This window comes from Rhinoraja longicauda, chromosome 1, assembly GCF_053455715.1.
Source record: "Rhinoraja longicauda isolate Sanriku21f chromosome 1, sRhiLon1.1, whole genome shotgun sequence".
Classification (NCBI taxonomy): domain Eukaryota; kingdom Metazoa; phylum Chordata; class Chondrichthyes; order Rajiformes; family Arhynchobatidae; genus Rhinoraja; species Rhinoraja longicauda.
Genome location: NC_135953.1, coordinates 55,161,809 through 55,233,897, shown reverse-complemented (window position 1 = coordinate 55,233,897; position 72,089 = coordinate 55,161,809). Strand labels below are relative to the sequence as shown.

Sequence of the window (72,089 nt, the reverse complement as noted above, 5' to 3'; positions counted from 1 at the left end):
GAGGAAATATGAGAAAGCCCACGCAGTCGCAGGGAGAAGGTACAAACTCTGTACAGACAGCATCTGTAGTCAGGATCGAACCCAGGTCTCTGGCACTGTAAAGCAGCAACTCTACTGCTGCACCACTGTGCCACCATTGGAATGATGGAATTGTGCACCAGGATAGTGTGAAGGAATAATCCTTTCTGGAATACTGAAAGGGAAGGATGAGATTGGCAAGGGCATCAGGTTAGAGGTGGATTTGAAAATATTGAAAACAAAGTCAGTTGTAGTTAAAGATGAGGACAGGAAAAGCTCTCCTTCAATAAGAAGAGTGAGAGTAAGGACTGGGAAGAAAAGTAAAGAAAAAATGAGTTTTAATAGACACGGCAGGATCAACCTTGCTGGAAAGTGATCAGCAAAGGTAAGTAAAAACCTGTTAAAATCACAGCCAGGTAGAAATGTCAGAACAAATCCAACAGAGACAGCGGGACAGGGAAAATGTGAAGTGTTCTTAAAGGAAGCAGAATGGAAGGAAATGCAACCAAAATAACTGTAGGAGTTAGTGTGCTTTCAGTAACTCTTGGAAAGGGAGACAAATCAATCAAGGTGATGGCGCATCTGGAGTATTGTGTTCAGCTTTAGTTGCCATGCTAATACTGGAAAGGTTGAAGAGAGGAATAATGAGGATGTTGCCAGGACACAAGGGCCTGAGCTGTAGGGAGAGACTTGGAAGACTCTGAATTTAACCCTTGGTGCGCAGGAGGCCATAAAGAACTCGAAGGCATAGGTTTAAAGTGAGAGGGACAAGATTTAATAAGAACCTGAGGGGCAACCTTTTCTCACAGAGGGAAGTGGGTGTATGGAATGAGATGCAGGAGAAGGTAGTTGAGGCAGGTACAATAACAACATTTGGACAACTACATGGACAGGAAAGGTTTAGAGGGATATGGACCTAACAGTTAAATAGAACTAGCCTGGGCAGGGCATCTAGGTGGGCATGGCCGAGTTGGGCTGAAGGGCCTGTTTCCATGACTCTAAGACTCTCTGACAAAGCAGTCAAGGTCAGATATGGAAGAGACAGGAGAAGGATAATAGATGGTCAGACTTGGGCTGAGAGAAATTAAGTGGATGGTTTAATTTTTTACCTAGTTTTTGGACATTTCCCTTTTCTGTCCAGAATAATGATGTTGTTTCAGTTAATGTTATGGAAAAATTTTGAAGGAGCAGAACAAAGCATAGTTCCTATTATTTTGTTCAATTCCTTTACAGAATGTGGGCATTAGGCCTCAGAAACCAGTTTAAAGTCAAACCACTTTTCAGTTATGTGGGTATCATCCAGAAGTCTACCCAGGGAACCAGAGCAGATTCCCTTCCTTCGTGCGTCAATCACTGCAGAGTTCAATTCAAAAATCATACTTTTTGGTAGCTACTTTTCAACCCAAGGTTCATTTAATTTGAAATTAAATTTCTCAGATGCTAGGAAAGGATTTAACTTCATGCTGCCACATCATTTCTCAGGCCAAGCCGAGGCCAATTGCATAATCCATATGCTCTTTCCCAGCTGAGTAGATTTGGTTTCGAGATACAGCGTGGAAACAGGCCTTTCAGCGACACCGGGTCAGTGCCAACCATCAATCACTGTGCACTAGTTCAATGCCCAGCACATTAACAGGAAACAATTAACATACAAAACCGCATGTCTTTGGAATGTGGTAGGAATCCAGAAATCCCTGGTGGAAACTCTTTGGAGTGCTTGATGGAAACTGGAGCACCTGGTGAAAACTCACCCGGTCACAGGGAGAACATGCAAACTCCACACAAACAGCACCTAAGATCAGGTGCGAACCTGGGTCTTTGGCGCGTGAGGCAGCAATTCTACCGCTGCGCCACCATGCCACAGCACAATGATTGTTGGGTCATTTCACAGTCACCACATTCCTCTAGCCTGAGTTGCAGGTAGGCTGGAGCAGGATAGGGGTGACCTTCTTTAAAGGTAGAAGTGAACCTTTTGAACTTTTACAACACAAACATGATACTGCTTACTGTCAAACAAAATGATGGATAATATTATTAACAAAATTAAAACTCTCTAGCTGCCTCAAATTTCAGATATGCCAACGGTCTGTCTGTCTTTTCGTCTTTTTTGTTATTTTTAGTGTGTTTAGAATGTATGTGTTAATGTTCTCTGGTTTGTTTTATGTGGGGAGTGAGGGTGGGGGGGGGGGGGTCGGGGGAAACATCTTTTATCAATCTTTTATCTTGCTGGAGGTGCGATTGTTTTCCTGATCGTATCTCTGGTCGCTCTGCGGCCTAACATCATGGATCTGACGGCCTTGCTCGAGTGACTTTGAGCCCCACCGCGGGACCGTGGACTTACCATCGGAGCCTGCGATCACTTGCCTGAGATCGAAGCTCCAACCGCGGCCTGTGGATTTCAATGTCAAGGAGCTCGCAGTCTCGGGTAGAGACTGATGTCGGGATGCTCCAAAGTCGCAGAAGGTTCGACCAGCCCCGACCCGGGGTCCGATGCAGAGGACCCGAACGCCGGCTACAGGAGCCAAGATCATTCCGTCAACGGAAGGGTCGAGTGCCCCGACTGCGGGAAAACAAAGAAGGGAAGAGATTGAACTTTTTGTTCGCCTTCCATCACAGTGAGGAATGTGGGAGAGTCGCTGTGGTGGAGGTTTATGTTAAAATATATTTTGTGTGTCTTGCTTTTTATTGGTATGACGGGTATGGCAAATCAAATTCCTCGTATGTTGCAAAACGTACTTGGCTAATAAAGTATGATCATGATTACGATTATGAGATCATTAGTCTAGAGTCATTAGATTACTGCCCCAGTCATCTAACCATATCACTGCTGTTCCTGGTCACCTCTTTAATTTCACTTGAACTATGGTTCCTAAAGTCTCTTTTCCATCACAAAAGACCCTCACCCCTTGTTTCAAAAACAGTTCCTATGAATCAAAAATGTAATGGAAAGACCTGCTTAGGTCTTTTTATGACCTCAATATCCCAAAATGTTTCAAAACAATTTACTGTCGTGACTGTTGGAAATATAGAAGACAATTTGTGAACAGCAACATTTATCAACAGGTCATGAAATTAATGCTGAGTAAGGCTTTAGGATCATTTACACCCATCTGAACAAGCAACTGGAACATTGTTTTAACAACTCGTTCAAATAGTTCCAATTTGTCGCATGGCACTATGTTGGTATTGGACTGGATAGGCAGGGTCCTTTCTGTGCTTAATTCCATGGCGCAGGACTTTAGTACCCTTATAAATTAATGGCACTGAAACAAAATTGACAGTTTAATGAACAATTTTGTATTTTTCCTTTCTGTGGAAAGTCATTCAGCTTAATTGCCCGGTGTCATGCTAAAAAGGGAGGGGCAGAACATCCAAATTATATATATAATTGGCAAGAGTTGACAGTCACGGCTCTTTGTGCTTCTAATCGGCAGCCAGAGTGTATGAGAATTATCATTGCACTCGGTGTCAGCAATAGTTCAATTGGTAGGACTTTATTCCATGACTCAGAATGTTTTGCATTCAAGCCCTGCTCTAGAGACACAAATATAAAAATTGAGCAATCACTTCAGTCCGATACTTAAAGAGAACTCTACTATTTGAATCTCTTGTTTCCAGGATGAGATGGCAAATTGAGACCCTGTTTGGATTCTTGAGTAAATGCAAAAGATGCCATGACACTTTTCCACAGAAGAGAGGAGAGAGATTTTAGAGGAATCTCAGGGACAACGTTTCACTCAGAGGGTAGTCTGCACCTGGAATAAGCTGCCATGGGAAGCTATAGAAGCAGATACAAGTATGATTTTCAAAGGAAATTTGGATAAATACATGGCTAAAATGTTTAGAGGGATATGGGCCAAATGCAGTCAAATGAGACTAGAAACATAGAAAAATAGGTGCAGAAGTAGGCCATTCAGCCCTTTGAGCCAGCACCGCCATTCAATATGATCATGGCTGATCATCGAAAATCAGTGCCCTGTTCCTGCTTTTTCCCCATATCCCTTGATTCCTTTTGCCCTAAGAGCTAAATCGAACTCTCTCTTGAAATCATCCAGTGAATTGGTCTCTACTGCCTTCTGTGACAGAGAATTCCACAGATTCACAACTCTCTGGGTGAAAAAGATTTTTCCTCATCTCAATCCTAAATGGCCTACCCCTTATTCTTAAACTGTGATCCCTGGTTCTGGACTCCCCCAATATCGGGACCATTTTTTCTGCATCTAGCCTGTCCAATCCTTTAATAATTTTATATGTTTATATATGATCCCCTCTCATCTTTCTAAATTCATGTGAATATAAGCCCAGTCGACCCATTCTTTCATCATATATCAGTCCCGCCATCCTGGGAATTAATCTGGTGAACCAACGCTGTACTCCGTCAATAGCAACAATGTCCTTCCTCAAATTAGGAGACCAAAATTGCACACAATACTCCAGGTGCAGTCTCACCAGGGCCCTGTACAACTGCAGTAGGACCTCCTTGCTCCTGAACTCAAATTATCTCACAATGAAGGCCAACATGCCATTAGCTTTCTTCACTGCCTGCCTAACCTGCATGCTTCAGAATGCTTGCCCAGAATGCCATTTTGTGTCGAAGTAGGAGTGAAGTAGGCCCATTAGGAGGGCCAAAAAGCCAAAGATATCTATGATTCTGTGACTCTAAGACCTGGAAAGTTATAACGTGATTTGTGACATATATTTGTCTCTCAAATAACAGTTCAAAATTGATAATCTGGTAATCATCACATTAATATTTGGGAAGCTTCCTGCCTGTATATTAGCCACTGAATTTCTAGCATTGCCAGAGAGGCTATAATCCACAAGGGCCAGTGCTCTGGAAGGGATGTACATTCCGCTATATAAATGAATGTTTTGTAGTATTTTGCGACATAAACTATGCTGCACAAATTTTAGAGAATATTCACAAGTGTTGCTAGAAGTTTCACCCAAACTCTTTTCAATTTAAGGATATGTTTCATTTATTGAAAAGAACAGTGCCAAAGCCATTGTAAAAGAGCAACAAGGCTGATGAAGGTCAAAAACTTGGTGGTGAGGTCACAAATTAGTTACAATTCCAAGCTCTCATTGTCCACATTAGGGAAAAGAATGATACACCTTAGAACAGAGAAACCGTATAGGAACCATCTTCAAGAAAGTCCATGGTATCACAAAATGCTGGAGTAACTCAGCGGGTCAGGCAGCATCTCAGGAGAGAAGGAATGGGTGACATTTCGGGTCGCGACCCTTCTTCAGACTGATGTCAGGGGAGGGGGCAGGACAAAGATATGATATAGTTGGAGACAGGAAGACAGTGAGAGAACTGTGGGAGAGGGGAAAGAGAGGTAAAAAGGAACTATCTGAAGTTAGAGAAGTCAATGTTCATACCGCTGGCGTGAAAGCTGCCCAAGAGAAATATGAGATACTGTTCCTCCAATTTGCGGTGGGCCTCACTATGACAATGGAGGAGGCCCATGACAGAAAAGTCAGACTGGGAGTGGGAGGGGGAGTTGATGTGCTGAACAACCGGGCGATCAGATTGGTTAAGGCGGACTGAGCAAAGGTGTTGAGCGAAACGTTCGCCAAGCCTGCGTTTGGTCGCCGATGTAGAGAAGTTGGCATCTGGAACAGCGGATACAATAGTTGAGGTTGGAGGAGGTGCAAGTAAACCTCTGCCTCACCTGGAAAGATTGTTTGGGTCCTTGGATGGAGTCGAGGGGGAAGGTAAAGAGACATGTGTTGCATCTCCTGCGGTTGCAGAGGAAAGTACCTGGGGAGGGGGTGGTTTGGGTGGGAAGGGACGAGTTGACTAGGGAGTTACGGAGGAAACGGTCTCTGCGAAAAGCAGAAAGGGGAGGAGATGGAGTAGTGGGATCCCGTTGGAGGTGGGGAAAATGTTGGAGGATAATATGTTGTATGCAACGGTTGATGGGGTGGAAGGTGAGGACAAGAGGGACTCTATAAGGTGCTGGTCAGGCCACATTTGGAGCATTGTGAGCAATTTTGGGCACCATAACTGAGGAAGGATGTGCTGGCTTGGGAGAAGGTCCAGAGGAGGTTTACAAGAATGATCCCAGTAATAACTGTGTTAACATATGATGAGCATTTGACGGCACTGGGCCTGTACTCGCTGGAGTTTAGAAGAATGAGGGGAGGCCTCATTGAAACTTACAGAATAGTGAAAGGCTTGGATAGAGAGGATGTGGAAAGGATGTTTCCACCAGTGGGAGAGTCTAGGACTAGAGTTCATAGCCTCAGAATTAAAGGATCTTCCTTTACGATGGAAGTGAGGAGGAATTTCTTTAATCAAAGGGTGGTGAATCTGTGGAAATCTTTGCCAGAGAAGGCTGTGGAGGCCAAGTCAATGGATATTTTTAAGGCAGAGATAGATGAATTCTTGATTAGTACTGATGTCAGGGTTGTGGGGAGAAGGCAGAAGAATGGGGTTAGGAGGGAGAGATAGATCAGCCATGATTGAATGGTGGAGTAGACTTGATGAGCCAAATAGCCTAATTCTGCTCCTATCACTTTTGACCTTATGGCCTTTGGCCCACAATGACTGTGCCGAATATGATGCCCAGACCAATTCTTATCTACCTATACATAATCCATGCCCCTCCATTCTCTGCATTTCCATGTGCCTATCCAAAAGTCTCTTAAATGCCACTCTTGTATCTGCCACCAGCACTGCTCCTGGCAGTGGGTTCCAGGCACCTGCCACCCTCTGTGTAACAAATACCTGGTCTGCACATCTCCTTTATACTTCGTCCTTCGCACTTTGAAGAAATACCCTCCAGTATTTGATATTTTGATCCTAAATAAAGGGTTCTGACTGTCTACCATCAGCCAGGAATAGGGTCGCGACCCAAAACTCCGTCTGCCCATTTCCCTTCACGGATGCTGCTGAGTTCCTCCAGCAGTTTGTTCTTTGTTTGAGATTTCAGCATCTGCAGCCTCTTGTGTCTATAGTTTAAAGTAGTTTGCAGGAGTGAGAAAGCCAGGATTGTTTGTTTTGAGGAGAAGGTGTGGCAATGGAGTTTTTGAAGGGAACTGGGGCAGCAGATGAGGAGCTAAACCATCAAGAATATCAGTCTTGTTTGGCAGCACTGTACTTTGGCATTTGGGCCAAGCATTTTTGTCCTTATCCAAACTGATTTAATGCCAGAATTTGACATTGTCGAAGAGTTGGTATCTCATTGGGAAATGTAACAATATGATTAATATATCCCCTGCCTTGTATTCTACGGTTTTAGCTCTGTATTTTAATATTCTGTTTGTTCTGTTGTTTGCTGTTCTTTGATGCCTTCGCATGTTTACCAATAAGTATCCTTCAGCTTTATCCTTGACTAACAGCATTATCTGTAGTACAGATAGTGGGAAGATAGTCAAGGACAAAGCTAAAGGAAAACTATTGGTAAACATTTGCAACCGATGCAGCAGTTCCTTCCTACGTGCAACTCTTTATATTATCTTAGTGTTTGCAATTCCTTCTGTATCTTAAGCCTGCCTCAGATCTGCCCCTCACAGATTGGTACTATTTACATATTTGACCAAGTTCCTGAATTTACGTCATTGATATACAATGGAAATAGTAGCAGTCCCAGCTGGGAGCTCTTCCACAACATTCTCTCACCTTCAACAGTTTTTTTCAAACAAACTTCATTTTTCTTATTTTTTTGTCCATTTCACAGCATTTACCTTGGATCACTTTACTTTCGAGTTTAGGTTTTCATGTGAGATTTTCCCAAATGACCTCTGCAAAGTTGGGCAAAATTATATTCATGTTATTAGATTTCACACAAACTAGTCTCCCCGCCCACCTCTCCTCACCTCATCAACCCCATCTACACTTCCTGTTGCCTCAAGAAAGAAAAGAAAATTTCAAGGGCAGTGGTGCAGCAGTAGAGTTTCTGCCTTACCATGCTAGAGACCTGGGTTCGATCCTGACTACGGGTGCTGTCCATAAGGAGTTTGTTGGTTCTCCCTATGACCATGTGGGTTTTCTCTGGGTGCTCCGGTTTCCTCCCACACTCCAAAGATGATCAGGTTTGTAAGTTAATTGGCTTTTGTAAATTATAAATTGGCCCCAGTGATGAATTCAAGAGAGAGTTCGATATAGCTCTTAGGGCTAACAGAATCAAGGGATATGGGGAGAAAGCAGGAACGGGGTACTGATTTTGGATGATCAGCCATGATCATATTGAATGGCGGTGCTGGCTCAAATGGCCCACTCCTGCACCTATTTTCCTATGTTGCCTTGTTTCTAGTGTGTCGGATAGTGCTAGTGTACGGGGTGATCGCTGGATGGCATGGGCTCGATGGGCCAAAGGGCCAGTTTCCACATTGTATCTCTAAAGTCTAAAGACTGTTCATACCCCAGTCATTTCCTCTTCCCTTTCCCAATGGGCAGATGATGTTAAAGATTGAAAACGCACATCATCAGAGCAAGTATTACCAGATTCAAGAACAGCCTCTTCCATGCTGTTATCAGACGCTTGAATCAATCTGTCATATGTTATGTATCCCCAATCTTCCAAGCCATTCTGCTTACATGTACATCTTCTTCCATCTTGTACATATAAGATAATCTCGCCATTCAAATTTCCAAGTCCATAACTACTTTATAGTGGCAACACAATTAGATACTGAGGTGGGGGCATTGTATAAGTGTCAGGAAGCTATGTTGCAGATTTATAGAATTTTGGTTAGGCTGTATTTGGAGTATTGTATACAGTTCAGGTTGCCCCATTGCAGGAAGGATACATAGGTACATATAGATACATAGACAATAGGTGGAGGAGTAGGCCATCCGGCCCTTTGAGCCAGCACTGCCATTCAATGTGATCATGGCTGATCATCCCCAATCAGTATCCTGTTCCTGCCCTTTCCCCATATCCTTTGATTCTGCTAGCCCTAAGAGCTCTTTCTAACTCTCTTTTGAATGCATCCAGTGAATCAGCCTCCACTGCCTTCTGAGGCAGAAAATTCCACAAATTCACAACTCTCTGTGTGAAAAAGTTTTTCCTCATCTCAGTTCTAAATGGCCTACCCCGTTATTCTTAAACTGTGGCCCATGGGTCTGAACTCCCCCAACATCGGGAACATGTTTCCTCCATCTAGCATGTCCAATCCCTAAATAATTTAATATATTTCTACAAGATCCCCTCTCATCCTTCTAAATGCCAGTGAATACTAGCCCAGTCACTCCATTCTTCCATCATATGACAGTCCCCCCATCCCTGGAATTAACCTCGTGAACCTACGCTGCACTCCCTCAAAAACAAGAATGATCTTCCTCAAATTAGGAGACTTTGGAACAGGTGCAGAGGAGGTTTACCAAAATGTTACCTGGATTAGAGGACATGTGTTAGGAGAGATTGGACAAATGGATTGCTTTCTCTGGAACGTCAGAAGTTGAGGGGAGACCTAATAGAAGTATAGAGAGGGTAGAAAGTCAGAACCTTTCTCCCAGGGTGGAAATGTCTAGAACTACACAGCTTAGCTTTAAGGTGAGACGGCCAAAGTTTAAAAGAGATGTTCTGAACAACCTTTTCACACAATGAGTGGTGAGTGCCTGGAGTGGTGGACATGGCAGATACAAAAGTGTCATTTAAAACATGTTTGGAGAGGCACATGGGTATGCAGGGAATGGAGGGTTACAGATCACATGCAGGCAGAGGAGATTGGTTTAATTTGACACCATGTTTGGCACAGACATTGTGGGCTGAAGGGCCTGTTCTTGCACTGTACTGCTCGATTCTCTATATTCCTGTAGCTCTCAAGAATCAAGTATGGGTCCAGTGTTTGGATTTACCTATGTGACCATTTCCACGGAGTTATTTTCCAGAGTAAAAGTTGGGGCATTTTGCTTGCAATTCCAAGCAATAAAATTATATTCAAATTGAAATTTTCGTTATGGAACTAAGACCATGACAAATCAATTATATCTCTCCATTTGGATATACATTATTACTGATAAAAGAAATGGCCTGTAACAATTCTTTAATTCACATATGGAAGTGGAAAAAATAGGTGGGGTTAGCTGCTCAGGAGCACACAGGTTCTTTCAATTAATTTTTGTTGCTTCCTAACTCAGTAGATTATATGTTCGTTGTTTCAGCGTCTGAGATTTTAGTGAGTAGAGCAAACCAGGGTGAACAATTATGAAGGGGGATGATTATGTATTTGTAAGGAGAAAGCTTGGAGAAATAATTCCATATTCATAAAATGCAGAGCTGGGCTGAAGCCTGTAAGACCTGCTTCACCTCTATTATTATCCTGGACGTAAGATTCTGATTTTTAGCGATTAACTCTAGGCCATGTTTCAACTTTAAATTCTCCAAGCTGCAAGTCCTTTTGGCCTATTTTAGATCTGTAAGTAAATCATCTTTAACCTTTTGAAAAGCATCAGTGATCGGGATTTGGCAATGAAATATTACCCAGTATTTTGTTCACATTTTTCTCCGTAAGATAAGCATGATATATGTTCCTGTTCCCATCGTTCTAATCATAATACAGCTCGCTACCCTTTATGACTGGATGATGAACAAGAACAATGATAAAGGTTAATTTCTCCAACCTCTATAGATTTCCTCCCCTGCAGCAAGAGACCGACTCTTCAGAAGACACTGCCTTGATCACCTTGCAGCAGTTCAAGCAGCAAAATATCATTTCCTTCTGACTGGGATTTCGCCAGGAACCCAAGTGGAACCTAAGAAATGAAAATAAAAAGATTGCCCAATTGCTCCTGAATCTTAAATAAACTTCACAAGACAACAAACCCTCTTTATTTGAACTACAGACACTGAAAGATAAGGTTGATCCTGATATCAAGATTAATATTTCCAGTGTACAATATTATCCAGTTAAAAATTATTAATGTAATAGTTCAATGCCGTGGATGCATGTTAGATATAAGTCTTTGATGGGGTACAGAAGAAACATAGAAACATAGAAAAATAGGTGCAGGTGTAGGCCGTTCTGCCCTTTGAGCCAGCACTGCCATTCAATATGATCATGGCTAATCATCTAAAATCATGACCCCATTCCTGCTTTTTCCCCATATCCCTTGATTCCCTTAGCACTAAGAGCTTAATCTAACTCTTTCTTGAAAATATCCAATGAATTGGCCTCCACTGCCTTCTATGACAGAGAATTCCACAGATTCCCAACTCTGGGTGAAAAAGATTTTTCTCATCTCAGTCCTAAATGGCCTACCCCTTCTTAAACCCTTGGTTCTGGACTCTCCCAACATCGGTAACATTTTTCCTTCATCTAGCCTGTCCAATCCTTTAAGAATTGTATTTGTTTCTTGAAGGTCCCCTCTCATCCTTCTAAATTCCAGTGAATACAAACCCAGTCAACCCATTCTTTCATCATATGTCAGTCCCGCCATCCCAGGAATTAACCTGGTGAACCTACGCTGCACTCCCTCAATAGCAATAATGTCCTTCCTCAAATTAGGCGACCAAATTGCACACAATATTCCAGGTGCAGTCTCACCAGGGCCCTGTACAACTGCAGTAGGACCTCCTTGCTCATAAACTCAAATCCTCTCACAATGAAGGCCAGCGTGCCATTAGCTTTCTTCAACGCCTGCTGTACCTGCATGCTTACTTTCAGTGACTGGTGTACAAGCGCTCCCAGATCTCATTGCATCTCCCCTTTTCCTAATCTGACACCATTCAGATAATAATCTGCCTTCCTGTTCTTGCCACCAAAGTGGATAACCTCACATTTATCCACATTATACTGAATCTGCCAAGTATCAGCCCACTCACCCAACCTGTCCAAGTCACCCTGCAGCCTCATAGCATCCTCCTCACAGCTCACACTGCCTCCCAGGTTTGTGTCATCCGCAAACTTGGAGATGTCACATTTAATTCCCTCATCTAAATCGTTAATATATATTGTAAATAACTGGGGACCCAGCACTGAGCCTTGTGGCACCCCACTAGTCACTGCCTGCCATTCTGAAAAGTACCTGTTAATTCCTACTCTTTGCTTCCTGTCTGCCAACCAGTTCTCTATCCATGCCAATACCCTACCCCCAATACTGTGTGCTCTAATTTTGCACATTAATCTGTTGTGTGGGACCTTGTCAAAAACTTTCTTGAATGTCCAGATACACCATATCCACTGGCTCTCCCTTATCCATTCTACTTGTTATATCCTCAAAAAATTCTAGAAGTCAAGCATGATTTCCCCTTCATAAATCCGTGCTGACTTTAACCGATCCGGTCACTGCTTTCCAAATGTGCTGCTATAACATCTTTACTAATCGACTCAAGCAACTTCCACACTACCGATGTAAGGCAAACTGGTCTATAATTCCCCGTTTTCTCTCTCTCTCCTTTCTTAAAAAGTGGGGTTACATTGGCTACCCTCCAGTTCACAGGAACTGATCCAGAGTTGAGAGAACATTAAAAAATGATCACCAATGCATCCATGATTTCTAGGGCCACCTCCCTAGAACTCCCTAGTACTCTGGCCCTGGGGTCTGCATCCCAGTTTTCCTGCTTCAGTCCCAACAGTTTACCTAACACCATTTTCTGACTAATGTGGATTCCCTTCAGTTCCTCTCTTCCACTAGATCTTCGGTCCCCTAGTATTTCTGGGAGATTGTTTGTGTCTTCCTTAGTGAAGACAGAACCAAAGTACTCGTTTAACTGTTTCCTTGGTTCCCATTATAAATTCACCTGTCTGATTGTTAGGGGCCTACATTTGTCTTTACTAATCTTTTCTCCTCATCTTTACCCTCCATCCCCAGATCATGGCCATTTGCTGAAATAGAAATAGTGCCTGGACACCTTCTGCCTGACTTTTAACCAAATATTTTTTGCTGTGGAATAAGAGTCCATGGAAACAGACCTATTCATGTCCAGCACCTTCATGCTGATCAGCGAGGACCTCACTATATTAATCCCATCTACCAGCATGTGTAACAAAGGCCTCGATGCCAGGTGATTCAACCATTTATCTAAACATTTCTTAAATGCCATCAGTGACTCTGCTTCCATCACTCTCTCAAGCTCTCCAAGTTGAAGAAAGTCACCATCAGTGACTTTTAAATCTCTTACCCTTACCCTAAATCTGTCATCTTGTTTTATTTGCCTCTGATAAGTGGGTCAATTTCCTGCAGACTATCCCATTTCTACCCCTTGAGCTTTTATACATCTCAATCGTGTCCTTACTAATATCGTTCACTCAGTTAAAAACAGATCCAGTCTCTCTAATCTCTCCTCACAACTCAAATGCACAATCCTAGGCAATGTCCTCGTGAATCTCCTTTGCACTCTCTCCAGCTCTTTAACATCTATCCTATACTTTAGTGACCAGAACTACATGCAGTACTCTAGCTGAGGTCTGACCAATTTTTTATAATGTTGGAGTAAATCTATTTGCTCTTTTACTCAATGCTTTGGAAAATAAAGGCCAGTGTCCTCTATGCCTTAACCATGTTCTATACCTGTCTTGGCACTTCCCAAAAATCTTTGAGCTTGCCCACCAAGATGACCCTGTTCCTAAATATTACCGAGGACATGTTCTAACCTCTTTAGCACTCACAAAATATATCCCCTTAGATTTATCAGGGTTAAATTCCATGTGCCGTTTCTCAGCCCATTTTGCCAACATATTGATATCACCCTAAAGCCTAAAACTCTCTCCATACTGTCAATAACCATCAATATTTGTGCCATCTTTGATCATACACATTTATGTTAACAAATGGAAAGTCTTTCCATATCTTTCCTGTACAAAATTAGAATAATACATGAAAAGAGAACTCAGTTAGTTCCCTCTAACTTTCCATGCCATCAGATGAGCTTCTGTTCAATAACCTAATTTCCTCATCCCAGATGCTATTGTGGCCAATCCCCTATAAACCCTTTTCAAAACCTTGACATACTTTTTAAAATGTGCTGCCCATATTTGGATACACTCATAAAATCATACAACACAGAGACAGGCCATTTGGCCTAACTTGCCCATGCCAACCAAGATGAACTACTGGTCCCACCTGCCCAGCTTTGGCCCATGTCCCTCCAAACCTTTTATATCCTTGTAGTCCCCCAGCTGAATGATTTATAAAGGTTCAAATGATTTATAAGCTTCTTGCTTATTTGTGCTGTTCCACTATAAATAAATGCAAGGATATTCTTTACTTTATTGGAATGGATTAGATACATCATCTTCAAAAAGATTTGTGTACATTCAGGTCTGTAATCAGTTCCTTACATTGCAATGTTCGTGTGAATAGAAGGATTGTCACCACAAGGATTGGCTAGATTGACTGGGTGATTGTCTGTATGGAGTTTGCACATTCTCTGAGTTTTCTGGGACATCTTCGGTTTCCTCCCATACTCCAAAGACAGGTTTGTAGGTTAATCGGCTTGGTGTAAAATGTAAAATTGTCCCTAGTGTGTGTATGGTATATGTTAATGTGCAGGGATCGCTGGTTGGTGCGATGGGCCGAAGAACCTGTATCTCTAAACTAAAACTAAAAATATCTTCGGGTAGATTTGAGCCCTCCGTCATCTTTGATCAACATGTAGCACAGTCGTACAATATAGTGCCCGTGACCTAATATAATTATTTCAACCCAATTTTGAGATTTTAGAGACAGTTCTGAAGATTGAATGAAAGACTATTTTTATGCTTTCTGCCGGGGTTCAAATCCAGATAGCAGTGTCAGAACATTGAGTTTTCTATGGGAACGAATATGACAACTTTCATCCATAGCTTTTGAAATGCTTAAACATAACTATTTTACGTCTCCAAAGACGTACAGGTATGTAGGTTAATTGGCTGGGTAAAAGGTAAAAATTGTCCCTAGTGGGTGTAGGATAGTGTTAATGTGCGGGGATCGCTGGGCGGCACGGACTTGGTGGGCCGAAAAGGCCTGTTTCCGGCTGTATGTATATGATATGATATGATATGATATTTGAAGTTCTCTATCAAACCTACAGGGCTGTACTAAACAAATTATCCTGTTAATTACCAGATTGAAGTCAGAAACATGAATAAGTAAGAGACAGACCAGTTAAAAATAAATAAAAGCATTTGGAAATCTGTGAGCCAGCGTGGATTTGTTAAAACAAGTCATGTTTGACTAATTTAATGGACAATGCTGAAACTGTAACTGCATTGGTGAAATAAGTCAGATCGTATTGATTTTAATTAATTGTCATCAGTTGATAAAATAATAGGGAGGTTTGTTCCATTCTTGTCTGAAAAATATTTTCAAATAACATTTGAACAGAGAAAAAAGATAAATGTTCTCTTTTGGATCTTGGTACAAAATATTCTTCCAGATAATTTTCAACAGATGTGCAGAAATTATTTCCATATCAAATATGCAAGATTCATTGCAAAGGCTGAAAGTTGATCAGTATTCTACAAATTTAAATTGGTTTCTACCCCTGAAGACGATTCACTGGAATCACAGCTTACCCGAGGGAAAGCTGGTTTCATTTTTAGTAACTATATATGAACTAAATTGTTAACTTCACCATTTACGAAAGCTTGCTCAAATTTACATATTATTAATCATTCAAACGTTACACTGAGACTAAACTTTATCTCTGCTGTATATAGGGAATGCTGCATTTTTATATGCAAGGGGAGTTCCAGCCCTCATTCTCTTGTATTAGGTGTAGTAACTGAACTCTGGTAATTGTCTCCTGTTTGGCAATTAAATGTCAACTTAATGCAAAGGAACCTTTAGCTGTTGAGCTAACAGAATAGCCAGCATTAGGAAATTGCGTGAACAAGGCTGGGTGGCAAATTGACCTGAATGAGAGGGTGGGGAATGGTTAAACAGCCCAGTGCAATCATTCACCCAAAATCAGACATTTAAGGCCTGTACTATTTTGATCCACTAGAGCCATTCACATTCTGCTGGCTGGCTGGCCAAATGAAACGCATGGAGATAAAAGAACGGAAAGGGTTGTGAAACAAGGAAGAAGGTGGCACAGCAGTAGAACTGCTTCTTTATGGCGCCAGAGACCCGGGTACGATCCTAACTTTGGGTGCAGTCTGTGCAGAGTTTGTACATTCTCCCCGTGGCCTGCATGGGTTTTCTCCGGTATCACCAGTTTCCTCCCACACTCCAAAGACATATAGATTTGTAGGTTAATTAGCTTGGTAAAATTGTAAATTGTCCCTAGGGTGTGTAGGATAGTGTTAGTGTGTGGGAATCACTGATCAGTGTGGACTCGGTGGGCCAAAGGAACTGTTTCCACACTGCATCTCTAAACTAAATTAGAGGCCCCAGACTTTCTAAATGATGCCCGGAGATATACTCTTATTTCCTCTAACCTGATTGAAAAAATATTGCAGGCGTTTCACAAACTCCTCTTACTGCCAACCATGTGTCACCAATCGAGATGAATACAGCCATCAGCCATCAGTAATTGACATGAACAATTACTAAAGCCATCAGCAATTGAGATGAATAACAGCTTAATCTGCAATTAAAATGCTGTTGAGGTCATAATGCCAATGTAGTAAATTATTTGTACTCTATATGTGAATTTCCCACAAGAGATAGGTAGCCATCTTAACCGCTTTAGGTAAGGGGAAGGTTCATTTGGTGATGAGCAGGAATCAGGCATCACTGACTTAGTTTCATCATTGGAGGCAACTTCAACCATTTCTGCCAGGCTAGGCTGGGTTAAAATAACCCCGAAGCGTCAAACGCTAGCATAAAACAAGCATTTTTCCAAGAGCAATACTTCCCGGGGTCCCTCAAAAGCTCCTCATTAATTATGGACCATTGTTCAGTGATATCTCTTGGGCAAGTTTTGAGAGTTTATTTAGATGTTTACCACATTCAAGGTCAGCAGACATCCAGCTGGTTGATATTTCGTATCAACTGCTGGGAGTTGCTCATGCCTTGCTGGAAACACAAGTGACATGTTGTTTTGGAATACTTCATGTCAGGAATTGAACAGTAAAGCACTGTATCAATTGTCATGGCAGCAGATTCTCTGCAAAGACAACTGTCCTCATAACATTGCAGTTTTGTTGCAAGATTAGCGTTCCAAGGGGCCTGCTGTAATGATTTTCAATCTTCCGACCCCGGTTGGGAATTTCAATTCAGTTAATTAAAAATATCTAGAATTAATATGAGGAATAGATGCACAGAGTCATAACGTGAAGGTGAAGGGGAAAAGATTTAATAGGAATCTGAGGAGTAACATTTTCCCACAAAGGATGGTGGGTGTATGGAATGAGCTGCCAGAGGAGGTAGTTGAGGCAGTGACTGTCCCAACATTTAAAAACCAGTTAGACAGGTACATGGACAGGTCAGGTTTGGAGGGATATGGGCCAAAAATGGGCAGGTGGGACTAGTGTAGATGGAACATGTTGGCCGGTGTGGGAAAGTTGGGCCGAAGGGCCTGTTTCCACACTATATGACTCTATGACTCCATAAAAAGCTACTCCCAAAAGTGACTTGAGTATCACAGAACATAAAACAGAAGAGCATTGGGACAGGCCCTTTGGCCCACCATATCTGAGCTAACCACAATGCCACATTAAGCTAAACACATCTGCCTACTCATGGTCCAATTCCCTCTGTTCCCTGTCTGTTCCAGTATCGCCTATATAATGCCTCTTAAAGTTGCTATCATGTTATGCAGGTCATTTTCACCTGCCTTGGCAGCAGATTCCTGGCACCTACTAAGTTGATTAGCTACTGTAAATTGTCCCTCATGTGTGGGATAGAACTAATATACAGCTGTTGCTACTTGGTGTGGACTCGCTGGGCTGAAGGGCTTGTTTTCATGCTCTATCACTAAACTAAAACTTAGAGAATCTATGATTATATGATCAAGTCAAAAGATGATCTTCCTATAGTGTGGCTCACTATAAGGGGGAGGCCATTTAGGACTGAGATGAGGAAAAACTTCATCACACAGAGAGTTGTGAATCTGTGGAATTCTCTGCCACAGAAGGCAGTGGAGGCCAATTCACTGGATGTTTTCAAGAGAGAGTTGGATTTAGATCTTAGGGCTAAAGGAATCAAGGGATATGGGGAAAAAGCAGGAACGGGGTACTGATTTTAGATGATCAGCCATGATCATATTGAACGGTGGTACTGGAAGAACTCCTGCACCTATTTTTCTATGTTTTCATGTTTCTATCTCTTCATCCCCTTAAGTCTTTCAACATGCACAAGGCACAACTTGGACGCAGATTAGAGTACTTCCAATTGTTTGGATTAGAATAGCTCCATCAGCTCTCAAGAAACCCGCTATCTAAGACAATGCAGACTACTTAATTGGCACCCCTTCCACCATCCTAATCATTCACTTTAGACAATAGACAATAGGTGCAGGAGTAGGCCATTCGGCCCTTCAAGCCAGCACCGCCATTCAATGTGATCATGGCTGATCATTCTCAATCAGTACTTCGTTCCTGCTTTCTCCCCATACCCCCTGACTCCGCTATCCTTAAGAGCTCTATCTAGCTCTCTCTTGAATGTATTCAGAGAATTGGCCTCCTCTGCACTCTGAGGCAGAGAATTCCACAGATTCACAACTCTCTGACTGAAAAAGTTTTTCCTCATCTCTGTTCTAAATGGCTTACCCCTTATTCTTAAGCTGTGGCCCCTGGTTCTGGACTCCCCCAACTTTATCCTCTGCCACACAACACTGTTGCAGTAGAAGGTATCTACCAGATACAACTTACTTCTTTGAACAGCAACAGCAAAATCTGCTGTCTCCACAACCAGGAAAAGACAGCAGATGTTTGGTAAGACCTAAACTACCAAGCTCTTCTCCACAACATTTTATCTGACTTGCAAACATACTGATTCCTTTATCATCTCTGGGCAGAATGTAATAATACGTGGGGCCGTGGAAGAACGCTAACAAGTCTAAGCAGGAAAAAGAAACTGCAAATGCTGGTTTAAATCGAAGGTAGACGCAAAATGCTGGAGTAACTCAGCGGGTCAGGCAGTATCTCGGGATAGAAGGAATGGGCGGCGTTTCGGGTCGAGACCCTTCTTCAGACGGATGTCAGGGGAGGGGGCGGGACAAAGATAGGATGTCACAGAGGGGGAGCAGTGAGAGAGCATGTTGCTAAACTCTCGTCGAAGAGAGGAGGAGAACTTCTTCAAAATAGACATACCTTGAGGAGAATCCGCAGTGGAGCAGAAAGATGTGTAGGAAAACAAATCTGCAGATGCTGGTTTAAATCGAAGGTAGACACAAAATGCTGGAGTAACTCTGCGGGTCAGGCAGCATCTCTGGAGAGAAGGAATGTTTTTTTTTCCCCACTAATTAAGTCTAAGGTCATGAGACTGAAGGTGTTCCAACCCAAAACGTCACCCATCCTTTTTATCCGGAGATGCTGCTGGGCCCGCTGAGCTACTCCAGCACTTTGTGTCTATCTAAAGTCCATCAACATTGTCCCATAAATACATAGAAAATTCCCTGCATATAATGAGGCCATTTGGCCCATCTTGTCTGTGCCATCACAAGAATTGCATGTTTAATTTCACTTTCCATGGTTCATGGTCCTACAAGTCACAACTCTTCACAAATGTATCCAATTACTTTATACATATGATGAGAGTTTTTGCCTCTGAAAATCTTGCTGGAAGTGTGCTCTAGGTTACAAATTCCTTCTCGGTGACAGGATTTATCCTCATTTTCCATTCTATCCTTCTACCAGTTCCTTTAAATCTATGCTGCTGCTTTTTGTGGGAAATTGCCCCTTTGAAGTTATTCCATCTAGGTCCTTCATAATCTTAAAAACAAACATATGTAAGTCTCCCTTTCATATCTGTTCCAAAAAGAAACAATCCCAAATCTAATCTTTCTTCATTTCTACAATTTTCCTGTTCTGTCAACGGTCTCCTCTGCATCCTCTCCAGTGCAATCACATACTTCCTGTAATGTGGTGATCAGAACTGTGTGCAGTCTGAAAACTGTGGCCAAACTTGTGTTATGTGCAGTCCTAAGATAAACTCCCTGCTCTGACATTCTGTGCTTCAGCTAAAAACAAAGGGATGTACCTCATGTATGTGTGGAAAGGAACTGCAGATGCTGGTTTATTTGAGGTTGGAGAAATCATGTTCTTACTGATGGGTTGGAGGCTGCCTAAGTGAAATGTGAGGAACTGTTCTTTCAATATGCATGTGGCCTGGATCTGACAGTGGAGGAAACCAAGGACAGAAAGAGATGCTGCCTGACTCGCTGGGTTACTCCAGCACTCTGTGTCTGCATCACATATATGCTTGTAATTGCCTAATGTAACATGCCCTGCTACTTCTGAAACCCTGTGGATATAGGCTCCAACACCCCTCAACTCCCATTATACCCAACATCCCAAGTATTTAAAACTGCTCACCCTATCCACAGTAGACCCATTTATCTCCAGTGGCGTGTACGTCCTTGGATGTTTAGCCCTTCTAAAGTCCACAATCAGCTCCTTAGTTTTAGTGACATTCAAGAGGAGGCTATTGTCCTGACACCAGAGTGCCAGATCAGCCACCTCCTCCCAGTAGGCCTTCTCATCGTTGTTGGAGATCCGGCCCACCACCACAGTGTCATCAGCAAACTTGATGATGGAGTTTGAGCTGAACCTGGCCCCACAGTCATGTGTGTACAGGGAGTACAGTAGGGGGCTAAGGACGCAACCCTGAGGGGATACTATGTTCAGGGTGAGGGAGCTAGATGTGTGTTCCCCCATCCTGACCACTTGGAGAGGCATTCTTTGGCACCGGTACAATGATAGATCTTTTGAAGCATGCAGGGACCACGGACTTGCCCAAGGAGAGGTTGAATATTGTGGTGAGCACTGGAGCAAGCTGAGTAGCACAAGACTGTAGTACTCGCACAGATATACCATCTGGGCCTCCAGCTTTCCTCGTGTTCACACGCGTCAGAGTCCACCTCACCTCATGCTCAGACACCGAGAATGTGTGCACATCCCCGGCGGTGGATCCCCCTCCAGCCTCGCTAGCCAGCGCCCCCTCAGTGCTGTTTTTAGATGGCGAGCTGGGGGTGTTACCCGTCTCAAACCGTGCATAAAAAGAGTTCAGGTCATCAGCTAAGGAGGAACCGGCACTTCCGGTTGAGGGTGTGCTGGACCGGTAGCTAGTTATAGTCCGTAGCCCCTGCCAAAGGCGCCTGGTGTCCTGCTGCTCCATCTATGACTCCATCTTGTCCCGGTATCTCCTTTTTGCATCCTTCACTGCCCTTCGCAGTTGGTAGGACTCTCCCTTCACTGGCAAGAAAATTCTCCCTACAGAATTCATTCTGTATTCCCATGCTTTATTGCATTTCCCAAATACATTGGGTTACACTTCTCTGGATTAGATTCCTCATGCCATTTTTTGCCCAACTGACAGGACCTATATCTTCCTGCAGCCTGAACCATTCCCCCCCATTAACAACTACAATATCTAAGTCCAAGTCATTATAAATATTACAAAAAGGTATTGAGCACTGACCACTGTTAAACCCCATAAATAAGAGCCTTCCACTCCCCCAAAACACCCTTCAACCATTACATAGAATAAAAACTCAACAGGTCTGGCACCATCTCTGGAAGACGTGGAGAGGTGACGTTTCAGGATGGGACTCTTCATCAGACTTCTGAAGAAGAGTCCTGACCTGAAACATCGATTTACCAAGTCCTCCAGAGATGCTGCCTGACCTGTTGAGTTACTCTAGCACTTTGTGTTCTTTGCAAGATTCCAGCAGTTCCTTGTGTCTACCTACCTTCAATCAGATATATCCGAGGACATTGTGGGATACCTTAGAGGAAATTGCGGCAGCCCTGGTTGAAATTTACGAGTCATCTTTCAATACAGGAGAGGTGCTCAAAGGATGGAGGGTGGCAAATGTTGTGCCTCTATTCACGAAGGGCTGCAGGGAAAATGCTGGGAAGTATAGGCCGGTGAGCTTAACATCTATAGCTGGAAAATTACTAGAGAGTATTCTGAGGGACAGGATATACAGGTATTAAGACAGACAAGGGCTGATTAGGAATCGCCAGCATGTTTGTATATGGGAGGTCGTATCTCACAAATCTGATTGAGTTTTTTGAAGACGTATCCAAATAGGTTGATGAGGGCGGAGCCGTCAATGTCCATATGGACTTCAGCAAAGCATTCGACATGGTGGCTGCTCTGGAAGGTTGGATCACATGGGATCCAAGGAGAGATCGCTAAATGGACAGAAAATTGGCTTCTTGGAAGGAAGCAGACTGTGATGGTGGAAGGTTGCATCTTGGACTGGAGGCCTGTGGCTAGTAGGAAGGAACTGCAGATGCTGGTTTAAACCGAAGATAGACACAAAATGCTGGAGTAACTCAGCAGGACAGGCAGCATCTTGAGAGAAGGAATGGGTGATGTTTCGGGTCGAGACCTTCCCTCAGAATGGAGTCGAATGGACCCAAAACATTACCCATTCCTTCTCTACTGAGATGCTGCCTGTCCCGCTGAGTTACTCCAGCATTTTGTGTCTATCTTCGGCCTGTGACTAGTGGCATGCCTCAGGGTTCGGTGCTGGGCCCACGACTGTTTTTCACACAAAGAATGGTTGGTGTATGGAACATGCTGCCAGAGGAGGTAGTTAAGGCCGAGATTATCTCAACATTTAATAAACAGTTAGACAGGTACATGGATAGGACAGGTTTGGAGGGATATGGACTAAATGCTGGCAGGTGGAACTAGTGTAGCTGGAACATTTTGGCCGGTGTGGGCAAGTTGGGCCGAAGGGCCTGTTTCCACACTGTATCACTCTATGACTCTATAACTGTTACACTTTGTTTCTTGCCCGTGAAACAGCTTTAGATCCAGTTTTCACTTTTCCTTTCTTCCCACGAACTTCAATGGATAGTCAGACATGATCTTCCTTTAACAAATCCATCTTGACTGCTTTTTGATTAACATGCCAAACTAAATGAAGGATTGCACTGTCCTTCAGATCTGATTCAAATAATTTACTACTGAAGTTAAATTGACTGACCAATAAGCTTATCACTTAAGCTCTTCCCAAGTAAAAGTTCAAATTGAGCAATCATCCAATCCACTCCTGTTAGCAGGGATGATTGAAAAATGATGGTCAAAACACACACACAATCTTCCTCGAAAATGCATATAATTTTTACAGAATTTGACAGGTTGATGTTCTCCTGGCAGGGATGTCCAGAACTAAGTTCCCTGATAAAAGGGGCAACCATTTGGGTCAAAGATAAGAATAAATGTATTCAACCAGAAAGCAGTGAATTTTGGATTTCTTTTTTTAACCCATGATGGCTGTGGAAGCTCAATTACTAAGTGCAATCAAGACAGAGATCAACTGATATTAAAGGGATAATTAGATATGTGGTTAGTACAAGAAAGTGGTACTGAGGTAAAGATCAATGTAAAAGGTATACAGTGCAGAGAATTTGATAGGTCCCGGAGAAAACCCACGCAGGTCACAAGAAGAATGTACAAACTCCACACACACAAGCACCTGTAGTCAGGATTGAACCCGGGTCTCTGGCGTTGTAAGCCCAGAAAAAATAGCCTCTTGGCCTTTATCCCATCAATCAGTATTTCCTATATTCCAATGTGATTTCATCTCTTCTTTTTAAATTTTAGTGAGTGCAGGCCAATCTTACTTCATTTCTCTTTTGGAAATCTGCATATCTCAGGAATCAATCAGGTGGATCTGCCTTGAACCCTTGAGATACAGACACTCAAACTGCATACAGAAGTCCAGATTCTGGTCTCAGCAAGGCCCATGTATGTTCTCGGCAAGACTTCCTCTTTTCCTCCTTGGGAAAGCAGGCCCACATTCCATCTGCCTTCCTAATTGTTTGCTCTGCCTGCTTGTTTACTTGCTGCCTCGTGAACTTGGATAACAAGATTCTTTCATTTACCAAGAGTATTCTGTTTTTATTCTATTCTTCCCACCAAAGTGCGTAACCTCAAAGCTTCCCACATCTGCTGCCAAATTGCCCACTGGCCTGACCTGCCTAAATCCCTTTGGTGACATTTTTTCATCCTCCTTACAGCTTGCCATCCCACCCAGCTTTGATTCATCAGCAATCTTGGATACGTTACATCTATCTTTCTATCAAAGTTATTCATTTAAATTGCAACGTGCTGAGGGCAGAGGACTGATTCTTCCGGCATCGAGTTAGTTACAGTCTGGCAACCTGAAAATGACCCAATAACGCCCACTCCCTGTTTTCTGCCCTTGATCTAAACCTCTAACCATGCTAATATGTTACTCCACCCATCCACATGAGCCCTAATGCAACTAAGGCAATCATTTAAAAAAGGAAGCAATGTGCCTGCAATTTCAGAATGAATTGAGCTTTTAAGTTTATTAGTTATTTCACAGAGGAGCCGCAATATCTTTATGTCTGAGTAACTTTTCAAATCAAAACAGGGAAGGGGATTTACGGTTGCAATCTGAATCCTGAAGAAGCTACATCTGGAATTATCATTGTGATGATGTATGGCTGTAACTGTGGCTAAAAGTCATTAGAAACCGTGAAGAGGAAAATCTCTATCTATGCCTTCTCACCAGAGTTTCGAATGCTCTACCATTGAATTCACAGGAGAAGATTGTAATTGTGTGGAAATAATCTTCCCTGGCGCCTGGGTTTGCTTAACTAGTTCTGCTTTAAGGGGGTTTTTAAAGGAATATTGCAAGAATCAAATAGTACATTCTCCATTATATATGGTACATAGGGTTTTATAATAAAGTGGAGCAGCTGACCTGCAGAGGCCAACACAACTGAAAATTCACTGACATGTATAAAAATAAGTTGCCTTTGCTCATACTTCAGTGTCAAAGGTAATTTAAAACATTGTAAAAGTTCATATTTCATTTGTGATTTTTTTTAACTTCAACGCTGAGTTACCTCAGCAGCAACAGTTAACCATTTAGCAACCTCAAACTTTTCAGCAACCTACTTTTGTGACTAGATGGATGGTATTAACTGAAATAATTGCGCCTAAACAACAGAGTAAGGCATAGCCTGGTGCGTGTTTAGTGCTCCTGCTGGGAAGGGAGCTACCAGCAAGTGCTGCACAGACATCATGGACTGGGCCCAACTGTCGGCGTGGAGCCGAACAGGATCTGGGCCCGGCCACCAACAGAGTGACGACAGACGTTGGTGAGCTGGCAAGAACGCTGGTGAGCGAGGGGGACGTCGGTGAGTGAGAGGGACGTCGGTGAGTGAGAGGGACATCGGTGAGCGAGGGGGATATCGGTGAGGGACGTCGGTGAGGGAGAGGGTTGTCGGTGAGTGAGGGGGATGTCGGTGAGGGAGAGGGACGTCGGTGAGTGAGGGGGACATCGGTGGGAGAGGGACGTCGGTGAGTGAGGGGGGTGTCGGTGAGGGAGAGGGACGTCGGTGAGGGAGAGGGACGTCGGTGAGGGAGAGGGACGTCGGTGAGCGAGAGGGATGTCGGTGAGAGTGAAGTGTCATCGGAGAGGTCCCAGCGATCGGCCGAGAATGGGCCCGCATTAGTCCCGGCGTCAATGGCTGATATGCCGCCGAGAACAAAGAAGGACCCGGCGTGGGGGAGCTGCCAAGAACAAAGAGGGGCTGAGGGGGGAGGGGGGAGGGGGAAGGAAGAGGGACTATATTGAATCCTTTGGTAACTTTTTCAGAGCCCTTCATGTGGCGACTCTTGCATATTTGTACTGTATGCAAACAAAGAATCTCACTGTACCAAGTACACGGGACAATACAATATCAATCAATCAATGCTGGAAATAATAAAGTCCCTTAACCTGAAGAAGGGTCTCGACCCAAAATATCACCCATTTCTTCTCTCCAGAGATGCTGCCTGTCCCGCTGAGTTACTCCAGCTTTATGTGTCTATCTTCCCGTAACCTTCAGCCGGAGATTAACAGAAGTGTCAAATAAAACAACAGAAGAGGCAGGAATAGTGATATCTCGAGGGATAACACTAAGATCCCACAAAGCTATGGTGGGAAATCGAGAAAACCCTTTTAAAAATTCTGGGTCAGTTTCCTGTTTCTCATGAGCGGCACAGTATGCACACGATAGCAGTTTTCCAAACGTTTTTAAGGCACTTGACATTTAAATCCTTTTAAAATGCCATCATCCTACACTGAGATTCTATTTCACACCCTGTAAAATGCTTAGCATACCATCAGAGCCTGTTAATTCTTACCAACCAAATAGCCAAAAGTGCGCTGGCCACAAAGACCTTTTTGAGTTTTTTTATCCTGTCTCCAGCGAGCACAGCTGTTTTACACTGGAGACAAGGAGAATTGCATCTGTTATGAAACTTTGAAGACTTGTTAATGCAAAACTCTTTTTTTTGTGTGCCAGCTGCCAGGACGATCTTCCCTTAACCCACAACAAACGTTAACACATGAGTGCGCAATCTCCCGTGTCCTGGCAGGACATCGGCACCAATCACCACCTGGCTGTGAAACTAGCTGAATGCTTCCTTTCACTACTTATTTCAACCTCCACAAACAACCGCGTATTAGTGAAAAATGTACAGTATTTCTTTGCAAAATAGTCTGAGCTTGCAAGAAACAATGAAACGTTCACGTGTAAGATGGGCAAGGTAATGAGTTCAGGGACAGGATGCACACCTGGAATTTAAACTCAATGGCTTGAAGTCACTCGACTCCAGAGAAAGTTACAGCGATACTTGATCGCACATTAAAAGGAGCAGCAGAATGCATAAAGTTAAAAGGTTGTGGCGCCTGTATCCTTTATGGAGGGAGCATAAACCCCATGCATTCAATTGGCCCAAATATTAATCCTTCTGGGCCAGAAATTGGAACAGTGAGCATCTGAAGTTTGAGTGCTGCGAATGTCTTTAAATATTGGAGATGGATTCCCCAGAAGGTGCAAACACTTAAATGTACCTTGGTGCAGACATTGAGGGGCGTGTAATTAAGAGGCACAAACATATGCAGGACAAACAGGTCATGGTGCTAATCCCGCGTGGCATCGATTTGAGGCTACTCCGCTAATGTCTGCAACTCCGTCAATACAATACAATACAATACAATACAACGAGATTGGGAATGCGCCTCCCATACGATGCAATAAATTAATTAGCTAGTCAGTATTAATTTAAACAACCCAATGAAACAAATTAGAACAGTTTTAAAACAGAATAAAGTGCAAGTAGATCTGTGCCGGTTCACTGTGCGATGTGACCATCCGGCTCAGCAGGACCGGTTCATAGCAGCTATGGCCCTGGGGATGAAGCTGTTCCTGAGTCTGGAGGTGCGGGCGTAGAAGGCCTTGTATCGTCTGCCCGATGGTAGAAGTTCGAACAGACTGTTGCAGGGGTGTGAAGAGTCTTTGTGGATGCTGGTGGCTTTTCTGAGGCATCGTGTGTTGTAGATGCCTTCCAAGGCTGGTAGCTGTGTTCCGATAGTCCTCCGAGCTCTATGGACTACCCGCTGAAGAGCTTTCCTCTCTGCCTCCGTGCAGCTGAGATACCACACAGGGATGCCATGTGTTAGGATGTGTTTGGATGTGTCAAGATCCTGTTGATGTGGGAACATACAGAATGCATCACAGGTGCTCATCGAAGCAGGGCTTACTAGTTTAGTTTAGTTTAGTTTAGTTTAGAGATACAGCGCAGAAACAGACCCTTTGGCCCACCGACTCTGTGCCGATCAGCGATCCCCGCACACTAGCACTATCCTACACGCACTAGGGACAATTTACAATTATGTCAAGCCAATTTACCTACAAACCTGCATGTCTTTGGAGTGTGGGAGGAAACCGAAGGAAATTCACGCAGGTCACGAGGAGAACGTCCAAACTCCATGCAGACAAGCACCCATATGAGGAACGAACCTGGATCCCTGGTGCTGTAAGGCAGCAACTTTACTGCTGCACCACCGTGCTTTCCTGCAATTTTACTTGCAATGGTTTGTTGCACTCTGCATAGCCTCATGAGGGGCTAGTCTGTGGCAGCAGACAGCACAAGCTTCCAGAGGATTAAGTCTGCATTGGGTCAAACAGGTTTTGGTCAACCATCCATGCCTCTATTTTCTACCCCATTAGCCATGTAAGCCCCTCCAGTGGTTTTGTTGAATCCCCCCAGCCAAATCCAACTGATAGTAATGAATAAAAACAAGGAACTGCAGATGCTGGCCTATCAAGGAAATACACAAAGTGCTGGAGTAAGTCAGCGGATCAGGCAGCATACTTGGGTAACATAGATCAGTGGCATTTCGGGTCGATACCCTTCTTCAGACTCAGTAATCAGCTTACAACCCAATGGTATGAATGTTGATTTCTCCACTTTCAAGCAACTCTTGCATCCCCCCTTCCCCAACCCCTCTCTCCCCCCCCCCCCCCCCCCTCTTCCACCCTAGTCATACTACTAGTTCCACTGTTCACATCTTTGCTTCCCAACATTGGCCCAAAAAGCAAACCCAAACAGGCCTGTCCTTTGAGTGAGTACAGCGCACAGTTTCAACCTTTTCAACCTTTGAACAACCTTTCAGATATTTTGCATGAATTACGATTTTCACACATGCTGGAAAGCAAGGCTCACAGATCAGTACAATCTGTAAACCCAAGTAAATACAATGGCGCAGCTGGTAGTGCTGCTGCCTCACAGCGGCAGTCCCAGGTTCGATCCTGAACTCAGGCGTTGACTGTGTGGAGCTTGCATGTTCTCCCGGTAACCATGTGGTTTCTTACGGGTGCTCCAGTTTCCTCCCATATCCAAAAGATGTGTGGGTTTGAAGGTTAATTAGCCTCGATTAATTGCCCCTGATGTGCAGGGAGTGGATGTGAAAGTAGGATAACATAGAACTGGTGTGAATGGGTGATCAATGGTCAGCGTGGACTCAATGGACTTAAAGGGCCTGTCCCCATGCTGTATTTATAAACTAAACCTGAATGCTTTGAATCTAATGCATATATGAACATGCAATCAAGCACCAGGAAGAACTCTGCTTAACTGTTTAAGCAAAACTCACCCAGTATAGATTGTGAGTTGTGCTCAACTGTTAAGAGAGCAATTTAGGTGAGAAATGAAGGGAGGATGAAGAAGGCATAAGGCAAAAGTAAAATCCATCTTCTGTATATCATCGACGATGCTATCAGAGAATGATGAAGTATCCTTTGCGGTTGCTGGCTACTAATGCCCACATGATGAAGCAGGTAGTGGAGGTAATTACACTGGGTCAGTGTGAGGTTATCTACCAAAAGAAATGGAGGATGGCAAAAGAATGAGAATAACGACTGAGAACCAACATAGTCTGCAGTGTTTCCAGGCAGCTACCGGCACCAGAAAGCTATACCCAGCGTGCAGTGAGCATGCTTGAGCAGCTTTGTATGCTTAACCCAAATGTGTTCTGTAAATTCTTGTAATGCATCAAGAATGCACCAAGTGAAATGGATAAGAGAAAAGAACAAGCTGAGCAGGAACAGGGAACAAATGCTGGACAAACGAAGCTCAGAGAGGAGATTGTCCAGGGCAAAGTAAATCACTCACAGGTTAGCTATGTGTAAGGTTTTAAATTTCATCACTTCATAAAGATACTGATAGGCTAAATCCCTCATAGAACCTCTAACTCATTGCCCTCCTCTAAAAAAAAGCAGACACCTATAATTCACACAGTAACTCACGTGGGGATTTCTGGTTACCCTCAGGGCTCTGAGACCAAAGAGAAAATGTTGGCTCGTGTAGATCTTATTTCTGGAGATTTCATTACACAGCTTTCTGCCTCCAACCACAGTCGAACAAACCTTTTACCCATTTCAAATGTTGCAATAACTATTAAATCAATATGTTCAAACAAAAAATGAGTCATTAAAATAATCTTTGGGCAATCTTGAGTTTGAGTTTGAGTTTGAGTTTATTGTCACGTGTGTTTAGAAACAGTGAAAAGCTTTTGTTGCATGCTAACTAGTTAGCAAAAAGACAATGAATGATTACAATGGAGCCTGGTTTGATAGCAGTCGCATTCAAGAAGTGAATCCAATAAAGTCTAGTACAATTGTAGGAATTTATGACTTCTGAAGAGAGAAATTTATCTCAGTCCCATCTGCTAAAATGCATGAATAGCAGTGGCTGCACCTTGTATTCTGCTTTTAAATTTTGTTGACTTCAATTAAACTGAAATTCAAAAGAGGAGTTAAACACACAACTGCTACAATACATGTACATTTAGCACAAGGGACCAAGGGTGAACTCTAGCTCATCTGCATGAACTGCAACATTGTGGTGTAAACCCGGACATAATTTGGTCTTTGACCTCAACAAACTAATCTGGGTCAGGAAGATAACTATCATCAATGTTTGAACATAGTTATTTGGACAGAAACAACTGCCTAAAATAACAATTCATAGATTGATAGCAAAACAGAAAGCTAAAGAGAAATGCTATATTCAGTGCTGACGGCTTTCCAATTAATGATGGTTAACTTGGACAGCCCTATAAAAAAAAGGGTGCAGCGATTGGAATGTGTGATTAACCCATTTCCTTTATTTCCGATACAGACAGAACTGCAGCATCATACTGTCTACGTAATTATATGTTCCTACATGCAACCAGTGCTAATTGCACTAAGCATTGGTTGAACAGCACTGATATTGCAAGAGGTTTTGAAAGGAACTGCCGATGCTGGTATATACCAAAGTGCTGGAGTAACTTAGCGGGTCAGGCAGCATCTATGGAGAAAAGGATGGGAGACGTTTCGGGTTGGAACCCTTCTTCAGACTCAGCCTGAAGAAGGGTCCCGACCCGAAAAATCACCCATCCTTTTTCTCCAGAGATTCTGCCTGTCTCGTTGAGTTATAAAGTCATAGAGTCATACAGCATGGAAACAGGCCCTTTGGCCCAACTTGCCCACACCGATCAACACGTTCCATCTACACTAGTCCCACCTCCCTGTGTTTGGTCCATATCCCTATAAACCTTTACCCCTTAATTTAGATTAGTTATGTAATTACTATGCAGCACAACCTGCTAATCATCAGAAAACATTCTTTTTAATCCTCTCTTGTTTGGAATTGTATAGGACCCTAAAACCCAAACTTTCAACAATTCACTGGTCTATTTTACGTTATCATGACCAATATGTAGTAAGCCTGGGTTCAGAAACTTTGAGACAGTGGACTTCAAGCTAATTTGTGTAAAGGCTGCCATGGGGCCCATTAATTACTCTTGCTTCCATTATAATCATCACTGATTTAGGCAGTGCCAAGCACGTTGCAGCATAAATATCAATAGTCATTCACTGTTGGTTAGCATCCCGCCACCAGTTAAAGCTTCCCATCCCCACCTCTTTCTGCCTTCAGCGGAGACTGCTCACTTCACAAATCCTTGGTTCACCCAACAGTTCCCACCTAAACCACCCCCTCTTCAGGTACTTTCCCCTGTAAGCACAGGAGATGTAACACATATCCTCATACCTCCTGCCTCATATTCATCCAGAGACACAGCTGTTTTTCCATAGGTTCTCATCATCTCCTCTCTCCTCATCTGCTGCATTTGGTGTTTCCAATGTGACATCCTTTATATATGTAAAACCAAGCGAAGACTAGGCAACTGTTTTGGCAAACACTTGACTTGGCCGGCAAGCCCTATTGGATCACCCAGTTGCTAACCATATTAAATTCCCTTCCCATTCCCATACTGACCTTTCTGTCCTGGGCCTCTTCCATTGCCAGAGAGAGGCAACATGCAAACTGGAGGAACAGCACTTCATATTCCGTTTGGCTAGCTTCCAACCTAACACCATGAACATTGAATTCTCCAATTCTCCAAACACCCCCACTTTTCTTCCACCATTTCTCCCCATCCCTTTCTCTTCCCAGTGCCCCCTCCCCTTCATCTGTATCCACCTATCACTTGTGTAAGAAGGAACTGCAGATATTGGTTTACACAAAAATAGACACAAAATACTGGAATAACACAGCAGGACAGACAGCATCTCTGGATAGAAGGAATGGGTGACTTTTCAGGTCAAGACGCTTCTTCAGTCTCGACCTGAAGCGTTACAAATTCCTTCTATCCAGAAATGCTGCCTGTCCCGCTGAGTTACTCCAGCATTTTGTGTCTATCTTCCATCTATCTCCTCTTTTTCAGCTTCTCCTCCACCTCTACCACAATCATTCTGAAGAAGGATCACCACCCGAAGTGTCACCTATCCATGTTCACCAAAGATGCTCCCTCACCCATTGAGTTACTTCAGCACTTTGTGTTTTTTTTATAAACCAGCGTCTGCAGTTCTTTGTGTTTCCATCAAATCAGAACAGTTTCACTCCAGAGCAAGAGTCAGGAGTGTAATAAAAGTGCACCAAAATCCGTCATCTCTAAAAAATGAATGCAGATTATTATCTCAATGGTGTCAGGTTAGGAAAGGGGGAAGTGCAGCGTGACCTGGGTGTCCTTGTAGACCAGTCACTGAAAGTTGGCATGCAGGTGCAGCAGGCAGTGAAGAAAGCTAATGGCATGTTGGCCTTCATAACGAAATGATTTCAGTATAGGAGTAAAGAGGTTCTTCTGCAGTTGTATAGGGCCCTGGTAAGACCACATCTGGAGCATTGTGTACAGTTTTGGTCTCCTAATTTGAGGAAGGACATCCTTGTAATTGAGGCAGTGCAGCATAGGTTCACGAGATTGATCCCTGGGATGGCAGGACTGTCTTATGAGGAAAGATTGGGGTTTAGAAGGATGAGAGGGGATCTTATAGAGACATATAAAATTATAAAAGGACTGGACATGCTAGATGCAAGAAAAATGTTCCCAATGTTGGGCGAGTCCAGAACAAGGGGCCACAGTCTTAGAATAAAAGGGAGGCATTTAAAACTGAGGTGAGAAGGAACTTTTTCACCCAGAGTGTTGTGAATTTGTGGAATTCTCTGCCACAGAGGGCAGTGGAGGCCAAATCACCAGATGGATTTAAGAGAGAGTTAGATAGAGCTCTAGGGGCTAGTGGAATCAAGGGATATAGGGAGAAGGCAGGCACAGGTTACTAATTGTAGATGATCAGCCATGATCATAATGAATGGTGGTGCTGACTCGAAGGGCCGAATGGCCTCTTTCTGCACCTATTTTCTAGGTTTCTATTGGGGTATTTCAAGACAGCGAGGAGCGTCTTGGGCTCATTTTGAAATTTGATGAAAAATAACAAGAAATTAAAAGTATCTTGCTATTTCCAACTAGTTGTCCATTCCTTTGAACCAAAGGACAAAAAGGGGTTGGAAGGAACTGCAGATGCTGGTTTAAACCAAAGATCGACACAAAATGGTGGAGTAACTCAGCGGGTCAGGCAGCATCTCTGGATAGAAGGAATGGGTGACGTTTCGGGTCGAGGAGCTTCTTCGGGTCAAGCCCCAAAACGTCATCCATTCCTTCTCTCTCCAGAGATGTGGCCTGGCCACTGAGTTACTTCAGCATTTTGTGTCTATCTTTGCTCTGAACCAAAGGGTATCTCTAAGCTTTGTGCAGTCAATAAACAGTACAATGAAAGTGGACTTTAACATGGAATCATTCTCCATAGCTCTTTCAGATATTCATGTATAAACCTGGTTTATTTCACTTAAACCATTAGACATAACAAAGAGCTAAAAATCTCAGATCTAAAATATGTAAGTGGATTATTATAAAATGCAGATGCTCACATTATCACCATATTTTCAACAGAACCAGAATGGAAAGTGCATTTATTCTTGGTAAAATGAATGAATGATGCAATTACTGCCATTGTCTTGTCAAATATCTGAAAGTTAAACGATGCATCTGCTTATTCATTGTTTCATCCTGAACCTTGAAGTTCATAATTGAATGGATTTTTCTATAAGGTCTTTCAAAATTATTCGTTTTGAAAAATAATTACTAACAGAATAATATTACAGAATATCATTACCTTGCAAATACATTTCAATGTGTTTACAATTGTTGTTTTATGTCCCAATGCTTATTTCAGCGACTCCGAACTGTCAAAGACACCACAGCCAGACATAAAATCAGTTGTTTTCCACAAGCAGTAGCTCTAATCAACAACCAAATGTCTGTAGCCCCCCTTTGCTCTGGTATTTTATTTAATTCTACACATGTTTAAATTATAATGTTTTATTCTTAATTGTTTACTATATATCGTGTTGTTACGTGCGAGCAATGCACCAAGGCAAATTCCTTGTATGTATACATACTTGACTAATAACATTTATTCAATTCAATTCAATTCAATCCCACCATGAAATTAAATTTGTCAGAAACCATTTAATGGTCAGATTAATTCAATGAGCAAAACTGTGTCATTCTGTTTTCATTCAATACGATAAAATATTGTACCTGAAAATATTTTGTACATGAAGAAATGTTCGAATGCAAAAATAATCCAGGTAAAATGATGAACTTTATATTTGGCGTGCAAACTGGCGTATTCGTCTTCAAATTTTAATTTAAACATTACATTTCAAATCTAGTTCATGAGTATGAAGTATGTTTCCTAAAAATGAATATTGTTGTAATTCTCTGATGTAGAATTATTCACCTACATGTAATTGTCCTGGAAAAAAAAAGATTTTCTGTCATCCATGTTTAAGTGATTCCAGAATTACATAAATTTCTACCCATTATGAATATCTTTTTCCCAATTTTTCTTTTCTCTCTTCTTATTCCCTACTTCTTTCGAGGCATATCTTTAAGTGACCCAGCCATTATTCAAAATGTTAAGTCCTTTCTGGTTGACCAAAAACCACAAAACAAAACTTCTAATGCCATTAATCATAAATTTTTATTTTAAAACTTCTCCTGTTTTCTATAAACCATCACGCTCCTTGCTGTCTTGACAGTGGGCATAATGTAACTTCCTTTTGACTGATTGCTAAAGTCATAATATCTATTGATGCTTGTGAGAACAGGAATTCAAAAGTGGCTTACTTGCACTTATCAAATCGATGTCTATGAATTTCACATATTTTTGTGAGATGACCATTTGTATTTGTTTCCGTCACATATTGTGCCAGCAACTCAAAAGGTTTATATTTTTACCCTAGTGCAACCATGATCAAAGACTATCTTACAGCTGAATGGAACTGTTGTTAATGTTTAAATAACTGATAACCAGACCTCTGTCTAGGTGCCGCAGTAAACTCTCTTATCAGAGATAATGATGCAACTGCTACGAATCCAATGCAATACCATAAAATGGTTTTGCATTATTGGTGTTGCAGACAGACTATAACAATCAGCTGTTAGGCAGCAATAATTTGTTTACCCAGGCTTAGTTTGCATATTGTCTGACCCACATAATCCAGACTTTTTCACAAACCAAAGAGAAGAATTCCAGAAAAGTAAGGTACGAATGACTACCTTGACATTAGTTTATTTTAGTTTAGAGATACAGCATGGAAACATGCCCTCCGAGTCCATGCCGACCATCAGGAAGGCTTAAGGCAGGACGCACAGTTTTATATTAACCCACTTTAGCATCGCTCCCTACACATTAGGAGCAATATACAGAGGCCAATTAATAGACAATAGACAATAGGTGCAGGAGTAGGCCATTCAGCCCTTCAAGCCAGCACCACCATTCAATGTGACCATGGCTGATCATTCTCAATCAGTACCCCATCCCTGCCTTCTCCCCATACCCCCTGACTCCGCTATCCTTAAGAGCTCTATCTAGCTCTCTCTTGAATGCATTCAGAGAACTGGCCTCCACTGCCTTCTGAGGCAGAGAATTCCACAGATTTACACCTATAAACCCACATGTCATTATGATGTGGGAGGAAACATAATGTTGGATAATCTTGAGAGATTGAGAGGAACATCAGGACCCGATGTTCCTCTATGTTGAATTGTGGAAATATTGCTAAAGTAAATGATATTGCTTAGATCCTGAGGGAGGGCATCGAAGGAATGTAACATGTCTGGAATGGACATTTCTTAAATGTGAAGTACGATGAATGAAAAGATGAAGAAAATTAGAGAATTTGTTGAATTAGCAAATCATCTGGTGACATGGGTAGTTTGCTAAATGTATATTTTTTACATAATTGTGAAGGGGAAAGTGGTGTGTGTGTGTGTGTGTGTGTGTGTGTGTGTGTGTGTGTGTGTGTGTGTGTGTGTGTGTGTGTGTGTGTGTGTGTGTGTGTGTGTGTGTGTGTGTGTGTGTTTGATTTGATTTGAGTAGAATGCTCCACATTCCCTTGCATTTCATGGAATCAAAACGTTTTCATGAAGTTGATAAAGACCACAGAGAGTGGCTGGTGCTGCTTCCTGCACAGAGTGGCCTTGCAGTGGATCAATGATACTTTATTGTCATACGCACCTAGGTACAGTGAAATGCTTTGTTTTGCATACAACCTGGAAAATCATGCGGCATACCTCAATCAAGCAGTTCACCATGTTTCTGGCACCGATAAAGTTACAAAAAGTTCATCAAACAGTTTTATCTGCTTGCATTGGCAAACCAGGCTTGCTGCTGCACCTGGCGACAGATGGGCCGCCTGCCAGATCCCCCTTCATTCTCGGTGGCCGCCCGCTGGGTCCTCCCTTCTTTCTTGGCAGTCATTTGCCAGGTCCCCTGCCATTGTGCTGCCTGATCGACAGAATCCACATCACGATTAAGGGAGCAAATGGATCTACAGTAGAGCCAATCACAGTGAAACCCATGTCAAGCAAGAATGCATCAGAGGAGAGAAGGATTGGGTGACATTTCGGGTTGAGACCCTTCTTCAGCTTTCTTCAGTCTGAACGTTACCCATTCCTTTTATCCAGTCATGCTGCCTGACCTGCTGAGTTACTCCAGCATGTTGTGTCTATCTTCAGTGTAAACCAGCATCTGTAGTTCCTTCCTACACAAGAAGGCATCATTGACTGGATAGTTTTTTCAGACAGCAACTCACCTCAAACAAAATTTTCCCTTCGGAATAGAGTTAATCTTTGGATCTACTGGCAACTTTTCAAACTTTGCTGACTACACCCCCAGCTGCCAGGTCACCTTAACCTCGGTAGTTCAGCTGCAGAATACAAACAATGCTTGCGATTGCAAAGCTCCAAGACATCAATGACTGACATGTACAATAGACAATAGACAATAGACAATAGACAATAGGTGCAGGAGTAGGCCATTCAGCCCTTTGAGCCAGCACCGCCATTCAATGTGATCATGGCTGATCACTCTCAATCAGTACCCCGTTCCTGCCTTCTCCCCATACCCCCTCACTCCGCTATCCTTAAGAGCTCTATCCAGCTCTCTCTTGAAAGCATCCAACGAACTGGCCTCCACTGCCTTCTGAGGCAGAGAATTCCACACCTTCACCACTCTCTGACTGAAAAAGTTCTTCCTCATCTCCGTTCTAAATGGCCTACCCCTTATTCTTAAACTGTGGCCCCTTGTTCTGGACAAGGGGATAGTTATTACACTCAGCACCTGCAAGACCAATCCAGCCTTCCCTGCTTAAGAATACTGCCTTCCGACAATAGTGATTCACTGAGAGGTCTTGAAAACATGAACATCTTCCGATATCTCAGAGGCTATCTCCCAGCAAGGAGTGATATTCATGATTAAATACACCAACGCCTTCAAGGTGCCAGCACAAACCTTGGCAGAGAAAGAAATAGGCAGTTTAGCGACAAAGTCCTTTGGTCTGGCCTAAAGTTCATGCTCCATTAGGCAGCAGTGAGGCCTGCAGTACGATATGTTTCTGAATCCTTGATGACCTGCAGCAGGCATCCCAAGGTGCTAGAAAGTTACTACCAACGTTGTCTCCACATAATCCTCAAGATCCACTAGGAGGGTGAGTGGTCCCTCTACCATTGGCGGCACAATGGCGCAGCAGTAGATTTGCTGCCTTACAGCGCCAGGGACCCGGGTTCAATCCTGACTACAGGTGCTATCCGTATGGATGTTGTACGTTCTCACTGTGACCACATTGATTTTCTCCAGGTGCTCCAGTTTCCCCCCACACTCCAAAGATGTACAGGTTTAGAGGTTAATTGGCTTCAGTAATAATCGTAACTTATCCCTAGTGTTCATGTAGGGGTGATCGCTGGTCGGCATGATCTCGGTGGGCAGATAGGCCTGTTTCTGTGCTGTATCTGTAAAGTCTAAAGTCTAAAATCTAATCGTGTCCTATCACAGACCAGCATCCCCAGTGTAGAATATGGACACAAAGTGCTGGAGTAACTTTGTGGGTCAGCCAGCATCTGCCTGAGGCAGCAGTTATTTGTTTTTCTCCAGAGGTGCTGCCAGACCTGCTGAGTTACTCCAGCACTTTGTGTCTATCTTTGGTATGAACCAGCTTGTGCAGTTCTGTGTTCCTCAATACAGAAGCCGTAGTGACAATGAGTCTGCTTCATAGGGCAAATCAGACTGCTCAGATGTCTGGCTGAGTGAGGCATACAGTTCAGAGTAAAGGATGAACCATTAAAGACTGAGGTGAGTAGTATTTTTTTCATTCAGAGGGTGTCGAACCTGTTGAATTATCTCTCCGGATGGCTCAAGAGGCTCATTTCTTTGAAGTTCCTTCAAAGCAGAGATTGCTAGATTCTGGTCATTGAGGGTATCAAAGGATTTGACAATACTTTAAGCAAGTGGAGCTGAAGTAAAATATCAACATTAATCTTCATGAATGATGGATCAAGCTCAAAGGGCCAGGTGGCCAACTCCAGTTCCTATTTGTTATGTTAGAAACCACAAAAATGGAGTGGAAGCAAGTTATCTTCACTCACAATGGTTCTTCCAAAGAAGATGCAAGCACTGGTTTAAACACAAAATATTTGGTTCAAACAATAAAGGGCGGCACAGAGGCACAGCTAGTAGAATCTCTGCCCCACAGCCTCAGAGACCCAGGTTCATTCCTGACCCCAGGTGCTGTCTGTGCGGACTTTGCATGTTCTCCCTGTCACCGTGTGGGTTTCCTCCAGGGGCTCTGGTTTCCTTCCCAAAGGCGTGCAGGTTTGTAGGTTAATTGGCCTCTGTCAATTGCACAGTGTGTAGGGTGTGGATGCGTGGATAACATAGAACTAGTGTGAATGGTGTGGACTCGGTGGGCTGAAGGGCCTGTTTCCATGCTGTATCTTTTAACTAAACTAAAGTAAACTAAAGTAAACTATTGACTTTTCATACATTGTTGTAACCAGATTTAAGGAGATGCAATGAGAGTTTTCAAATTCTGATAGGATTACATAATGCAGTCTTGAGGAAGGGTACCAACCCGGAACATCGTCATCCATTTCCCTCAACAGGTGCTGCCTGATCTGAATCCCAACAGCCATATTTTGTTTGCTCAAGATTACATAATGTAGTTGGAGTTCAAAGGTTCAAAAAGTTCAGGTATTTTATTGTCACGTGTACCAATTGGGATGCAGTGAAACTCGATTTAACATACAGCCATACTGAAAAAAGCAACAGGACACACAACTACATAAAAGTTAACATGAACATCCACCACAACGGATTCCCCACATTCCTCACTGTGATGGAAGGTAATAAAGTCTAATCCTCTTCACTATTTATTCTCCTGCAGTCAGGGCAGTCGAACCATCCGCAGTCGGGGCGATCATAAACTCCCGCAGCCGGCGATCGAAGCCCCCACGTCGGGGTGGTTGGAGCTCCTGCGATTGGGGCGGTCGAAGCTCCTGCGGCCTGGAGCTCCTGAAATCGATCCCTAGCCAAAGGACCACTAGCTCCACGATGTTAAGTCCGCAGGCTCCCGCGGTTGGAGCTCTGAGGTCGATCCCTGACAGGGATATCCTTCCTCAAATTTGGAGACCAAAACTGCACACAGTACTCCAGGTGCGGTCTCACTAGGGCCCTGTACAACTGCAGAAGGACCTCTTTGCTCATATACTCAACTCCTCTTGTTATGAAGGCCAACATTCCATTGGCTTTCTTCACTGCCTGCTGTACCTGCATGCTTCCTTTCAGTGACTGATGCACTAGGACAACCAGATCTCGTTGTACGTCCCCTTTTCCTAACTTGACACCATTCAGATAATAATCTGCCTTCTTATTCTTACCACCAAAGTGGATAACCTCACACTTATCCACATTAAACTGCATCTGCCATGCATCCGCCCACTCACACAACCTGTCCAAGTCACCCTGCAACCTCATAGCATCTTCCTCACAGTTCACATTGCCACCCAGCTTTGTATCATCTGCAAATTTGCTAATGGTACTTTTAATCCCTTCATCCAAGTCATTGATGTATATTGTAAATAGCTGAGGTTCCAGCACCAGGCCTTGCGGTACCCCACAGTGCTTGCATCTTCACCAGGGTTGCCGTAGCCATCACCTCCTCATGGGCAATTATTGAGGACAATAATTGCGAATCACTTTCCAAAACCCAATTAAAACTATTTTTCTGCAACTTGTTCCAATCAAGAAAGGACACAAGTGCTTGAGTAACTCAATGGGTCAGGCAGCATCTCTAGAGAACATAAATGGGTGATGTTTTGGTTTGCGACCCTTCTCCCCTCGCCCCTCCTTCCCTTCAAACCACATTTCTTCCTCTACTTTAACAATTCGCAATCCTTCAACCCTTTTGTCTCACAACTTTTGTATTTTCATCTCTGCCCTCTGTCCACCATCTGATTATCACCATCTGTTTATCACCCCCCCCCCCTCCACTCCCTCCTCTCACCTATTACCTGCCAGGCTTTGTCCTGCTGCTCCTCTCTTCCAGCTTTCTCTCCCCCCAATCAGTTGAAGAAGGGTCACAACCCAAAACATCACCTATTCATGTACTCCAGAGAGGCTGCTTGACCCACTGAGTTACTCCAGCACTTTGTTTCTCTTCTTGTAAACCAACATCTGCAGTTCCTTGCACCCACGTTGTTCCAACCAAGTAATGATTCTTGTGAGATGCAGTGATCGTGTTTTCAGGATTTTTAAGTGATGACATAATGTAGATTCCAAAACCACAGGTTTCATAAGTTCATAAGTTCATACGTTATAGGGGCAGAATAAGGCCATTCGGCCTACTCTGCCATTCAATCATGGCTGATCTATCTTTCCCCATTCTTCTGCCTTCTCCCAATAACCGCTGACACCCGTACTAATCAGGAATCTGTTAATCTCCGGCTTAAAAATATCCATTGATTACCTCCACAGCTTTCTGTGGCAATGAATTTTGCCGATTCACCACACTCTGACTAAATAAATTATTTTGACCCTTAAAATGGTTTCCTTTACATCATGCTGGCTCCAGTGTAATTTGCCTAAAAATCAGACAAATCGAATTGAGGATTTTTAAGTGTAAGTAATGCACAAAGTAAATTGAGTTCCTGTGATCTTGGAAGATAGTTTAAAAAAAACATGCTGTAATTCTGCTCCCCCACAAAATTAGCAGAAGGTTCAAGAGATCATTTGTAAGCATCAGATTGCTGAGATTTTATTGTAGTGCCTGTAATTGCACACTTGTAAGCACAGTTTTAAAACATTGAAATTAAAATTATCTACTGATAATGAACAAAACAAACAAGAGATGCTGGGCAGCTTTTAAAGTAAAATAAAATAAATTTACTCATAAGTGATAGACCAGACATTAATTATTTTTGGTCATGCCCACATTTTGTGTGTTTTCATCAAACTGCACCAGCACACAATTCTGCAATTAATTTGTTTCAATACAAGGGAAAAATAATAATTAATTACAATCCATTGTGCTCACCATTGTTCTAGCTCATCTAAATTATTGGATTGGATTGTGCCATTTGAGAACATAAAAAATTGTTTAGCTTCATGGCCCCTTTAACTTCCACTAAATATCATGGCTGATTTGTGCTTAGCTTCACTTCCCTGCTTGTTTCCCATAGAACATATACAGGTAGCAGTGCAAATCAGAACAGGCCCTTTGGCCCACAATGTCCATGCCAAACATGATGCCAAGTTAAATTAATCTTCTTTGCCTACATGTGATCCATATCATTCCATTCCTTACATATCTACTTGCCTATCTGAAAGCCTCTTAAATGTCTCTATTGTATCCGCCTCCACCACTCGCCACTCCAGTGGTTTCAGGCACCCACACTCTTTGTGTCAAACATTTGCCCCACACATCCCAATATGCCTCAGTAGTTGAAAAATATATCTCATCTTGGAATACATTCAATAATGATTAGTGAGGGTGTCTGGGGTTATGTGGATAAGGCAGGAGAATGGGGTTCAAAGGGAAAGATAGATCAGCCATGATGGAGTAGACTTGATGGGCCGAATGGCCTAATTCTGCTCTTATCACTTATGAACTTATGAACTTAACAGCTCCACATGTTTCCAAAGAGTCATGGCCGAATGGGAAATGAACTTTCACCTCACTTACTTCTTAAATGTGAAGCACCTACACGGCAAATAATCTCTTCCTATCTATGTCCCCAAATCTTCTACACATTTTACCTTTCCATTCCTTTCCATACCTCCCATTCTTCCCAGCTCCAATGTGTTTCGGCCCAACTTGCTCAACCTTTCCTTAAAAGGTAACTCCTTGATCCTGCATGTAATTGAGAGAGCCTCTCTAAACTTCATCCAAACCAAGTATATCCTTCCTTAAACATGGAATTCAAATCTGCATGTAGTAATCCCGGAGTGTTCTGTCTAGCAGTCTGCACCGATTTTAGTAAGACATCCCTACTTATGCACTCCATCTCCTTTTGGACCATCATTTTGTATGCTTTCCTAATTAGTTTCTGTTCCTGCATAACCGGTGCTTCTCGTACGGTGGCATGCAAATCCTTCTGTGCACCAAGCATTCAGTGAGTAAGAATGTAATTGTTATTTTTGGGACATATGACAATAAAACGCCCTTGACTCTTGACTCTGTTATCTCTCTCAATTTCTTCATAACAATGTGGATAGGGTCACAATTCCCAGGATTATACTCCAGCTTTCAAGTTTTTTTCCCATTCATTTAAACTATCCATATCTACCTACAATCGATCTTCCAATGTCATCAGGAACATTGACCACAACACACCCAACCTCTTCATCTACGTAATTAATATAGATTGTGAATAGTTGAAGCCCCAGCACTTGCCATTAGCACTCTACAAGTTATCCCTTCATCCCAACTCTGTTTTATTTTCAGTTAGCCAATCCTGCATCTGTGTTAATATTTAATCTTACAACAATACCCTGCTGCTGTAAAACTCTGATCATTTACCAAATGACTGCTTGGAAATTCCAGTTGTTCAGCATCCGGCCCGACTTGTACGGTCTGCTGAGTTCACTTTCAGCATAGCAGGGCCCTTGTTTTTGTTCTTTCCACAACCCACTGGGGCCAATCATACTCCTTTAGAACATAGAACAAAGAACATGGAACATAGAACAGTCCAGAACAAGAACAAGCTCTTCGGCCCACAATGCCTGTGTCAATTCAGCTAACTTGTTGTGAATGGAGCATTCTTATATTTGTACACTGCCTCTTCCTCTCACACCCTGGTTGCCCCTGACTAGTCTGAAGAAGAGTCTCGACCCAAAATGTCTCCCATTCCTTCTCTCCAGAGATGTTGCCTGTCCCACTGAGTTACTCCAGCTTTTTGTGCCTATCCCTGATTACCATTGCTCATTTCACTAACCTGTGCCATCTCCTTCTCTGCTTGATAATCATGTGTTTGACCAGAATTTAAATGCTTCAGAAAAACATATTCCAAAGCCAAAGTATTTGTGGACGCTGTAATTCTGAAATTAAACAGATTTTTTTTAAAATATGCTGCAATTCAGCAGCATCTTTGAAGAGTAAAACATTTCAGTTCAATAACCTCTCATCCGATCAATTCCCATCAATGCTGCCCAGCCTGCTGTGCTTCCTGCAGATTTTGGTCTTGTTTTTATTATTTGCTCATTCTCAGCACAATTTGTAAACAGATTGCTCAACATTCCCTAAGCAGAAGGTGTATCCTACAAATATACCAAAATTGGCAGGAATGCACAATAAAATGAGCAGTGTAAAAGAATGTAGATGTAAAAATAGTAACTTGATGCAATTTGATTTATGCAGCTGACAATGAGTTTATCAACAAATATAACCACTTTGTCATTTATGATGGATTTAATTTTAAGCTGCATAGCTTTTCTCAATATCAGCCTCAGGTGTTCTCATCCTAAAAAAAATTATCTTCTTACTCCTAGAATTGGGAAGACTTGTGGCTTATTTCACAACAATGTCAATCCCAACTGGATGAAATTCGGTATTTTTCAAAACCAAAAAATATATATAATTGAATACTCTGCTCCAAAAATGTCAACACCTTGAACAGAAATCTTGCCTCTTATATCTCTAGTTCCACTGGAAATGAAAGTCAGATTCATCAGAAAAAGCTGTAGGTTTGCATTGAGACTGCTTTGTCATTCAATAGGATCATGACTAAACTTCTCTATAGACTCCACTTCCCACCCCCACCCCACCTTCATATCACTTGATTCCCTCAATACACAAAAAGTTATCACAAACAAAAAAATAAGGGAGCCTCTGAAAATTGAGGGAGGTTAGAAGGGAAGTTATAGACCAGTTAGTCTGACATCAGTGATGGGGAAGATGCTGGAGTCAATTATAAAAGACAAAATTGCGGAGCATTTGGATAGCAGTAACAGGATCGTTCTGAGCCAGCATGGATTTACGAAGGGGAAATCAACCTTGATTAATCTTCTGGAATTTTTTGAGGATGTAACTAGGAAAATTGACAGGGGAGAGCCGGTGGATGTGGTATACCTCGACTTTCAGAAAGCCTTCGACAAGATCCAACATAGGAGATTAATGGGCAAAATTAGAGCACATGGTATTGGAGGTAGGGTACTGACATGGATAGAAAATTGGTTGACAGACAGACAGGCAGATTATTATCTGAATGGTGTCGTTAGGAAAAGGGGAAGTACAACGAGATCTTGGTGTCCTCGTGCATCAGTCACTGAAAGGAAGCATGCAGGTACAGCCGGCAGTGAAGAAATCCAATGGAATGTTGGCCTTCATAACAAGAGGAGTTGAGTATAGGAGCAAAGAGGTCCTTCTGCAGTTGTATAGGGCCCTGGTGAGACCGCACCTGGAGTACTGTGTGCAGTTTTGGTCTCCAAATTTGAGGAAGGATATTCTTGCTATTGAGGGCGTGCAGCGTAGATTTACTAAGATAATTCCCGGAATGGCGGGACTGTCGTATGTTGAAAGACTGGAGCGGCTAGGCTTGTATACACTGGAATTTAGAAGAATGAGAGGGGATCTTATCGAAACATTTAAGATTATTAAGGGGTTGGACACGTTAGAGGCAGGAAACATGTTCCCAATGTTGGGGGAGTCCAGAACCAGGGGCCACAGTTTAAGAATAAGGGGTAGGCCATTTAGAACGGAGATGAGGAAAAACATTTTCAGTCAGAGAGTTGTAAATTTGTGGAATTCTCTGCCTCAGAAGGCAGTGGAGGCCAATTCTCTGAATGCATTCAAGAGAGAGCTAGATAGAGCTCTTAAGGATAGTGGAATCAGGGGGTATGGGGAGAAGGCAGGAACGGGATACTGATTGAGAATGATCAGCCATGATCACATTGAATGGTGGTGCTGGCTTGAAGAGCCGAATGGCCTACTCCTGCACCTATTGTCTATTGTCTATTGTCTATTGACAATTTACAGAAGCCAATAAACCTACAAACCTGTATGTCATTGGAGTGTGGGAGGAAACCGGAGCACCCGGAGAAAACCCATCAGTCACAGGGAGAACATACAAATTCTGTACAGACAGCACACGAAGTCATGATCAAACCCGGATCTCTGGCGGAGTAAGGCACCAATTCTACTGCTGCACAACTGAGCTGCCCCTGATCATTATAACATATAACATATAACAACTACAGCATGGAAACAGGCCTGTCCGGCCCTACCAGTCCACGCCGACCATTCTCCCTGACCTAGTGAGCTATTATTATTTAAGGACATATCCCATTGGATTGTGTTTTGCATTTCCTATTGTCAAAAATTGCTGGATAAGGTTGCAGCAATATGCCAGCATTTGCACTGGGGAAATTCTGCACAGATTCTATGCCAGGTTATACCTTATGCAGAATTAGTATCCATGTTTTCAAGAGAGAGTTAGATTTAGCTCAAAGGGCTAATGGAATCAAGGGATATGGGGAAAAAGCAGGAAAGGAATACTGATTTTGGATGATCAGCCATGATCATATTGAATGGTAGTGCTGGCTAGAAGGGCCAAATGGCCTACTCCTGCACCTATTTTCTATATTTCTATGCTTCTAACTCACTTGAATGGAGAAGGATGGGTGCATTAGCACATGGCAAGTATTACGCAACTTTTGATGTTTGACAGCAGTTATCAGAAACATAGAAAATAGGTGCAAGAGGAGGTCATTTGGCCCTTTGAGCCAGCACCACCATTCATTGTGATCATGGCAGTTCATCTACAATGTGAGTGAAGCTCATTCCTAGCTTGTCTCACCCCAGCTTTCAACATAATGCTACCTGCAGACACAAGGCCCTGCCACTGCTCCTGGACTTCTTATTGAGAATTGGACTGCCTTGAGAATTCTAGTTCCCAATGGCAGCATTACAAAAGGAACATTTGTGCTTCAAGACTGTCATCAATGAGTGTAGTTAGCTCAACACTGTCAGCAAAGCCTAGACTATTGTCAAACAGTGAAATGAATCTTTGAGCAGCAATATTGTGATCACCAGATCTGGTGTTCCCGATGTAAGCAGTAAGTTTAACATTGTTTACGTTCCTTATAAATGCTTTCTCCCCACTGTGTGCAAGCACAGTCTTTCAGCGTTTGCTGCCTGGAAAAAATTATGATATTTTATTTTTGTTGTGCATTTCTGGAATATTCAGCTCTTCAACCCTGCAGGAGGTTAAATGCTTAAAGATGCACATTCTCCCACCACACAACTACTAGTGATCACGGCAGTCTGATCATTCCATTACCTGAGCAGTTGCCTCAGTAGGGTCCTCAGGGGAGGTGTAATGCCATGTAAGTGGTGTGTCTCAATCTATTATTGAGATTATCCCATCTCCCTAAAGGGGCTTTCAAATTATCTCCAGTTCCCTGGTCCTTATCCAGGGTCCTGATTCTTTTCTGCTTTTCAAGTATACAATTCATTTTGAAATTCATATTCCACCTGCTTTCAACTACTCAGGTTGTTTCTGAATCGTAAGCATCTCTGCGAAATAAAATTGGTCCTTTTATCTTTCCAACTCTTTTAATGTCATTTTCAATTTGTACACCCCGATTCCTAAGCCTTTGGTTTACAGATACAGTGTGAAAACAGGCTCTTGGGCCCACCAAGCACATGTCAGCCAGCAATCAGCCGTACACTAGTTCTATCCTATCACGCTAGGGATAATTTCCAGAACCCAATTAACCTTCAAACCTACACGTTTTTGGAGTGTGGGAGGAAACCGGAGCACCCAGAGAACACCCATGCAGGCACAGGGAGAATGTACAAACTACGTACAGACAGCACCTGTAGTCAGGATCAAACCCGGGTCTTGGTGCTGTAAGGCAGCTACTCTACCACTGCGACACTGTGCCGTCATCTGGAACTGGAAATATTTTCTCCTAAGTCACTCGATTGAAACCTTTCTGATTTTTATGTCTATTACGTCTTTGATAGACATTTGTAAAATTATGAGAGACAAGGACAGGGTATAAAGTCAGAACATTTCTCCCAGGGTGAAAATGTTGAGACGAGAGGACACAGGTTCAAAGTGAGTAGTGCAGTTTAAAGGAGATGAGGGGGGCAAGTTTATTACAAAAAGGGTGGTGGGTGTCTAAAAGAAAATGCTGCCAGGGGTGGTGGTGGAGGTAAATACAATAGTGGCATTTAAGAAACTTTTGTGTTGGTGTCCAGATGTGCAGTGAATTGAGGGATCTGGATTAGGTGCAGGTGGATGAGTTTTTCTTGGCATTGAGTTCAGCGCAGGAATTGTGGGCAAAAGAACTTGTTCTATATCTTATGTTCTATTAAATCTGTGCTTAATTATTTCTCTAGCAAGGACAGCAACCCCAGCCTTTTGACTCTCTCCATGTATTTCTGCAAGGAGTATTATTTATGCATCCTCAGAAAAATGCCATGCATTGCCTATTGTTGCTTCATCTTATCTAATCTGTGACAATTTTTTCCTTCCTATAATTGCCATAACATTGACCAATTCTCTCTGAAACTGGACTAAAGCAGTCGTCTCAGTGGAATTTATCACAGATCTTGATATGAGAATTGAAATTTAGTCAGGTCAATAATGATGGTAATTTCAGTGCGTGATAAATCTAATACAAAAGTAAAATACAAGTTTGGCCGTGAGTACTTTATCCAGAAAGTGCCTTACCATCCATAAGATGTTAAACCACTGCCACATTTGTCCTTTTAGTTCAACCTGAAGGGATCCTATGACAGTATTTAGAGAAGGGCATGGGAGTTCTTATAATAATTGGCTTTTATTTAACACACAACAGACAGCAGTAAACAGACAGTGCTGGAGTAACTCAAAGGGTCAGGCAGCATCACTGGAGAACATGTTTAGGTAACATTTCGGATCAAGATCCTTCTTCAGTCTTGACCCAAAATGTCACCCATCTATGTTTTCCAGAGATGCTGCCTGACCCTTTGAGTTACTCCAGCTCCAGAAATTCACTTTTGGTTGAGAGCATTAAACATGCCATTGGGTACCATCTGTGTATTGTGTTCCACTTCTAACTTTGGTTCCATTAATGTAATTGGAACCCAGATGTGTTCATGACAGTATCATATGGGAATGAACACAACCTGATAATTTTCTCTTAATTTGGAGCTGTATGTTGGAGCTTGCTGTGTTCGTAATAGTTACTATATTTCCTGTCCAGAAACCATTGGAAAGCACAGTGACACAGCTCTAGACTTGCTGCCTTACAGCGCCAGAGAGCCAGGTTCAATCCTGACTATGGGTGCTGTCTGTATGGAGTTTGTACATCCTCGCTGTGACTGCATGGGATTTCTCTGGGTTCTCAGTTTCCTCCCACTTTCCAAAGATGTGTGGGTTTGTCGGTTAACTGGCTTCTGTAAATTGTCCCAAGAATGTTGGGTAGAACTAGTGTTCAAATGATTGTCGGTCGGCGTGGACTCAGTGGGCTATAGGGCCTGTTTCCATGCTCTATCTCTCAACTAAACTAAACTAAACTAAACTCTCTAAATTATTCAATTAACCCCAAAGGCACTTGCGAATATCATTAGTACATAAATGTTACTGTATAAATGTGCCTTTGTTTTTCTCATTACAGAAATAAATCTCTTGTACTATGCCTTTGCTCACCACCCACCATCCCCCATTCTACCGTTAAGTCTTTGGTGACTTCCCCAATCTTTCCATGATCAAAATCGACAAATACTGTGATAGCTTGACATCAACGTAACATAAGGAAGCTAGTTTGTCTTTGAGAATGCTTGTGACAAAACAGCCTTGTTGTTGAGCGGAAATGAAAGTGCCATCTCAGAGATTATCGATGTGGGCGCTTGTAGGAAGTTTCACATGGCGTAACAAACTAATAATTGTTCCTGGTCATTGCAGATGTCTTAATGTCTTATTCATTGACTTCTAAACTTCTCTATCGCTGCAGAATTTGGAATAAGTTTTAAATTAATGCAAACCCAAATTAATTTAAAATAGACCATTTAAATGGAACATTTCAAAAACGCTACTAAAAGGCTGTCAAAATTGTGAAAATGGTGCAAAGACAGTAAGAGTCTGATGATGAATGATATCAGTCAAAGGAAAGTCAGGTAAAAGTGCTTTAATGGAGCTGAGACTCCAAAGCTGTGGGCATGACACAATATTGATGATGGCCTGATAGAGCCAGTTTTATAAAAGCTCATATCCAGCAGAGGGTTTTCACCTCTGGAAATTTAGTTCAGTTTCATAACATTGAACCATAGTACAGAGTATATCAAAAACTCAGGCATGCACTGCACTGCAAATAGTCTCCAATGTATTTCAAATTGTTTTAATGTGTGCAGCCCCTACCCAACATTCTGAGGTGCGGTTGTATTTCCAGCCTGCTTGAAAAGTCAGGAAGTTATTGGGAGAAGGCAGGAGAATGGGCTTGAGAGGGAATGATAGATCCGGCATGATTGAATGGTGGAGTAGACTTGGTGGGTCGAATGGCCTAATTCTGCTCCTATAATTTATGAACATGAACCTATGGCTGGACCTCATTATTGGTGCTCCTATTGCCTGGCCTCCTGTGCAGTCTCAGGGCTGGCATCTGTCCAAGTTGGGCAACTGTTGTTTTCAAGGGACAGCAGCAACATCTGCAGTCAATGTTGCAGTCACATCCTATGGCTGCAATGCCACTGATGGAAGAGTCTCGACCCGAAACATCAACTGAGGGTTTTGACCCAAAATGTCACCTTAGTTTAGTGTAGTTTAGAGCGATACCATAAAACAGGCCCTTCGGCCCACCATCCACGCCAACCATTAATCACCCATACACTAGTTCTATCCTACGCACTAGGGACCATTTACAGAAGCCAATTACCCTACAAACCTGCATGTCTTTGGAATGTTGGAAGAAGCCAGAGCACCTGGAGGAAGACCATGTGGTCACAGAGAGAACATTCAAATAAGGCAACACCTGTAATCATGATCGAACCCGGTCTCTGGTGCTGTAAGGCAGCAACAGTACCGCTATGCCACTGTGCCGCCCATCCATGTTGTTCAGAGATGCTGCCTGACCTGCTGAGTTACTCCAGCACTTTATGTCCCAACTGTCAGAAGGCAGGTTCTGGGCTGGATCATTCATAAGAGTGAGGACTAAGCAGAAGACAAACCTTTAAATGTAATCCAGGAATGTGTCAAGTGCAAGGAAGAGACACACCAAATTGCAAGTAAAAGGTGGCACAGTGTGCAGGCACTGGAGATGCAGTGACCTCGGTTCAATCTCGATCTCTCGTGTTGACTGTGGATTTGCATGTTCCCCCTGCAATTTTATGGCTCCCTCTGGGTGGTCCGGTTATTCCCACATGCCAAAAATCAGGGAGGTTGGTAACTCAACTGGCCACTGTAAATTGCTCCTTGTGTGTAGGGGAGTGTATAGGCAGTGGTAGGATGTGGGGGGAGCTACTGCGAATGTAGAGAGAATAAAATGGGACTGGAATTAAAGAGTGCTCAATTATCAATGGCCGGTGTATTGAAGGGCCTATTTTCATGCTGTACAGTTCCATTACTTTTTATTTTAGAGATACAGTGCCGAAACGGCCCACCAAGTCCGTGCTGAACAGCAATCACCCCATACTCTATCCTACATACTGGGAACAATTTATAATTTTTACCGATGCCAATTAACCTACTGACCTGAACATTTTTGGAATGTGAGAGGCAACCAGAGCACCCAGAGAAAACCCATGCAGTTACAGGGAGAACATAAAATCTCCATAATCAGGATTGAACATGGGTCTCTGGCACTGGAAGGCAGCAACTCTACTGCTGCGCCACCATGCCACCATGCCACCCTCTATAACTCTATAACAAAGTACTGATAAGAAATTATCCCATTTGTTTTCACCTAATTCTTCCTGACTTCGTCATCTGATGTTTATCCATCAACTTTCCTGAAATTCTGTCAAATTTTGTAACAAAGTTATTGAATGCTAACTGTTCAGTACAGCAGAAAACATCTGTCCAATCAGCTAATGACTTGTTTATGTATCATCTTAATTAAAGTAGTCATTGAGACATAGTGTGATACAGTGTGGAAACAGGCCCTTCGGCCCAACTTGCCCACATGTCCCAGCTGTACTAGTCCCACCTGCCCACTTTTGGTCCATATCCCTCCAAACCTGTCCAATCTATGTAACTGTCTAACTGTTTCTTAAATGTTGGGATAGTCCCAGCCTCAACTACCTCCTCTGGCAGTTTGTTCCATACACCCACCACCCTTTGTGTGAATTGTGAGTTGGTGACATTCTCGTCAGAAGGCTCAAGCTCCTAGGTGGAATTAAGCATCGGTATTGCAGAACTGAGGGAATACTGCAATGTCAGAGGTTCTGTCTTTCACATGAGACATGAATAGCAAAGGCTGCCTAGTCACACAATTGCACAGTTAAAATATCCAGGCATTATTTAAAGAAAAGTAGGATGTTGTCATGAATGATGTTTTTCTGCCAATTGTAGAAATAAGCCAACAGACCTTTCATTTATCAGATGGATGCAAAATACTGTCCTGCTCTAAAAGCTGCACTTGGTCACGACACAGTGACTTGAATACATTTATTGCAAAATGCTGAGGCTAAACAGCTGTAGAGCCATACTGCACAGAAACAGGCCCTTCAGCCCATGAAAACTATGCTAACCATGAAGCACCCATTTGTACCAATCTAGCACCAATCCCATCTGCTCTCTTACAAAAACAAAACTGCCGGATGAACTCAGCGAGTTAAGCACCATCTATGGATTGTTGACATCTCAGGCCAAAACCCTGCATTGGTACCTAAAACGTCGACAATTGCTTTCCTCCAAAGGTTTTTTTTTCCAGGCTGCAGCATCTGCAGCTTCATATTTCTTCATTTTATTCTCCCCGTGTTCCATCTGCTTCTATCACTCACCTACACACCTGGGGCGATTTACAGTGGCCAATTAACCACAAATCAGCAGGATGTGGAGGGAAACCGGAGCACCCAGAGGAAACCCACGCTGTCACATGGAGAATGTGCAAATTCCACACAGACAGCACCGGCGATCAGGATTTAACCCAAGTTGATAGAGATGTGATGCAACAGCTCTCGTAACTGCACGACTCTGTCGCCCGTGTATAAACGCTCCATAAATTTCAGGAGTTTTATCTTTCCATAATTAGAACTAATTTTGGGACTATCATAAAGAGAAAACTTCTGCACTTAATCTTTCATCATATGCCATTGACATGATGGATGAAGGAACGGCTTGTTACGTTTAATTACCTAACAAAAAATGATGAGAACGATGGAAAATAAAAAAAGAAATGATGTGAATATTGGATGCATGTAGTCAGTCCTTTTTTTAATAGACAAACAGGTGCTGGTACGCATATCATTTCTCGCTGTAGGCATCTATAGTGGGTCGTGAACCTATGAGCTTACCAGGATCAGTAGTTTACTTATTGCCATTCAGATACCATGAAATGTAATCTAAGGGAAGTATTTAATGCAAATATATTAAAGCAGAGTCACACAACATGGATTTTGGGTTAAAGCCAGTGGAAAAAAGTGTTGGATGAAATTGGTGCGAATTGTTTGATTGATATCTCCTAATAAATACATAGTAAATAAAATTATACTCTGATTAATTAGCTTAAAGCGAATTATTGGACTTGGTTAATCAGTAAATTTGACAAACAGTCATGGTCCTGTGAGAACAGAATGTTTGTAAAGCAAATCACTCTCCAGTCATCCAACAAATAAATGGACACATTGGTCTACCGTGCCTTCCACTTCCTTTGGCCCTGTTTACATGATGGTATCTGTCTTTGTCTTCAGTCAAGGTCTTACAACATTAATGGCTGAAAGAGCTTTTGGTTGTGCCTGTTCCATGTTCTGTACTTATGTCCCCTCTCTCCCTCCTAGAAATAGGATACTCCTCTTTCAGACCATCATCCTCCACCTTCAATGAACTTCCCCAGTTTTGCATCTCCAGTTGTATGCCACCATCAACTATGTCTTCCCCTCCCCTCCGTTTTCAGCTTCACAAAGGAATCAATCCGTCAAAGATATTCTGGTCACAATATTCTGACAAATTATTGAGCTTTTCCTACAGCCCAATAATAAGGCACAAAATGCTGGAGTGGAGAAGGGTCCCGACCTAAAATCGTCACCTATCCATGTCCTCCAGGGATGCTGCCTGAACCAATGAGTTACTCCAGCATTTAGTGCTTTTCCTTGATAAACCACCCTGTTTCTACAGCCCAGCAATAATGCCAATAAGGAAGTTAATCTTCTCCAAGTGCACTGAACCACTACAGACCAAGAACAAATCATCACTCTGGAACAGGGATCCAGAAAAGTTATAATGTTTTAAACTTTGCCATTGGTTTTCTGCAATAACTTTTGCAATTCTGAACTTTTATTACTTGCTGGAGTACAGCCACAATTTTGTGATCCTGGTCTAAAGTTCTGAGCAAAAACAATGCCTGAGCTGATGCTTATGTAAGCAGTGCTCTTTTGGGAGAGTTAGCAGCCTTGTCAAAAGATCTGAAGTATTAATAGGCTTAATTTAGTAGGCTTCTGGCATAATGTTATAACTTTGATTCAGTAGGAGCATCAAGAGGGATCTGCACTATTGAACAGTTATTGTTTTGTACCATGGCTCTGTGATATCAGTTCATTATTTACACCAGCACATCATGCAAATAATGTTTGCTTTGTAATATCATCAGGTATAGTTCAGGAAACTTGCCAACATAACTATTTACTTCATCCTCGACCTGCTGATTCATGAATTGGTTTTGTGAAAATCAAAGAGTGGGTCTTTAGAGTTCGGGAACATAACTCCTCCCAAGCTCTAACAAATGGGAATTGTGCAAAGTCAAATGGAGATCTGGTACAATGGAATTCAATTCCCTTTGCTTTACGTTGCAATGGGATAGGAGCAACCTGGAACAGAATGTAAAAGAAAAATGACTATGAGGTTTTTATTTAGTTAGAAAAATGATGGTCTTGAATGCATTTGATTTTTTTTCATATCAAATTCATTTAAAGAAAGAACTCTGCTGAGGCTTTCACAAGGTGAGTGGTGGTATCTTATTTAACAGCAGTTTAGCAGTTGAGGGACCTATTGGTGGAGAGCAAGATTTCTCAACAAATGGACACACAAGAAACTGAAGATGCTGAAATATTGAGCAAACAAACAAAGTGCATCTCTTGCAATCTCACCTATTGTATTTGATGCTCCCGATGTGGCCTCCGTTCCATCTGCGAGACTAAGCGCAGGCAAGGCAACCGTTTTGCTCAACATCTGCGCTCTTTCCTTCAAGATGTGCTGGTCCTCTCGGTTGCAAATCATTTTAACTCCCCTTCCCATTCCTGTACTGACTTTTCTGTCCTTGGGCCTCATCCATGTTCATAGTGAGGCCACACACAAACTGGAAGAGCAGCACCTCATATTCATATTCTGTTTGGTAGATTACAATCTACTTTGAATTCTCCATTTCTGAGTAACAGCCCTCTTCTCTTTCCCCTAGCCTCCACCCCACGTTGGTGTACATATATTTCTCCCACCATCTCTGACCAGTACAGTCACTCTGAAAAGGGTCTTGACCAGAAACGTTACCCATTCCTTCCCTCCTGAGATGCTGCCTGACCTCGCTGAGTTACTCCAGCAGTCACCCAGATCCTTTGCTCTCCATACACTTATTCCTCATCCCCAAGTCCAATATTTCTCCTCTATCCTCCTCTTTCCCCTTCCACCCGTATCTCTCCCTCTTCTCTCTTCCTTCTTTTCTCCCCTTATCTGACACCTTCCCTTTCACCTCCCGCCTTTGTCAATTACTCCACCCTTCTGCTAATCACCCTCCCTCACGTATCCACCTATCACTTCCCAAACTTATCCCATCCTCATCTCTCTTTCCCAGCATCCACCATGCCACCCCGCCCCCACACCCCCTCCAATCCAATCCATCTGAAGAAGGGTCTCAATCCGAAATGCTGTCTATCCATTCCCTTCACAGATGCTGCCTGATCCGTTGAGTTGTCCCAGTGCTTTGTTTCTTTCTCGACAATCTTTTGCTCGGTGGCAAACGAAAGGTTACTTCAAGTTGCAGTTAGAGTCCTAAAATATGTTGATATAATATACTATCACAAAAATATGATTTTCCTACCAAACTGCATATTCTTTAGGCTAAATTCATCAAGATATGTTTCATCGAACTCATAAATCTTCTGAAACAGTGGCATGATAAAAACTGTGCCAGATATTTGAGAAGAAAAATGTGATGAGCAACTTCCTAAAATAGCTTTATAATGGTATGTCCAGTACTTAATTGGTACCTGAGGCCATGAAAGATGAACCTTGTAGGTCAGCTGGAGCAATTTTTGGGCAGACATTCTAACCCCATTCTCCTGCCTTCTCCCCGTAACCCCTGACACCCGCACTAATCACGAATCTATCTAATTCTGCTTTAAAAATATCCATTGACTGTGGCAAAAAAAATCCACAGATTCATAACCCTCTGGCTAAAGAAATTCCTTCTCATCTCCTTCCTAAAGGAATGTCCTTTAATTTGGAAGCTATGACCTCTTGTCCTAGACTCTCCCTCCACATCCTCTCCACATCTACTCGACCCAGGCCGCATCGATGGCTGGCGTGAACTCGATGGGCCGAAGGGCCTGTTTCCATACTGTGTCTCTAAACCAATTAAACTGTTCCTATCCTACATGCGCAGTTAAAAGAAAAATCTATAAATTGTTATCACCAATTCATTGTTCTGCTACAGGATATATGGTTGGAATTTTCAAAGATGCATTCTGTACAGAATCAATGATTTAATGTAAAGTTCAATCTTTTTATTGGCAATTCTTTTTTATTGGCAAAAGATTTTACACCTTGTTGAATGAATTATAGGCATTGAACTACATTCTCAGACATAATTAGTGCTAAACAACCTCTCTGACACTGAAAATTTGATTTTACACATGGGAATTGTCACACTTCAAGAATAAGTATTTTTAAAATTCATGAAAATTAATTCCTTCCCAGGTTTGTGACATTTTATCGACTCCCTTAATCCCCTGCATATGTCAAATCTTTACTTTGTTCTCAATTAAATGTTAAAAAATTTACATTAAAAAGTGCTTTTTACTTCTTGATTGGATGTCAGTGCAAATTCTGTGTGGTCTGCATGTCATTTTGGAAAAGAGAAAATCCACACAATAATGATTGCTTCATCTTTGTGAATATATTTATTCAAGGTTAGTGGTGACTGTAGTTGGGATGTAACTGCACAAAAAATCCAAATCCTTTTGCTGGGATAGGTTAATCATAGAGTCATACAGTGTAGAAACAGGCACTTTGGCCCAACTTGCCCACACCAACCTACATGTCCCACCTATGATAGTCTCATCTGCCTGCATTTGGCCCATATCCCTCTAAACCTATTCTATCTATATGCCTGTCTAATTGTTTCTTAAACATCTCCAAATTTGCGGATGACACAAAGCTGGGTGGCAGTGTGAGCTGCGAGGAGGATGCTATGAGGATGCAAGGTGACTTGGATAGGTTGGGTGAGTGGCCAGATGCATGGCAGATGCAGTATAATGTGGATAAATGTGAGGTTATCCACTTTGGTGGCAAGAACCTCCACCGGGTGGCACCAGCAATGGCTGCCACGCCAACAGTCTGTCTGTCCCTTCGTTGTTTTTTTAGTTTGTGATAAATGTATGTTTTTAATGTTCTTTAGCCTGAGAGGGGATCTTATAGAAACATATAAAATTCTTAAGGGATTGGACGGGTTAGATGCAGGAAAAAAATTCCCGATGTTGGAGGAGTCCGGAACCGGGGGTCACAGTTTAAGAATAAGGGGTAGGCCATTTAGGACTGAGATGAGGAAAACGTTTTTAACCAGAGAGTTGTGAATCTGTGGAATTCTCTGCCACAGAAGGCAGTTGAGGTCGATTCACTGGATGTTTTCAAGAGAGAGTTAGATTTAGCTCTTAGTGCTAACAGAATCGAGGGATATGAAGAGAAAGCAGGAAAGGGGTACTGATTTTGGATGATCAGCCATGCTGGCTCGAAGGGTCGAATTAAATGTGATTAAAACTATTTATTTGCATGTCGGCAAAGCAATAAATGGCATCTCTCTGTTTGTGTCTGGTCATGCTGGAATGGAATTGGTGTGCGTTCAAGTCTAAACTGACGAGGGGAACAATGTGTAACTGTGTAGGGAGGAACTGTAGATGCTGGTTTATGTGTTAACTTCAGATTCTGACCATTTTGGAAAAATGAAGAACATCTGTCAGGTTCAACAGAGAGTAAACTGAAGGCACAGGAACTGCAGAGACTGGTTTACAAAAAAACACAAAGTACAAAAAACACAAATCACATTGGGCGGCACAGTGGTGCAGCAGGGATGGCATAGAGGTGCAGTGGTAGAGTTGCTGTCTTACAGTGCCCGAGACCCGGATTCGATCCTGACTATGGGTGCTGTCTGTGCAGAGTTTGTGCGTTCTCCCCGTGACCTGCGTGGGTTTTCTCCGAGATCTTCGGTTTCCTCCCACACTCCAAAGACGTACAGGTATGTAGGTTAATTGGCTGGGTAAATGTAAAAATTGTCCCTAGTGGGTGTAGGATAGTGTTAATGTACGGGGATCACTGGGCGGCGCGGACTTGGAGGGCCGAAAAGGCCTGTTTCCGGCTGTATATATATGATATATGATATGTGCAGAGTTTTTCACCCAGAGAGTTGCGAATCTGTGGAATTCTCTACCACAGAAGGCAGTGGAGGCCATTTCACTGGATGAATTCAGGAGAGAGTTAGATATAACTCTTAGAGCTAATAGAATCAAGGGATGTGGGGAGAAAGCAGGAACGGGGTACTGATTTTGGATGATCGGCCATGATCATATTGAATGGCGGTGCTGGCTCAAAGTGCCGAATGGCCTACTCCTGCACCTATTTTCTTTGTTTCTATGTTTCTATGCATTAGTCCCTGCCTCAACTACCTCCTCTGGCACTTCGTTCCATACCCCCACCACCCTTTGTGTGAAAATGTTACCCCTCAGATTCCTATTCAATCTTTCCCTCTTCACCTTAAACCTATATCCTCTGGTTCTCAATTCCCCTGCTCTGGACAAGAGACTCTGTGCATCTCCAAATGTTTATCAGTGATTTTTTTTAAAATTTATGGACATCTGAAGACATTTTTTACAAACCAACTCTCAGGCAAACCCATAAATCCTAGGGTGTGGTGTAGGTTAAGAAATCCGAGACCTCATTAGGCCTCCCAAAAGCTTTTGGATTTCATTTAAAAACTTAAAATAACTCTGGGACAAAATAGGCCTGTAAGTGATTTTCAGGAAATGGAATGACATTTTCAAGATATATGTGTGGGTTCGAATTCTGGATTGAGATGTATGTAATATTCTAAGTGTGGTGAAATGTTTTGCTGCATTTTAATCTCAACTGCCTTATACTGAAGCTTGATATCATGAAGCACTTGCTGACTGATATCAGTTGCTCTGCCATTTCAAGAGAAATGCGCTGAAGCTCAGGTTTTCTATTGAAACATAGAAACATCGAAAATAGGTGCAGGAGGAGGCCATTTGGCCCTTAGAGCCAGCACCGCCATTCATTGTAATCATGGTTGATCATCCACAATCAGTAACCTGTGCCTGCCTTCTCCTCATATCCCTTGACTCCACTAGCCCCTGGAGCTCTATCTAAATCTATCTATTGCTTTTAGTGATCAATGCAGTTTCCTCATAAAATAAGGAAAAGATTCAAGAGTTGGCCAGCACCCCATCTTGAGTACTCCTTCATTCAATAAACCACAGGTAATCTTTTAGTTCAGCCCCATCTATCTGCCCATACCCCATATTCTTGATTCTCTTTATATAATTCAATCTCCATCTTAAATCTTTTGGTCTCCTAATTCGAGGAAGGACATTCTTAGTATTAAGGTTAATTCCCGGAATGGTGGGACTGACATATGATGAAAGAATGTATCAACTGGGTTTATATTCATTGGAATTTAGGACGAGAGGGGATCTTATAGAAACATATAAAATTCTTAAGGGATTGTACAGGTTAGATGTGGGAAAAATGTTGGGAGAGTCCAGAACCAGGGGTCACAGTTTAAGAATAAGGAGTAGGCCATTTAGGACTGAGATGAGGAAAAACATTTTCACCCAGAGAGTTGTGAAACTGTACAATTCTCTGCCACAGAAGGCAGTGGAGGCTAATTCGCTGGATGTGGCCATGATCATATTGAATGGCCGAAGGGCCGAATGGCCTACTCCTGCACCTATTTTCTATATTTCGATGTTTCTATACTCCATCTTAAATATAGTCCACTGCCAGATTTAGTAAGAATTCACAAGATTTCCCTACTCTCATGGAGAAGATTATTCTGAAGTCTATCCTGAAAGATCTGTCCTTCATTCTGAAACAATGATCCTTGGCCCGTGCACCACAACCAGGGGAAACATTAACTCTCCACCTACCCTGTCAAGCCTGGAAGCATTTTCAATTTTCTCTTATTGATGCAATGGTCCTCCTGCATTGAAATCTGATCATTTTCACACTCATCAGACCTTTGTCCTTTCTGGCAACATCAGAAAACTTTTCTATTAATCCTTTGCTATCTTTAACATCTCTTGGCGATATCTTTGCCACAGAAAGAATATGGAACATAGCACAGTGCAGAACAGGAAAAGACCTTCTGGCCCATAATTTCTGCGCCGAACATAATGCCAAGTTAAACTAACCTCCTCTACTTGCATGTGATCCATATCCATCCATTCCCTGCATATTCATTTAAGTCTTTAAAATGCCAATACCTCCACAACCACCCTTGGCAGCGTGTTCCGAGCATGCACCACTCTCTGTGTAAAATCTTGCCTAGCGCATCTCTGTTAAGCCTCGCTCTCTCACCTTAAAGCTATGCCCCCTAAGTCTTAGACATTTACACACTGGGGAAAAGGAGTTGACTGTCCACCCTATCTGTGTGTCAGATAAGTTTACATACTTCCCTCAGGTCTCCCGTCAGCCTCCCTTCCGATTCAAAGTAAACAATCCAATTTTGTCCAACTGCTCCCTGGAGCTACGAACCTCTAATTCAGGCAGTACTCTGGTTAAAATATACACAAAGTGTTGGAGTAACTCAGTGGGTCAGGCTGCATCACCAGAGAATATGGCTTGGTGATGTTTCGGGCTGGGATCTTTCTTCACACTAATTGTAGTAGGGAGGGGGGAAAGCTGGAATTGAGGTGGGGGTGGGACAACCCTTGGCAACTAATTGGTGGATAAATACAAAATGCTGGAGTAACTCAGCGGGTCATGCAGCATCTCTGGAGAAAAAGAATAGGTGATGTTTTGGCATAAAACTCTTCATCAGACAGCCCAAGGGACACCACCTATTCCTTTTCTCCAGAGATGCTGCACTGAATTACTCCAGCATTTTGTGTCTATCTTCAGTGTAAACCAGCATCTGCAGCTCCTTCTTGCTCAAGTAATTGGTGGAAATAGGTGGGGGGGGGGGGGGGGGGGGTGGGGGGGGGTTGATTGGCAGAAGTTTGGACAAGGCCAGAGATTAAAAGATAAAAGGCTGTGAGAAAAGGAGATAAAGGAGAGAAGAGGCATGAAATGTGAAGCCAGGTGATGGGATTTACGTGGAAGGGGAAAGGGGAAGAGGAAAGGCCGGTGGATTGTGGGAGATATGGGTGCGCATCCAGTTGGTGCACAGTGAAGAGAGCATTCTGGTAATAAAAAACCTCAGGCACCCTGTCCAAAGCCTTCACACCCTTCCTGTAAGGGGACAAACCTGAACTCCATACAATTCTCCAAACGTGGCCAAACAATAATCTTACAAACCTGCAACATGACTTTCAGACTCTTACACTTAAATGCCTGACAAGCATACCATGCACCTTCTTCACCACTTTATCTACTTGTGTTGCCACTTTCAGGGAGTTACAGACTTGGACCCCAAGATCCCTGTGTACATCAGTGCTGCCGAGGGTCTTGTCGTTAACTGTATACTTTCCTCCAACATAATTAAAGTGTAAACTCTTGTAAATTCTGGCTTCAGATTAAACTAAATCACCTCAAATTCATAAATGCAATTATATCACATTATGAATACATTTCCCTGAAGGCTCCTTGGTCTCCATTTTATTAATTAGCCCTATCTTGTTACACATTCTTTGAGCATGGATTTGTAATGTGGTGCCACCCCATTACCTTTCAGGTTGATTCATGACACTTGCCTCTTTGCAGCAGCTGGAATGTTGGCCAAGCTAACTATATATTGGTCCCTGCATATTCTTTCTGAAATTGACTCCCCATTGTTTTGTCCTTTACTGTTCTCCCTTTAAAGCACAGTCTTTGGGCCCCGCTTCTCAGAAGCATTGTTCCTCTCCATATAAAATATAAAATCCTGTTCATAAGATCATGAGATTGAGAATGAAAAGATTTAAAGGGAACCTTAGAGACCTGAGGGACTTCCTTTCCACCCAGAAAATGGTGGGAGCAAGTGATAGAGATGGGTACATTTAACAGCCACATGGATAGGAATGGTTCAGAGGGATGTGAGCCATACATAAGCAAATGGGACTAGCTCAGGATGGGCAACTTGGTCAGCATAGACGAGTTGGGCCGAAGGACCTGTTTCTGTGCTGTATAACTCTGTGTTTCCATGACGATGTATGAACCACGTCACAACCTCACTTCTCTTTGTTGTTCTTAGTCAGCATTCTTATGTTTCCATTTTTATGCCATCTCCGACAATCTCCGACATTCACCTGAGAGTGCAGTGTGATCGTACTTCAGACACCAATGGTTTGTTTTGCTGTTACTCTAAGAAACAGATTAAAGGCAAATAGAGGAAGGCAGTCACTCAGGAAAGTCCAGTTAGCCGCCGTATCAAGTGACAGCTTTGTAAGTACAGTTTGGAAAAGGCGTGTTGGCCATTACCCTGGGCCCTCAGCTGTGCCTTTACGCTTGTCTGAACATGTCCTGCCTTCATTGGGACCTTTTGTGATGGTCATCAGACTCCTAATGACATGGTACAACTTTTCAAAGTAATTCTGTGAGCTTCAGTTACCGCAATGTGATAGAATACATATGTTTATTCCAAAGGAGGCCTACATGGGAGTAATGTCGTACATAAACCATGGAGAAATAAATAGTGGTTATTTATTTCATCTCTGCTTTTAATATCATTCATAAATTCATTTAATCTGATTTCCATTTAAAGTAGGTTTTGGCTTTGATGTGGTCATCTCCTTTTTCCATCCTTGGACGTGTGGAGTGATTTCCGAGCGTGATGGGACACAGCAAACATATCCAAGAGAGATACAGGTGATTTACAGGACTGCACATATACTGTTTGGATGCAGAGTCTCTAAGCTTGGTGCAAGATTGACTTTCTGTAAAACTATTGCATTGTTTGTGAAATAAGCACACCACACAATTCTACTGTACAATGGAATGACAGCAGCAATGCATGCAAACATGCAGAAATAAAGTAAAAGCTGCAGATTCTATGCAAGAAGATGCATTGCAAGCTGCTTCAATGTATCTATTCATAATTCAGTACAGGACAAGAACAACGGGCCCGATATGCATTTGTCCACTCCAAGTTTAGTTTTAATTTAGAGATACAGCACAGAAACAGGCCCTTCGGCCCACCGAGTCCGCATTGACCAACGATCCCCCATACATTGACACTAGCCTACACACATTAGGGACAAATTATACCAAGCCAATTAACCTTCAAACCCATAGGTCTTTGGCGTGTAAGAGGAAACTGAAGGTCTCGGAGAAAAAGGTGGTGCAGCTGTAGAGAAAACGAGCGGCACGGTGGCGCAGCGGTAGAGTTGCTGCCTTACAACGAATGCAGCGCCAGAGACCCGGGTTCGTTCCCAACTCTGGGTGCTGTCTGTATGGAGTTTGTATGTTCTCCCCGTGACCTGCGTGGGTTTTCTCCGAGATCTTTGGTTTCCAAAGACGTACAGGTATGTAGATTAATTGGCTTGGCAAATGTAAAAATTGTCCCTAGTGTGTGTAGGATAGTGTTAATATGCGGGGATCGTTGGTCGGCGCAGACCCGGTGGGCCGAAAGGCCTGTTTCCGCGCTGTATCTCAAAACTCAAACCTACACAGATTATGGGGAGAATGTACAAACTCTGTACAGACAAGCAGCCGTAGTCAGGATCGAACCGGGGACTTTGGTGCTGTGAGGCAGCAACTCTACTACTGTGCCACTGTGCCGCCCTCCAAACTCAAATATACTGAACCCTATCCTCGACTGTTAGCATGGTCCAAGGCACTGCTAACACTAGCTTGCTTGCTGCAAGTAAGAACTTAATTGTTCTGTATCGGAAAATATGACAATAAAATACTCTTGACCTCTTCCTCCTGAAGAAGACGAGCATCAAATGTCCTTTGATCTGTAAAATAAAAAGTACCCAAAATAATTCCAACCAGTCTTTCCAGTCTGTCCTGGAAGCTCATGGTAGGTGATGGGACTCTGCCTTTGCACAATATTCCTCTAAATGCTGAAAGGTTAATCACATGGGAACACGCAGGAATCAGGCAGACCATGCATACCCAGCACTTTCACTAGAAATTCCTGGTAACAGTAAAGAGGAAGAAGCCTCCCCAGGGCTAAGATCACTGAGTTATTCCACCTTTCATTATATCACATTATGATTTGAACATTTAAAAAATAAAGTATCACTGCTCTGCTCATCTATAATCCTGAACCCTCAACCTAGATCCATATTAACCCTGATTTTGTACATAATCTGGATTCTGCATCAAAATCTCATTCCAGGCACCTTTCAAGGAACAGAGATGCAGGAATTCCTGGCACTGGAAGTTCCCACTGCGGAGCTCAATCCCAGACACACCACTTTATTGCCAATGGCTATACGAAGCAAATGAATATTCATCCCTCAGATCATCATGACAACTTCAACACTGGCTGAGAATACTTTAGGCATAAACAGTACATTCACTGTGGAATTTCAGTCATTCAAGCTTTAAGAATTTAGTTTTACCAAGCCAAGCCAACAGATTTGTCACATGGAGACATAAGGAACTGCAGGTGCCGAGACCTTTGAGTAAAGCACTGTAAGATTTGAGAAGTTTTCCCTCATTCTGCAATCAACAAAACCAAAGAGCTGCAGTTTGGACATTTTATACGGGACTGGGGCTGATAGCAGAGAAAGGCTGCGGTCAGGTTTTTAACAAGGGATGTCACAATCCGTGGGTCCCAAGATGGCCACGGGACCTCGTGACCAGCCACAAAAGCAAAAGCCCCACAGCCCAGTCTCTAGGTTTTCTGCAAAGCCACGGCCAGAACAATAGATGGATATTGGCCGTGCAGAAACCCGCAAAACCAGGTCGAAGTCCAGACACTGGGGCGCTGACATCAGCATGCTTCACAATGCCCCAAGCCGACCTACACAGTTAATCCCGTTAAGGGGGCACAATAGCCCATAGAAACCTACCTGGCAGGTGATGGGAAACCAGTTAAACCCATCACCTCTTAACGAAAAACAGATTAACAGACCGTCTAGCCATCACCGGTACCCCCGGACATAACGCAGAACAAAGAGAAAACTCGAAACCTATCTTTGAAACAACGAGATCCCGAGATCTGGCGGGAGATAGGACGGGTCAGGATTAGTATAACTCGCCACAATTTTTGGGTTTTCAAGTCAGGAAAAACTCACGCAAGACACACACGGGAACCGAAGCACAGCACGGTAAAAGAAGGAAGAACAGAAAGAAGAAACTCACGGAACAAGCACGGCACTCACGGAAAACATCGGAGGAAGCAGCACGAACAGCCAGTAACTCCAGTAATAGCCCCATGGTGAGCATGTACCCCGATCCTGCACATCCTGGACATAGTTTAGTGTAGAGGGGAGGGTGGTTTAATTAACGTGGGTGTAAGTGAATATGTGTTGGCCAATTTTACGATGTGTCGTACGTTCCCCATCTTACAGTCAAGTATATGTCTTATAGAACATTGCGTTTATGATTCAGATACAAAGTATTCCTGTAATTATGCATATGTCTAATAGAACTGTGTCAAAGTATTCATGTAATTATGCATATGTCTAATAGAACTGTGTCAAAGTATTCATGTAATTATGCATATGTCTTATAGAACTGTGTCAAAGCATTCATGTACCATAGTCCCAAGCGCTCAATAAAAGCCTTTTTCCGTTTAAACCATGGTCTTCAAATCTGGTCTGGTTGAATTTTCTGCACTATCAACGCTCCTGCATCTAAGTCCAGTGTCTAGAACCGTAGGGGGTGAGTGGGTCGAACCACTCACGGGGAACCAGTGTGCGCGGCCTGGTCGAGGGACCAGAGCAAGGCACAGGGACCTTAGGTCGGGCGAAAGCTCGGCGCAGAAACCCCTTACAGCACAGAGTGCTGGAGTAACTCAGTGGGTCAGACAGAATCTGTGGAGCGAATGGTTGGGCCATGTTTCACATCGGCACTTTCTGAAGTCTGGCTGGTAATACGGACAAGGTAAATATTGGCAATTGCACTCAGCTAAAGAAAGTGAAATTCAGCATAGTGTACGAGTGAAATAATGAAACAGTAAGCTCCCTGCAATACCTTCTCCTTTTGTCTCACATGGCGTGCACAGTAGCATTAGCTTGCATTAATCACTGGCTGGAGTCCACACCTATCAATTGAGTCATTTGACTTTAACATCACTTTTCAGTGCAGAACAGAGTTCACTAACTTTAGTCAATTATTAATCTGTTAGAATGAACCTTGGAATTGAGGCTAGTTGCTTCCTCCTCTGGCATGTTAAAATATAACACAACCCTTCATCTATTTCATTGCTCATGAAGCACGCTTCCAAGTAAAATGCATTTGTTCAAAGGTTGTCTTTCTGTTGTGGCAACTAATTACATTTGACTTTGATGGTTCAATAGTCTATATAATTATATATTCCCTATTTCAAAAACTTGAAACCCATCCCAGTGCAATATTCATATATAACAGAACAAATTCTTTGTAATCAATATTTGTATATTTCCCAAGTCATCCTACCAGTCCCTACAGTATTTGGATGATGACAACCCTGTCCACTTGCTCATCCTTTTCCTAGTTGTTTGGATTCCCATAACCATCTTCATTTGCTGTCTTCTTTCTTTGCCTGTTATTGGGAATTATGCTTGGATGTAATGCTCTGGAATTCCTTCCCTCATTCTTATTTTGTACTTTCTTTTATAGCTCCAGCTTTTGCTAAATTCTCAGTTTTTTCTTACATTTTAATCTCTTGAGGTGTTTCTCCTCAATTAAGGATGCCATATGAATGCAACTTGTTGTATTGGCTTGGATTTGCACACATGTTCCTAAATTAAGAAAAGTCCTGACCTGAAATTCACCTATCCATTCCCTTCACAGATACTGTGTTACTCTAGCATTCTATGTTTTACTGCAGATTCAAACATTTGCAGTTCTTTGTGGCTCTACCACCCTTAATCTCCACATGGTTTCTCCTGATCTCCCAGCTCAGCTCGATGGCATCAATGAGTACATAGAGCATAGAACCTAGAACATAGAACAGTACAGCATAAGCTCAGACCCATCATCCCACTATGTCTTTGCTGAACATGATGCCATTGTACTTATGCAATTTCTTAGGGATATTGTCATCAGAAAATTCCATGAAATGTTCAGGCAAGGAATTTGAAATCAGGAAGGGAATTATTGTTCAAAATTAAATTTATTTTGATTTTTGTTTTGTACCTTAATTTTATTCCTTCAGGGTTCTTCCAGAGAAAAAGAATGTGAAAGAATAATAATCCAATTCTGAAAGAGTGCATATCACAATATTTTCAGGAATAACAAAATGCTGACATGTTTCTGCCTCAAAGCATCAGCAGACAAGGCTGATATAGATAACAATATTCATATTAGTAACCATTCTGTTTATACATGTTGTGAAAAGACAACCTTGAACTTTATGGCAGGACTCCATCCTGAGATATGGTTGTTAAGGAATTTAGTGTAAACCTCGACTGTTTTACAATCAAATGTTTTTTTTAACTCAATATCAGGGGGACATGGGGAGATGTAAAACATATCTACAGTCCTAGACAAAAAAAGCTGGAGTAACTCAGCGAGTCAGGCAGAATCTCTATAGAAAAGGAATAGATGACGTTTCAGGTCAAGATTCTTCTTCAGACTCCAGTCTGACTACAGTTAGACTACAGTCCTAACAGTTCCACATGTTCCACATAGTTACTCTGAGTTAAAATTAGCTGTCTTTCAGGCTTCTGAGCTGCTTGCACATTAGTATGAGTAATGGAAAGGGTATTTCAATAAAGCTAAATAGAGTTGTGACATTTTGATTGTTTTTGAGGATATATAGCTGAAAAGAATCTCTTTAACGCTAAAGTATTGCATTAACAATTTCATGTGATTAAGTTCCTAGACTTCGACCTGCTCACTGTAATGAATAATATTCTAGATTCTAATTTGTTTACATCAGTCACTCTTCAAACTTATCAATCAATCATATATCTATATTTCATATATCATTCATATAAAGTTGGCCAATGTAGGTCAATGATCGATCAAATTAAAATCAAAATCAATTGAGATAACGTATATTTTTCAAGCCAAGTGTCCGAGAACACTACTTTTCTGCCAAAATGCATTCTTTTGCATAAAAGTCAGGGTGGAAGTTTGAGGCTGAGCAGGCTTGTTGAACCAGAGCTTGCTCTCTTTATCATTTACCGCTCAGCGGGGGGGGGGGGGGGGGGATTTCTGACATTTGGCACAAGCGCATGAGTAAATTGATCTGAAGATACCTGCACATTTTCCGGAAATGAAAATCATTTATGGAATTCTTTTGAAGTGATTAAGTGAACCTGAAACAACAAAGTAAGGAAAGAGTAATCATCCACTGTATGCCAAGATTTGCAAAGGACATTTGCATGTTAGTTACAGTGCATTCAGAAAGTATTCAGACCCCTTCACTTTTTCCACATTTTGCTACGTTATACAGCCTTATTTTAAAATTGAGTCATTTCTTGGTTCTTGGTTCTTGGTCCTCCAAAATATTCCAAATGGAATTTAAACTGGAGGTGGTGGAGTATCGACTTAAAGAAGAAGGGCTTCTTGGAGAAGAGCTGCCTTAAATTTAGTTGTGTCTGGTTGAATAACTATAGTAGGGTGAAGACTATTCCATGCTTTAATTGTGCGAGGGAAGAATTAATTGCTATTGTCTTGATAGCTGGTATCTCAAATTGAATTGAATGCCCTCGTCTACTCCTGATAGATTTGGGTTTGGTGTAGGTGTGGTAATCTATCGCGAGCTGACCATTTAACATTTTGTAAAAACAGGTCAAACGTTGGGCTTTACGTCTGTCTTGGAGAGTGTTCCACCCCAATGAATTTAGGAGTTCGGTAACACTCGCTTCTCTCTCATAGGTATTTGTAACAAAACGAGCTGCCTGTCTTTGGACACGTTCGATGGAAAAAATGTTTTTAATTGTGTATGGGTCCCATGCTGCAACTGCGTAGTCCAAATGTGGTCTAACAAGGGTGAAGTATAACTTCTCCTTGATAGAAGTTGAACAATGATAAAAGTTGCGTCTCAGAAAATTTAGGACACCTGTTGCTTTTACCGTTGCATGATGAGTCTGACCATTCCAAAAAAATTTTTTTTTTAACCATCAATCTACACACAATATCCCATAATAAAAAAGTGAAAACAGGTGTTCAGAAATTTTTGCAATGTAATTAAAAAGAAATAACTGAAATATCACATTGACATAAGTATTCAGACCCTTTGCTTTGACATTCAAAATTGACCTTATATTGACCTAACGGCTGCGGCTCTCTGGCAGTCTGTTGTCTTTTTTTCTTTTTTTTGTTTGTGTTTTTGTTTCTGTTTTTGGCTGTGTATGTGTGGTGGGGGTGTGTGGTGGGGGTGTGGGGTGGGGTGGGGGGGTGGGGCGGGGGGAAACCTTTATTTTATTAGGTCTCTTCCCCGGGGCGCGGCTCGGCTGCGGGCCTTAACATTGCCGGCGCAGCTCGGCTGCGGGACGTTTCAGTGCCCGGTGCGGCTCGGCTGCGGGCCTTAACATTGCCGGCGCAGCTCGGCTGCGGGACGTTTCAGTGCCCGGTGCGGCTCGGCTGCGGGCCTTAACATTGCCGGCGCAGCTCGGCTGCGGGACGTTTCAGTGCCCGGTGTGGCTCGGCTGCGGGCCTTAACATTGCCGGCGCAGCTCGGCCGCGGGACGTTTCAGTGCCCGGTGCGGCTCGGCCGCTGGACTTAACATCGCCCGGTGCGGCCGCGGGACGTTTCAGTGCCCGGTGCGGCTCGGCCGCGGGACGTTTCAGTGCCCGGTGCGGCTCGGCCGCTGGACTTAACATCGCCCGGTGTGGCCGCGGGACGTTTCAGTGCCCGGTGTGGCCGCGGGACGTTTCAGTGCCCGGTGCGGCTCGGCCGCGGGACGTTTCAATGCCCGGTGCGGCTTGGCCGCTGGACTTAACATCGCCCGGTGTGGCCGCGGGACGTTTCAGTGCCCGGCGCGGCTTGGCCGCTGGACTTAACATCGTCAGCGCTGTTCGGCCGCGGGACGTTTCAGTGCCCGGTGCGGCTCGGCCGTTGGACTTAACATCGCCCGGTGTGGCCGCGGGACGTTTCGGTGCCCGGGGCGGCTCGGCCGGGGGGCCTTCCATCCCCTTGCGGGGGCTGTGCGTGTCCTTTGCCTCGGTAGGGGTCGAGCTGCCTGTCCGTGGGTGCGGGGGGAAGAGAGGGGAAGTTTTGTTGCCTCCATCACAGTGAGGGGGTGTTTGGAGTCACTGTGATGGATGTTTGTGTTGGGGTCGGGTGTCCTGTGTTCTTTTCTTTTTGCTGTATTTTGTGTGACTGCTGAAATTTCGCTCGGTGTTGTGCCGAGTGACAATAAAGTGTTGTTATGTTATGTTATGTTATGTTATGTTTCCATTGATTATCCTTGAGATGTTTCTGCAACTTGATTGGAGTACACCAGTGATAAATTAAATTGATTGGACATGATTTAGAAAGGCACACACCTGTCTATATAAGGTCCCACTGTTGACAGTGCATGTCAGAGTAAAAACCAAGCCATGAAGACGAAGGAATTGTCCGTAGACCTCCGAGACAGGATTGTGTCAAGACACTGATCTGGGGAAAGGTATAAAACAATTTCTGCAGCATTGCAGGCCCCAAAGAGCACAGTGGCCTCCGTCATTCTTAAATGGAAGAACTTTGGAACCACCAGGACTCTTCATAGAGCTGGCTGCCCGGTGAAACTGAGCGATCAGGGGAGAAGAGTTTTGATCAGGGAGATGACCAAGAACCCGATGGTCACTCTGACAGAGCTCCAGAGTTCCTCAATGAAGATGGGAGAACCTTCCAGAAGGACAACGATATCTGCAACACTCCACCAATCAGGCCTTTATGGTAAAGTGGCCAGATGGAAGCCACTCCTCAGTAAAAGGCACATGACAGCCCGCTTGAAGTTTGCCAAAAGACACCTAAAGGACTCTCAGACCATGAGAAACAAGATTCTCTGGTCTGATGAAACCAAGATTGATCTCTTTGGCCTGAATGCAAAGCGGCACCACTCATCACCTGGCTAATACCTTATCTACGGTGAAGCATGGTGGTGGCAGCATCATGCTGTGGGGATGTTTTTCAGCAGCAGGAACTGGGAGACTAGTCAGGATCGAGGGAAAGATGAACAGAGCAAAGTACAGAGAGATCCTTGATGAAAACCTACTCCAGAGTGTTCTGGACCTCAGACTGGGGCAGAGATTCGCCTTCCAACAGGACAATGACCCTAAGCACACAACCAAGACAACGCAGGAGTGGCTTCATGACAAATCTGTGAATGTGCTTGAGTGGCCCAGCCAGACCCCGAATTTGAACCCGATCGAACATCTCTGGAGGGACCTGAAAATAGCTATGCATCGACGCTCCCCATCCAACCTGACAGAGCTTGAGAGGATCTGCAGAGAAGAATGGGAGAAATTACCCAAATACAGGTGGTCCAAGCTTGTAGCATCATACCCAAGAAGACTTGAGGCTGTAATCACTGCTAAAGTACTGAGTAAAAGGTCTGAATACTTATGTAAATGTGATATTTCAGTTATTTCTTTTTAATTACTTTGCAAAAATTTCTAAACACCTGTTTTCACTTTTTTATTATGGGGTATTGTGTGTAGATTGATGATAAAAAAAAAAAGAATTTAATCAATTTTTAAATAAGGCTGTAACGTAGGAAAATGTGCAAAAAGTGAAGGGGTCTGAATACTTTCTGAATGCACTGTAGTTCCCACTGTAGCATCTTTTTAGCCGGTCATCAATTTGTGTTTGAGTGCCCTGTGACTGTTCTTGTTGAAGGAGATTTCCAGTGCCACTGATTGCCATCAGCCAATCATCCTCTTCACTTGAAA

The 72,089-nt window shown here is 42.8% G+C and overlaps 1 pseudogene; it reads left to right on the top strand.

Annotated features, from left to right (window-relative positions):
- Window positions 1-26,386: 26,386 nt before the first annotated feature.
- LOC144603958 (uncharacterized) lies at window positions 26,387-71,402 on the top strand (annotated as a pseudogene).
- The last annotated feature ends 687 nt before the right edge of the window (window positions 71,403-72,089 follow it).